At 34.4% G+C, this 72,089-nt stretch overlaps 2 protein-coding genes and 1 pseudogene across 5 annotated transcripts; 2 read left to right on the top strand and 1 right to left on the bottom strand.

The window, feature by feature from the left end:
- The first annotated feature begins 11,815 nt into the window (after positions 1-11,815).
- Positions 11,816-17,076, top strand: LOC108453192 (splicing factor U2af large subunit B-like). Of its 4 annotated transcripts, XM_017751153.2 has the most exons (13): positions 11,816-12,091; positions 13,123-13,379; positions 13,477-13,608; positions 13,700-13,779; positions 14,369-14,442; positions 14,522-14,569; positions 14,665-14,724; positions 14,808-14,868; positions 14,961-15,073; positions 15,148-15,594; positions 15,703-15,838; positions 16,214-16,281; positions 16,620-17,076. In XM_017751153.2, the coding sequence occupies exons 1-13, from the start codon at positions 11,975-11,977 to the stop codon at positions 16,755-16,757; spliced, it is 1,731 nt and encodes a 576-aa protein (XP_017606642.1). In that variant the 5' UTR covers positions 11,816-11,974; the 3' UTR covers positions 16,758-17,076. The 4 variants fall into 4 exon arrangements, with proteins under 4 accessions (XP_017606642.1, XP_052883734.1, XP_017606643.1 ...); XM_053027774.1 differs by lacking the exons at positions 16,214-16,281; positions 16,620-17,076 and adding an exon at positions 15,948-16,162; XM_017751154.2 differs by lacking the exons at positions 11,816-12,091; positions 13,123-13,379; positions 13,477-13,608; positions 13,700-13,779 and adding an exon at positions 13,824-14,141.
- A 37,092-nt stretch (positions 17,077-54,168) lies between these two features.
- Positions 54,169-57,384, top strand: LOC108451289 (uncharacterized; annotated as a pseudogene).
- A 4,445-nt stretch (positions 57,385-61,829) lies between these two features.
- On the bottom strand, positions 61,830-62,344 carry LOC108452188 (protein phosphatase 1 regulatory subunit INH3-like). The gene has a single exon (XM_017749958.2). The coding sequence runs from the start codon at positions 62,249-62,251 to the stop codon at positions 61,916-61,918; it is 336 nt and encodes a 111-aa protein (XP_017605447.1). The 5' UTR covers positions 62,252-62,344; the 3' UTR covers positions 61,830-61,915.
- Positions 62,345-72,089: the final 9,745 nt, after the last annotated feature.

Raw genomic sequence — 72,089 nt, 5'->3', positions numbered from 1 at the left:
TCACATTGAGCTTTTTTAGTTAACAATTCATTACCAACTTTCTGAGCTTCGCAAATCTGCTGTAAAAATAACGGTTTCGCTTTCAACTCAGCTACAATCAAGCCGTCATCAAAAAGAGCCAACTGAGTATTCATTGCACGTAGAGCAAACAAAGATTTTGGACTCAATGCATCAGTAACAATGTTTACTTTTCCCGGATGATAGTCAATCACTAACTCATAGTTTTTCAACAATTCTAACCATCTCCGCTGCCGTAAATTCAAATCTTTTTGAGTCATCAAATATTTTAAGCTTTTGTGATCAAAATAGACGTGACATTTCTTACCGAACAAATAGTGGAGCCAAATTTTCAATGCAAACACAATAACTACTAATTCCAAATCGTGCATCGGGTAATTCTTTTCATGCGACTTCAATTGTCTCAAGGCATAAGCTATGACTTTACCTTCTTGCATCAAAACACAGCCCAAACCATTCAACGATGCATCGCTATAAATTACAAATTCTTTACCTGATTTTGGCTGAACTAACACTGGAGCTTTGGTTAATAAAGCTTTCAGTTGATCGAAACTTTTATGGTACTTTTCTGACCACTCGAACTTAACACCTTTCTGTAGTAGTCTCGTCATCAGGGTTGCAATCATAGAGAAACCTTTTACGAATCGTCTGTAATAACCAGCAAGTCCCAAAAAATTTCAGACTTCAAATACATTTTTCGGAGGCTTCCAATCTAATATTGCTGAAATCTTGCTTCGATCCACTCGAATACTCGATGCTGACACAATATGCCCCAAAAAACTAACTTCACGTAACTAGAATTCACATTTACTAAACTTTGCAAACAACTGCTTATCACGCAAAGTCTGTAGCACTATTCTCATATGTTCAGCATGCTCGAATTCATCACGAGAATAAATTAAGATGTCATCTATAGAGACAACCACAAATCGATCCAAATACGGTCTGAAGATCCGATTCATTAGATCCATAAAAATAGCAGGTGCATTCATTAGTTTAAAAGGCAAAACTAAAAACTCATAATGTTCGTACCTCGTTCGAAAAGAAGTTTTCGACACATTAGAGTCTTTAACTCTCAACTTATAGTAACCTGATTATAATCTATCTTTGAAAACACTGTAGCCCCTTTCAACTGATCAAACAAATTATCAATTCGCAGTAGTGAATATTTGTTCTTGATCGTCACTGTATTGAGCTGTAAATAATCGATGCACATTCTCATAGTTCTATCTTTCTTTTTCACAAATAAAACTGGTGCACCCCAAGGAGAATAACTCGATCATGCGAAGCCTCATTCTGTTAACTCTTGTAATTGAGCTTTCAACTCTTTTGATTCAGTCGGAGCCATCCTATATGGAGCTATCGATATCAGAGTTGTTCCAGGCACTAACTCAATACCAAGTTCAACCTCTCAGATCGGTGGTAAACCTAGTAACTCTTCAGGAAACACATCCGGGTAGTCACACACAACTGGCATTGATTCAATCTTCTTTTCAGTCATTTTCGTATCAAGCACAAAGCTAAGTAAGCTTCACAGCCCTTTCTAACATATTTTCAAGCTAACATCGAAGAAATCACTATCGGTAAACCATTTAGATCATTAGACTCAATCCGAATTATTTCATCATTCTGACATCTCAAATCAATTATCTTTCGTTTACAGTTCACTATCGCATCATGCAGTTTTAACCAATCCATACCCAGAATTATATCAAATTAGTTGAATGGCAAAAACATCAAATCAGCCAGAAAACATGAATCTCGAATCATCAACAGACAGTTCTTGTATACTTTATCAACCAAGACACATCTGCCTAAAGGGTTCGATACTCTAATTACAAATTCAGTAGACTCTACAGACAAAGTCTTAATGGATACTAAATTCACACATATATACGAATGAGTTGATCCTGGATCTATCAATGCAATACCTTTAGTATCATAGAGAGTAAAAGTACCTGTTATAACATCTGGCAATGACGCTTCTTCGCAACCGCGAATAGCATAGGCTCAGGCAGGTACTCTAGCATCAGATCTCGTAGCAGTATCTCGTGTCACACCTCTACCACCATTCACATTTCCTGTATTTCTGGGTGGTCTACCTCTAGTTGCAGTGTTATTCGATCTCGTGTTTTGAACATCCTCTTTTTCCATCAACTCTAGAGAGTCTCGCATAAAATTATCCAACGATCCACATTTGTAACAAGCTTTATTTCTTTTGTTCCAGCATTCTCCAAAATGTCGTCATTCACAGTGCTGAAATTCAGGTTTATTGTCTCTTACACTGCCAACACTAGCTACTGATGTAGCTTGAGCTTTAGAACCAGAATGTTGTTTAGCATGATCCTTGTTCGAATATCCTATTGAAACATTAGGACAATTATACAAATCTTTGGATTTCTTTGATGAAGACTGATACGGCTTATTTATCAATCTTTTTCTGATGTCTTCAGCCTCTGTATCTGCTTTCCTCTTTTCTTTGTTAAGATCTTCAGCTTTACAAGCTCTTTCAACTAAAACAACGAATTCTTTAATTTCTAGAATTCCAACTAATAGCTTTATATTTTCATTCAACCCATCAACGAACCGCTTACACATAATCTCTTTGGTAGAAACATATTCCCGAACATATTTACTCAATCGTACAAATTCTCTTTCTTACTCGGTCACAGCCATTCGATCATGTTTCAACTCTAGAAACTCTTTATGTTTCTGACCGAGAAATCTTTGGCTTATGTACTTTTTCCAGAACTCAATATGAAAGAATTCCCAGGTAAACCGTTCACTAGGAACCATCGATGTCAACGTTTTCCACCAGTGATATGCATTATCTCTAACTAAAAATACCACACATTTGATAAATTCTTCCGGAGTACAAGATAATTCATCGAATACTCTAATAGTGTTCTCAAGCCAAAACTTAGCTCTCTCAAAGATCATCATCAATCAGAGTCAAAATTCCTCAAATTTCATGTTTTCGAATCTTATCAACAGGTGACTTACTCAATCGAATTGGATTTATCACTTGTGGCACAACTGGAACTTGTTAAGGAATAGGCGGGGGTGGAGGTTGTTGAGTAACTAGATTCATTCGTACAAATTTCATGAACCACTCAGTCATCATTTGGAAGAAGGCTTGCTTAGCCTCTCCTCCCTGACTATTAGAAATAAGTCTAGAATCAATCGGCGCTGCCCCTTAAGCGGGAACGAGCGCATTACTTTTCACATTGTCAGCTATGGCTCATTCGGGATTCATTTTCTATATAAAAACACATTTTAATAGTCAGGATTCATCACACTATCGCAATTTATATATATGGCATGTATAGCTAGACTTTCACTCGCTACGTTAATCCTATAATCGACTAAACCATAACTCTGATACCAATAAAATGTAACACCCTTAACCCGTATCCGTCGCCAAAATAGGGTACGAGGCATTATCGGATAATATACACCACATTAACATACATTTATGCATTCATTAACTTAACCCATCCTCAAACATTCACATTATCTCTTATAAAGCTCTACGAGACCTTAGAACATGCTTAAAAGTGGTTCAGGACTAAATCGATCATATATAAAAATTTCCAAACACTTAGAAAAATTTCATGAAACCATAGGTCACACGTCCATGTGAACAGGCCGTGTGAGGTGTCACAAGCCGTGTGAAAAAATGGTGTACATACTAACTTGTACCACACGGCCGAGGACACGCCAGTGTGCCAGGCCATGTGAAATCTAAAGGAGGTTACTGACTTAGGTCACACGGCCAGCCACACGCCCATGTGCTGGCCCGTGTGCCTCACACGACCAATAGGCAAGCCTATATGTCTAGGCCGTGTCAAAATTGTAGGGTATACTGACTTTAATTCAAAAGGTACCCTAGGGAACACACGGCCGTATAACATGATCGTGTGTGGCACACGGCTGAGACACACGCCCATGTCTCTACCCGTGCGGACAAAAATAGGCCATTTACAAAGCCAATTTACCCACCTTTCTCATTCTCACAAATGAAACTAAATGGTACCATTTCAACACCTATATAAGAAACCAAATACCACCTGATTTATACACATAACATGCCATCTATACACAACCATTTCCACTACTCAATTCCATAATCAAAACATACCATTTCAATATGCTAAATTTATCAAATTTGTATAACTTCTAAATGCATTTCATTATCATCTTAACACCTATTTCATGCCATGAAACTTACTCTTTTAACATCCCTTAATCAAGCCATCACATAAACATTATTTACATTTTATAACTTACTTATCAAACATAACATTTAGACCAACTTAAATGAACAAATATATACCAACATTTACAAACCAAAATCACATAGCTAAAATCAAGTTTCCAAAAACATATCACAAAGACAATAGCCTATACATGCCATATACTATATATATACAAGCTTCAAAAGTACCAACAAATTGATCGATAGTGTGAAAACGTTTCCCAACGATCCCCTAGTACGAGCTAGCTTTGATTATCTATAAAACATAGACAAATAACACATAGTAAGCTTTATAGCTTAGTAAGTTCATAAGTAAATAACTCAATTCATCAAATAATACAGTTCAAACATTTGCACATTACTGAATCAACATTACATTAACACAAACCTTATTCATGTCTCAAACATGAGTAAATATCATTTCATTAAACTTTCTCAATATAGTACTTGAATAAGTTCCATACATACCCGTACCACCTCGTACTAACCTCTTTATCAACCACGGTATTCATTTATCCATTGAACCAATGGGATAGAAATTGGATACTCAAGAATTACAATCGATAAGTACCTATACCATAGCCCGAAGCTAAATCAAGGTAACTTATCCCGGAGTACCTATACCATGGCCCATAGCCAAATCAAGGTATTATTCGCACCCGAAGTGCCGATATCATGGCTCGAAGTTAATGCATTACCTTAATGACATTACATTATCATCAAAACTGCACTTAAGGTTTAATTGAGAAGTTTCGCTTGTCAATTTCATCGTCGAACACTTCTATATAGTCGTATTCAAAATTCAATCATTATTCGCAATCTCATAAACACATTTTATGCAATATCAAAGCATAAAACACTCATTTATAATGAAATGAACACCTACGAACTTACCTTGGTCGTAGAAACAACAAAACTAGCCAATTAATCGAGTACTTTGTTCTTGCCTCGATCTAAGTCCTAGTTACTCTTTTCTTGATCTATATACATTCAAAATTAACTCATTTAATCACTTATTCATTCAATTTCATCCAAAAATATACATTTGAGCATTTTTTCATTTTAGCCCCTAAACTTTCAAATCTATTCAATTTAGTCCCTATTTCAAAACAACACAAAATACTCAAAATTTCAACATGTTCATGTAATATCCCAAATTAGGGTCTAATCAGAATAGTGGTTTCGTGACCACAAATCTGAGGTAGAAAAATTTATTTTATTATCATTTTATGGTCCATGGCATGATTGCATGATTGTGTGAAAATTTCGTTTAGAAATTTTATCGATAAAGAGTCCAATTTGATATTTAGGACTAAATTGCAAAAGTTGTAAAATGTGTGTTCTAGTTCACAAAGGTATTAAGTACTTGTGAGTAATGGGTTTTTAAAGTGGAGGTCCTTGGATAGTAATTAGACCATTATACTAGTTTAGACAAAAATACCTAAAGGAAGATAAAACACCATAGTTTTTAATTAAGGGCATTTTGGTCATTTAGTTATTAAAATGAATTAAAAACAAAATTAAAAGCCAATTTTTGTCCATCTTCTTCATTAGGCCGAAATTTCAAGGGTTCTCCCTAGCTAGGGTTTGTTTCAAGCTTCCAAGCTCCATAGTAAGTGATTCCAAGCCCCGTTTTTAATGTTCTTTACGTTTTTGAAATCCCGATAGCTCGATTTAGCTTATGCTAACAATAAGTCAACCTAGGGCTCATATTTGGAAAAATACCTATAGGTGAAATTTGTGTATTTTGGTGTTTTATGATAGAACATGAGGTTTTAAATTATGTTAGACAACTTGTGCTACTCGGTTTTAAGTGAAAAAGAGTAAAAGGGCTTAATTGGTAAAAATACCTAATAGTCATAAGTACATGTTAGAGTGTGAATTTGATGTTTCCATAGGAGGGGAAAATGATCAGCATGTCATAAAACATAAGAGAATAGGATGAGGTTTAATTTACGAGCTTTGAGGCAAAAGTGCAAATATGTGAAAGTTTAGGGGTAAAATGGTAATTTTGCCAAAGTTAGTACTAAGGGCTATTTTGATGAATGTATGTATTAAATAAAATTAATTTGGCATTATATATCAAGAGAAACGAGATTCAAGTTGCGATCGAGGAAAAAATAAAGTTTATGAGGAATAGGCTCGATTGTTAATATTTTGTATCGGGATAAGTTCATGTGTAAATAAGGAAACATAATTTTTATTTTAAATGATTTAATGATAGTTATATGATATGATACTTATTATCATGAAATATTCTATTTTGTGAATTATTATTTGGTAATATGCAAATTATGTGAACAACTTGATAAGTATGAGATGCTAGCAAGTATCGGTTTCTATATTTCGAAGAAGACGATAAAAATGTGTAATTGAGAAGGATCCCATTTGAACCTTGGGAATAGATTAGGGTACAAGTGACATGTCACTAGGATGGTTGAGTTCTGAACTCGTTGAGTTGAGTCCGAGTTCGTGAGATGTAACTAGGCATCCGAGCTCGTTGAGTTGAGTCCGAGTTCACTTATGGATGCGAATGCCCGAGCTCGTTGAGTTGAGTCCGAGTTCGTTTATGGGCGAGTTACATGGTAGCTTGGCTACATAGATTCAAAAGCTATTGAGCTTGTTCAGTTATGAGTATAGCACTTACGTGCACACTATCCGCGTATCTGAAATTATATTCCTACGTGTTCAACGGGAGAATCCTAAGAGAATATTGAGGATGCTTAAAACGAAAGTGATTCAATGATGAATGTGTTGAAGAAGTGAAAATGGACAAGTATGAGTTTAATTCTTGGTTGAGAACTTGGTGAGACAAAATTGTGGTAAGATAGTAAGTATTTTTATGTTATGAGTGTTTTAATGATGTTTATGTTGGATTGCATAATCATATTACTTATTATTTACATGTGAACTTACTAAGCATTTATGCTTACTCCCTCCTTTTCCTTCATTGTAGTTTTGATAAGCCGGCTTGAGAATCGGGATAGGTCAAAGGCTCGCTCACACTATCTAAAGACCTAAATTGGTAAAATGGCTTGTATATTTTGAATGTGGCATGTATAGCACTATACTCACTTTGTGTAAATGATCACATGATATGATTATGGTTTAGTAAGAAAAGGGTTTGTAAACGATTAGCTATTGGAATGGCTAATCAAGTTTATATATGATAACATGTATGCTTTATGTCTTAACTAAACCATGAAAATCCTTAGAAAGGTAAAATTGGCTACAAATCAGAATCAGACAGCAGCAGTGATGTGAATTTGAAAAATCACTAAAAAATAGTAAGAAATGGAATTAAATGATGAATAAGTTATGGAATCAAAGCTTGATGAGTCTATTTTCATATGGAAGAAACTAAACAGGTAAATGAGTTATATTTTATGAGATATTTAAATTTTTGTGAAACAGGGTCAGAGTGATTTCTGAATCCCCTGTTCTAACTTTGTAAATTCACTAAAAATTGTACAAAAACAATTAGAGGTCATGCTTTATATTTACAGATTCCTTATTGAGCCTAGTTTTATTAGAAACAAACGGTATAGTCATTGAAACTTTGTAAAGGGAGATATCTTATTTGTAATACACAGGGGTCAGAGTAGTCGAACCCTGAAACAGGGGAGACTTTAACTAATAAAATGTACTAATTAGCTTGACCAAAAATTATAGAAAAAAACTAGTAGATAGATATATGAGTCTTGTTTCAGAGAAAATTTATGGATCTTAATTTCGAGTTTCGGAACTCGATATATGAATTTTTAAGCGACTGTGATGCAGTTGGCCAGCTTGTCTGGAAATATTAAAAATAAATTGTTTGAGCTGTTTAATTAATGAATTAAGTTTAGTAACACCTTAAGCTCGACTCTGGCGACGGTCTCGGGCATGAGGGCATTACAGTTCATGCTTGACCAAATTTTCTCTAGGTCCTTAGCAGCCCATTAATTTTATTTATTTCACATTTTGACCCCTCAATTTGCAAATTTCAGAATTTAATCTTTAATAAATATTTTTGTCAAAAATCACTTAATCAAACATGTATATCAAACACCAAGCCTTCAAAATTCATCATCAAACAACATAAAACTTAAAGATTCATCAATGGCATTTTTCAAAATCACTAACAAACTCAATAATTAAAGTACGGGCTAGCTAGTATTCAAAACAACAATCACAAAAACGTAAAAATCATAAAAAACCGAACAAATTTCACACCTTGATCAAGCTATGCAAGTGCCGAAAATGATTTTAGATTTTGTTTTATATTATAATAACATTAATAATTAGTTTACCAATTTACCCTTTTTTAATAAACTACTTATTCATCAACTATAAGGTCATTAATGTCCATTAACCTTATCAATGACATAATAACATTATAAGGACTTTTTTTTTAAAGAATCATAGCAATTAAACACTTTTAACATATAGAATGCAACTTTTGCATTTTACGCGATTAAGTTCTTTAGTCATATTAACCACTTAAACGATAAAATTATCCCACAAAACTTTCAAACATATATAATCAAATACTGTAAACACCAAAAATAATATTAAAATAAATTTACAACCTCAGATTTATGGTTTCGAAACCACTGTTCTGATTTGGCTAAAATCGAGCTGTTACATCTCTAATAATCCTCTTTATTTTAAAATTTAACCAAACAGTATCCATTTTCAATTTCCATCAGGTGAAAAGGCATCGAAGGTCTCCACAAGTTGGATATCCTATTTTGGAGTGTCGTAAATCTAAAATTTCGGCCAATAAGCTTAATCATGACTGTCAAAGCCATGTTCTTAACTAGTAGCTGATTAACCTTCTCAGAAAAATTGATTGCTGGAATTTCATTAATAGTTGATCTCTTAATATCTCCCTCTTCAAATTCCATTTCCAAATCTGGTACCTCATTCACCCCTCTCTGGATAGATAACCCCTACGAGTTTATCTTTCTAAGTCATTGTCGGTGTAGGATCCAGATCCACCCCAAATAACAAGTCCAAAATCACCGATTGCTCTTTATGGTAGACCTTTTTTGTGGAAAAGTCATCAGGCATCTTCCTCACCAACAACGTTAGAGGAGTCCACAATATTTAACATTCCCTAACCTTGCAAATGATTTATTTCCATTACTATTTGCAATGGGTTTGGATGAGGGGATTCGATTGTTTAAATTCATTTTACCTTTACAAATGATTGATTTTTATTTTAATGCAAATAATAAATAGATTCAAAATTTAAATCAGAAAATTTGAAGTTAAATTTTACAAAAATGCATATGTTCAACTTGTTGGTCTGTGACACAAGTATAATTGATTTTCTAAATTTTAAGCACGAAAATAAAAAATTTGCCAATTGGGCACTACCATTAATGATAGTTTTCGTTTTAGTCATCCAACTCTAATAAGGTTTCATTTTGGTCACCCTCTTAATTCTATGTTGTTGTACACTCATTTTACTTACCCAATTTTAATAAGTTTTCATTTTAGTCAATCATTTACTTCTTAAAAATAATTTTATTTTTTCCACAAAAACACTTGGGGTTTTATATGAAACTGATTTATTCAACTGTGGAGATAAGACACTTGGTTTTCCTTATATCTCAATTCTCTCAAGTTTTTCTTTGAGAAAACCAATTTTTTTCCATGAAAAAACCTAGATTTTTCCTTTTACTAAAAAAATTAATTCTAAAAAGAAAAATAAAAGAAGTTTAAAATATAAATGGTTTTCCCGTTAAAACCCAAGTGTTTTATTTTGTAAAACGTTAGGTTTTTCGGTTTTAATAGAAAAAACTAAAATTATTTTAAAATGGAAAAAAATAAAGGAAATTAAAAAGGTAAAATTGGTTTTCCTATAATAACCTAGATAATTCCTTATAAAATCTCGTATTTTTTATTGAAAAATAAAATTAATTTTAAAATTAAAAATAAAGGAAATTAAAAATATAAAATGGTTTTCCTATAAAAATCTAAGTTTTTTTCCTTTAAAACCTTAGGTTTTTATTTTAATGGAAAAAACTAAAATTAATATTAAAAAGAAAAAGTAAATTAAATTTTAAAAATATAAAATGAGTGACCAAAATGAAAATTTATTAAAGTTGGGTAGCTAAAATAAAACGGTTGTTGACGACAGTGCTAATATGCTAATTCTTTTTATTTTCGTGGCCAAACTAAAACTTATAAAAATTGAATGACTAAATGAACAATTTATCCTTTAAAATTGAATAAAAATTAAATCGTATTTTATATGTAAGTTCTATCAATAGGTATTAAAATTATATATTTTATTTGAATACTTTGAAAATCGGTTATAATTTGTTTTGAATGTAATTGCTTGTAATTTTATATATAAAATATTTAGATAATCATTATAATTAGTGAACCTTGTTAAATTGAGTGTAACAAATTTTTATTAAAGTAATTAGGTAGATAATTAAAGTTAAATCCAATTACCCTATGAATTTTCAAATATACCCATATGTGATTTAAGTTTAAGAAGTTATTTTTAATAATAATATTTTAATTTTAGATATATATTTTTGTTTTCAAAATATAATTATATATTACTTATCTTATCTTATTTAAATGATCTAAATTTTTATTGGTGATAGATAATTTTCTATACATTTTAGCCTATTAAATATTTAATTAAATTACATAGTATTTATTATAAATTATATGTTTTAATTTTAACCAAATTATATAAAATTTATTATTAATTACTTATCCAAGGATAAAAATGATGACAAATAGCATATGTTAAGTATTAGAAAGAGAATAGTTGAACAAATATGAGATGCTATTGTAATTAGATAAAATTGTACATTATATTTATTTTTCTTATTAATTTTATTGGTAATTATATTGTTGATACTTTATTGGATTAACATGTTACATACAATAATTTGATTTTAAATTTTGTTACTTGTCTAGAAAATTTCTATCAAGTATTATTGATGATTTTTTATATTAATCAATATATTATTTAAAATTTAAAATAATATAATTTTGTAATTACAATACATACTATTAAATATAATATAAAAATTATTAATAATACTTTGTAAATCAAACATGTTGAAGAAATCTTTTTTTTTTTTTGTAATTACAAAAGGATGTGATTAGTATCCTAATAAGTAAATTTTCATTCAACTACTCTTTAGCAACTAAAACGTATTAATATTTAAGTTATATTCACAATTTAAAAGAAAATATGCATTTTATATTATACAAAAATAAAATTGACTCGTTTAGTTAGTATTTTAAAATTTATAAAACCACATCTATTTAGTATTCTTGCATTATTTTCAGTGTCTATTAATTATAATATAAATAATTATTTGATACAAGAACTACCTATTAATATAATTATTTATAATTTGACTTAAAAATAATTAATAATACCTTACTAAGTTAAGAGTTTTAATTTTTCTATAAAGGCCCAAAATGATGATAAGAAAAGCCCAAGCCCTACTCCCATTCTTACATGGGCCAGACTAAGACTAAGGTATTTATTAGACCCAACTTATAATCCCCAATTTTAGAATTTAAATACAAGGGAAAAACGAGAGAAGAAAATCCCTAATTTGTTTACTTGCTAGCTTATTCTTCTTCTTGCAGCCGACAAATCGAGTTTGGGATTTGGGAATTTGCTATTGGGAATTTCAAGTTACCAAATTTCCGGCCAAAGCTTGAGAAAAAATGACTGATTACGAAGAACCACGGTATCAAGGAAACGGAGATAACCTCGAAAACAGTTATGGCGGAGGTTCTTCTCCTAAGTCTCGTTCCGACGATCAAAACGATTCTAAATATCAGGTTAGATCTCGACAAATTCAGCTTTATTTCGTCTGTTAAGATTTTTAATTGTTTCTTCAAGTTCTTGTTTGAAGGAACTTCTAAGGAATTTGTGTGGTTTTGTTGGATTTTTTACCACGTAAAACCTTGAATTTATTGTTTGTTAGCTTTGGGGAAATCACAATGGGAAATCATGAACGGATAAGCTAAAAATATCAAATGTGCAATATGTAACGTGATTTTATTTTTAGATTGAACTATTACTTCATCATTAGTGTTTTAATAATCTATCTTGATTATACTTTGCGTCATTTGTCTTTCCTTTTCAGCAAACCTCTTAAGGAGTAAATAGAATATAGAAAAAATGCTAGCTAGCAATTGGAGCCCTAAATTTTAATGGGAGTTTTTCCAAGGCTCTATTTTTTCTTCGAATTAGGTTTATTTGTTTATCCGGAAATTTGGCTAGTTTGACAGATAGCATTTTGAATTTCTTCTAGTACTTAGTTTTGTTCTAACTTCAAGCATAAGCATTAGAAAATGATGCATATATTGTAAAATCTAGTGTTTTCTTTTCTTTCTTTCCTTTTTTTTTACAAATCAGTTTTTTAAAACAGCATGAGCTTCTCAGAATTCAAATTACATATTATGCTTCAGTTTTATCGTTCCTGTTTTTATCCTGTATGACTGGGGGGATAGGAGGAATTAGAACCGGGTTTTTTGGGTCAGGCAATCCTGTATGTTTATATCTCCATCTACTATGTTTTGCTGACGTTTGTTCTTATTTTAGATATTGAGTATTTACATATACAGATGTTCAGTTCTATTTTTCTCATTGAATTTGGCTAGTTGACAGGTTGTCTTTTCAATAAATTTTACTGCTTAGATTTGTTCTAGGCTAGGGTTTTTCTTGGAAAATAGTTTTCTTGATGTGAATTTTATGCCTGTTCTACATTTTGGATTTTAGTGTTATGGATTACATGCAACTCTCCACATTTGGTCTCTTAGTGATATAAGATAAATGCAACCTTAACTATTTCTTGTATGGGTCTCAGGATTATGAGAGAGAGTCTTCTAAAAGCAGGGAAAAGGAGAGAGAGAAAGGGCGTGACAAGGAAAGGGACAAGGACCGTGATCGCCACAGGGATAGGGATAGAGATAAGGATAGGGATAGGGACCGAGAAAAGGATCGTGATCGTGAACGCCATCACAGAGATCGTCATAGGGATCGTAGTAGGGAACGCAGTGAGAGAAGGGATCGAGGAAGAGATAGGGATGATGATGATTATTACCGCAGTCGAGATAATGACAGGTAATTTCTGCTTTAATATTAATTGTTTTGATCATTGCTTTTTTCTTCTTGTTAATATAGGTTAATGAGTTAATTTTTGCTCAAATGTTATTTACAGAAGAAGGGACTATGATAGAGACAGGGAGGATAGGCATAGGCGCCGGTCAAGGAGTAGATCTGAGCGCAGATCAAAGTCAAGATCTCCTTCTCGGTCTCGGTCTCGCTCACGCTCACGCTCACGCTCAAAGAGGTAGATCATGAAGAACTTGATTATAAGAAAAAATTGTGTGGTTGCAGTTATATATTCTGGTTTCTGGTATGCTAACTTCATTATTTTGCAGCAAAAGGATTAGTGGTTTTGACATGGCCCCTCCAGCTTCAGCAATGTTAGCTGCTGGTGCTGTGGCAGCTGCTGCTGCAGGTACATGTTCCTTTCATAAAATTTAATATTGTTATACATGGTTAACTGTTATTTTTGTTTTTGGATGATCTAGTGTGGAAAGTTCGTATCAAAATACTGGTCTGGTTTTGGTAAGCTGTATTTTTTCTTCTGTTTTGTATATATTGCCTTTTAAGCAGTGACCTTTGGGAAGCTATAATATTGTTTTAAATTTTTTTACTTAGTGAATAATTCTGGAACTGAGAGGGTTTTTGGTTTTGTCTTCTGTTTGGTGTTTGTTTGTTTGTTTCTATGTTTCTGTCTTTGTTTTTAAGAAGGCAATGGCGTGAGCCGACTTCTGTAGCTTTTATGTACAAGGAGGAATCAATGCACCCGTTTTGATGGTATTGTACGTCTTCAACTGGCAACTATTGCCTGTTTTGGTAGTCTTGCTAAATATTTCCTCCAGATTTTGCTTGTGATGAATTCCTTTTTCAATCTCTAAAAATGCGAGAGGTTTGCATATGCTATGGAAATGAAGCATAAAAGTCCTAATGCTAAACCCACTGCTATAGAATTCTGACTTTGATTTATAACTATGTCCTCATATGAAATATGAATTTCATTTCAGGGCAGATTCCGGGGACAACTAACCCAACCATACCTGGAGTGTTTCCTAACATGTTTCCTATTGCAACTGGACAGGTATATATTGCTCTCTACACCTGATATTTATGAGCTTGCTTTCTTGCCTGTAACTTCATTTAATTTTGGTTTTCTGCAGCCATTTGGTGCTCTCCCAGTTATGCCAGTTCAGGCAATGACTCAGCAGGTTGGATGGATTATGCATGCAATGTAGAATGCACCTTTCTTTAGAAAACAATATCTTGCATTACAGAAATTATTGATTTTATCTTGTGATTTCAGGCTACTAGGCATGCTCGTCGGGTGTATGTTGGAGGGCTTTCTCCTACTGCTAATGAACAGGTTCCACCTTACACTGTTGTACCATTTATTGCCATTATGATTGCAAATGGAGCCAATACTGACCCTTAATGTTTATATAATAGTCTGTTGCAACTTTCTTCAGCCATGTTATGGCTGCAATTGGTGGAAATACTGCTGGTCCAGGTATACTTGGGGGTTTTCTATATATTACATCACCAAGCTACCTGCCTTATTTTTCTTCTATATCTGCTCATTGTTTTTTGTTATGTATTCAGGGGATGCTGTTGTTAATGTCTACATAAACCATGAAAAGAAGTTTGCTTTCGTAGAGATGAGATCTGTAGAGGAGGCTAGTAATGCAATGGCCTTAGATGGGATTATCTTTGAGGTAATTTTAGTTTCTTTTTGGGTCTTGATGCCAAATCCTTTATATAGTTGTGCTTACATTTTTTGCACTTTCAGGGAGCACCTGTGAAGGTGAGGAGACCTAGTGACTATAATCCGTCGCTTGCTGCAACACTTGGTCCAAGCCAGCCCAATCCGAATCTAAATCTAGCTGCTGTGGGTCTAACGCCAGGTTCTGCTGGCGGGCTTGAGGGCCCCGACCGCATATTTGTTGGTGGGCTTCCATATTACTTCACAGAAGCACAGATTAGGGAGTTATTGGAGTCTTTTGGGCCTCTTCGAGGTTTTGATCTAGTAAAAGATAGAGAAACCGGGAACTCTAAAGGCTATGCATTTTGTGTTTATCAAGACCTGTCAGTTACAGATATTGCTTGTGCTGCTCTAAATGGAATTAAAATGGGTGATAAAACGCTCACTGTTAGGCGAGCAAACCAGGGTGCTACCCAGCCTAAACCCGAGCAAGAGAGTATACTCCAGCATGCACAGCAGCAGATTGCTTTGCAGGTTAAGTTTAGATATTATTCTTTTACTAAAATCTTATAACATCATTTCCCTTGCAATTTCGGGTGTTATTAGGTACATCTAATTTGCTTATTCTTTTTTCTTTTTCAGAGGCTAATTTTGCAACCACAAGGTGTGCCGACAAAGGTTGTGTGTTTGACTCAAGCGCTTAATGTTGATGATCTCAGAGATGATGATGAGTACGAGGACATTGTGGAAGATATGAGACAAGAGGGTGGAAAATATGGTAAAATCCCTTCTTAAACAATCTGATACCCTCTTTTTAACATGTGTACTCTCTTATCTATTTTTATTAATTTCTTTTATTTTCTTGTGTTTATATTTCTGTTTTACAGCACTTTCTTGTTCTACATTCTGCTATAAAGAATCAAGCCTAACATACTCAGACAGAAGACTTGCTATATCCCTCTAATATATTTGAATCTGCTTTCTCTAACCTATTCTTTTGGGATAAATGTGTTTTTTTCCCTCTTTCTGGAATTGAAATTTTTACAGAAAATATGACTTATATTTGACACTACTTTCTCTAACCTATTCTTTTGGGTAAAAATGTATCTTTTTTCTCTTTTCTGGAATCGAAATTTTTACACGAAAAATGCAGGTGCATTGGTGAATATTGTCATCCCACGCCCAAATCCGAATGGAGAACCTGCCCCAGGTGTCGGGAAGGTCAGTATTGATGCTTTTTACATTTTCTTCTGTGGTTTTCTAACTTTCTGTTTAAGTACTGCTATCTAATACTCGTTGGTCATGGTATGGGGATTAGATCTTCCAAAATCTCCAAATAAATGGAAAAACTTGGACATATCTATGTTGGATACATACCCGTGGCCAACATTTACACCCAAGTCCAAGTAACATAGTATATTTTTTTTCTTTGGTTTGTAGTTATTTGATCATTGTCTTGTCTTCATCTTATCCATGGTATTGGCAAGTGAATGCATTGACTTGGTCATTTCTACTCTATTCAAACTCCTGATGTTACTGTAATTCTCCGGTGCAATTAGGTATTTCTGGAATACTCGGATGTTGAAGGTTCCAAAAAGGCTCAAGCTGCAATGAATGGTCGGAAATTTGGCGGAAATCAAGTTATTGCCGTCTACTATCCAGAAAACAAGTTCGCACAAGGGGAATATGATGGCTAATGCAGAGATATAAAATCATCATAGCATTGTGCTTGTACTGATTCTATGTTTTTGTCTGATCATTATCTGGTTCCTAAGGAATTTTCTAGTGGCAACCTGTGGACGAACTTCGGAATTTGACAGTGGAACATATCATGTCATAATACGTCAAAACTAGTTTAGATGAATGTGTTGTTTAATGATTTTTTGAGCCTTTGCTGCGTGAATTGCATTTTAAAACTGCGGTGGAACCAAATGCAGTGAAAAAAGTACTTAAGATCAAAGTGTGTTGTACTGTTGTCGAAAGAGGTTTTGGAAAATAAAATGTTAATTTGAGGGATGATGCTGTGAAGTGAAAAAATATGCATTGATATTATGATATTTTAGTAAAACTATAAAAATAATTGTAACTTATTATTAATATCTTGATATTTGAATAATTAATATTAATTATTAGTAAATTTTAATTTAAATATATAAATTACATTTTAAATATAAAAATTATGTTTAAAAATGAATTTTAATAGAATAAAGCATAAATTCATTAGATTAATTTTCATAAAATAGAGGTGAAATTTATAATCAAACCTAATTAGTTAAGTAAATATAAAACACGTATATATAATTAAAATCAATAAAGCTTGATTGATTTAAATATCATTGTACCATTAAATATTGGCAAATTACCATCTTGGCGAGAGAAACAGTTCGTGACAACCTTCTCACGGCGGAAGAGGTAGATCATTTGGAACGTAGCACTAAAAAAATTAAGGCAGCAATCAGAGATGCTCTTGGTAGTTAGAGGATCGGTTCTCGATCCTTTAAAGATTCACTGTTGGAGTCAAAAGTTTTCCCTGTTTTTTGTTGTACTTCTTTTGCGGTGGATGAGGATGATCAAGACTCGGATAAGGAGAGTCGAGAAAATCTGAATGGAGTGGAAACTCTTCCTACAATACGTATTGGTAAAAATATTTAGAAGGAACTGCGCAGGCCCTGGCATCAAGCACTTATTACCGAATTACTCGGTAAAACAATTTCCTTCAACTCACTATTGGAATAAGTTTCAGTTCTTTGGCGTTTGGATGGGATTTTGAATTCATCGACTTGGGTTATGGATTTTATGCGGTCAAGTTTGAGAAACAGGAAGACAGATTCAAAGTGATGATTGAGGGCCAATGGAAAATTATGGACCATTATTTGACGGTTAAAAAATGGAAGCCAAACTTTCATCCCGAAACAGCAGTTGTGTCGTCAACAGTGATTTGGATTCATCTTCCTGGTTTACCTTTGGAGTATTTCCATGAATCGATGTAGGAAAGCTTGTGGGGAAACCAATCAAGGTTGATTCGAATACATCTTTGGGGACTCGAGGCAAGTTCGCTGGAATATGTGTGGAGGTTGATTTGTCAAAACCTTTGTTGTCGCAAGTACGTATTGGTAACTTTGCTCAAAACATCGAGTATGAGGGTCTCCATACTGTCTACTTTTCTTGTGGTTGTTTTGGTCACCGTTTGGAATCCTGCTCTCATCAAGCGGCACAAAAGGAGCAGGTGTAGCCGGAGGCTGTGGCCACGACCCACGGTGACGGAAAATTTGGTCGACGCTGATGGTCCAAAACGTTATGGGCCGTGGATGTTGGTTAAAAGAAACCCGAGTGAAGGCAAGAAACACCAGCAACAAGAATTTAGGGATGGGGCGTATTTCAGGGATTCTAATAAATTTGAGATTCTCATGGAGGAGAATAATCAGGAGATTGAAGCTCTTTAAGGATATCCGAATTGGGTCAGAGGATATCATGGCCGCTATTAATGTGGGGACGGGGCAGAAAAATAATGGGTCGAGAGTTGGGCCTTACAGAGTGAGAGAATGAAGGCCTCAGCATGGGCGGATTACTTTACAAGAATGGTTGGACAGAGTTTTGATCAATCCGGAAGCTCTGAATTATTTTCCAGAGATGAGTTTGCTTAATATTATAATGCCACGGATATATTTTGATCGCCACCCAATTCTTCTTAATACTTTGGGTCGTTATGTCCTTTCTAAGAGACTTGCGGCCTTTTAGATAGAAAGCTGCCCGGCTTACTAGTATGGACTTTAAGGAAATCTTCACGAGAGAGTGGATGGAAAACTCGAGCAGTGTTGCACATGCCATTGAAACTGTCACTAGGGCTATTAAGGAGTGGAAGTCCTCTTTTGGTAATATTTTTGGTGAGGAAACAGTCATTGATCAAAAGGTCGCAGGGTATTCAAAATTCACCTCTGTTGTATATTTTCTTATTATTTGCAACAATTAGAAGCAACTCTTAATACTGAATACCAGATCATTTTGACGCAAGAAGAATTATTGTGTCTTCAGAAATCTCTTTTAGACTGGATTTCTAAGGGTGAGTGGGACACTCAATTTTTTCACCTTACAACGTTGATGTGACGAAGTCGAAATAAGGTGTTGGGTTTATTCATTGATGATTCTTGGGTAACTAACCAAAGAACTATCATGGAACATGTGGTAAGTTACTCTGATCAACTCTTTGCTAGGAAGCAGGTATCGTCGTTACCTCGTGATTTTTCTGATTTTCAACCCTCACTTGGTTTCGATAGAAGAGGTTCGTAATAGCCTTTTTTCCATTAAAAAACTGAAAGCTCAGGGTCTGGATGATATTCAACCAATCTTTTATCAAAAGCATTGGGATTCGGTGAAAGATTCAATATTTGAATTTGTCAAGGGGGCATGGAATGCGGGTACTTTGTTTTCATTCCTAAAGTAGCAGCAATAGATAGAATCTCTTTGTTCCGACCTATAAGCCTCTGCAATACTTCCTATAAAGTTTCATCTAAAACGGTTGTCAATCGTCTCCGTCCAGTATTACAACATCTCATTAGGGAGCACAACTGATAATATTTTGGTGACACAGGAAGTGGTTCATTCGATGATGAATATGAGAGGAATTTAGGGGGCGATGTTCTGAAGGTTGATTTGCAAAAAGCTTATGATAACGTCGACTGGAGCTTCCTCAAGTTTGTCTTGATTGAATTTGGTTTACCGCACCATCGTATTGATTTGATCATGTTTTGTGCGCAAGCTAGCAAAATCACCCCGATTTGGAATGGCCAAGTGACTTCAGAATTTTCTCCTCAACAAGGCTTGAGACAGGACGACCCACTGTCACCATATCTCTTCATTATGGTGATGGAAAAGTTGTCACACATGATATTCGATAGAGTCAGAAGAGGTAGTTGGGTGCCTTTTAAAGTCTCTAGACGAGGTCCCCGAACCTCACACATTTTTTTCCGCTGATGATTTATTGCTTTGTGTGAACCAGTTGAGCATCATCCAAGGTTGCCTACATGAATTCAGTGCCGCGTCTGGATTATCTATAAACTTCTCCAAGTCTAAACTGTTTGTTTCCCCTAATTACAGCATGTTGCATCTCCTTCATTGAGGGCTACTTGTGGTATTCCGCTTGCTAATGATTTAAGAAAGTGTCTTGATGTACCGATTATTCAGGCTTGTGTAACGAAAGAGACTAACACGCATATTCACAATACTTCGGCTTTAAACAGGAGTTTCCAAATAGAGCAAATGAGGTAAAATTTTCTCCACTTGAAAATCGTATTGATAGACTAACTTCTCTTGTTCAACAATTGACCATAGGAAATTCTCAATAAGTGCAAACTTGTAGGAATGGGATTCATAATTATTACAGTTATTACACTAATGTGTACCCCACATTCCAAGAAGATCTCTATGAGCATATTAAAGAAATTAGAGGATTTTTCAATTGACCACAATAAAGATATGATCCTTATGTCAATACTTATATGAATGGACGGATTATCTCGATTTTAGTTATGAACCAAGTCCATATACTCCCACGCAATTGTTGTGTTCAAAGCAAGTCTCTTGAGGTTATAGTTGAAACTCTCACTAATATAGTTCAACGTCCGCAAGCAAATATGGAGAACCATCCAAAAAATAGAAAATCAAATCAATTAACTCGTAATTTTATTGAGTGGATTAGAGTCTCAAGATAAGGAAACTGAAAAAAAGGTGGTCACTCTTGAGGAATCAACTATCAACCTAATAGCAAAGAACTAAAATCATTCGTGATAGAATCACCTTCCCTAGAAAGTCGAAGAGAAAATAGAAGATGAAGTCACAAGGGAAGAGATTAAGGATGAAATAACAGTGCAAGATGATAACTATTTTGTTGAGCCTGTGCACTAGGATTTTATCATTGTTCCAAATAGCTTTAAGCCTAATAAAAATCGAGAATACTAAAATTTCTTCCACGAATTTTTTATTTTTTATTGCTCGATTTATTTTTAACCAATTTTCACTTTCTATAGGTTATGTCAAACTGTAACACCCCAAACCTGGCCTATATGTTATGGCCGAATCTGGCAATATCACATTAAAGTTTTTTTTTTGAAAAATACAATTCCGTTGAAAAGCCTGTTTTATGTTAAACCTCTTTGTGATCTTAACGAAAATTTAGGATGCCTCGTTCATTATTAAAACTCAAGTCGTTTAGCAAAGGGTTAATCATATTTGTAGGACCCAAATTTTGCCTGGGCCTAACAAGGAGAGCCCAAAACACCAAATAAGTTAACAGTCTAATTAGCACCCCACTAAACCAACCATTAACTCCATCACCCCACTTGCCTGCAAAAAGAAAGAGGCAATCGGTTAACAAACAAGTTGTAAAATTTGGCTATAAAAGCCATTCAAAACCATTGTAATTGGGGGTTCTGTTTTGTGAAGAAAAAAGGAGAGGGATTCGAATACAAGAAAAAGAGAGACTTTCAATACAAGAAATACACGAGATTAATCAAAAATCAAAATAAATGAGGTGTTTTTTTCGTCTGTTCTCGTTTTAAGTTATTTGTTTATTTTATTTTATCTTTCAATTTTTTTTTTTTTACATACGAAAGTAAAAACAAAGGGGAAGAAGCTTACCCATTTTAAAATTACCAAAAAAAGGGTTTTTTTAGGTCCGATCATTGTGTATGGTGGTGCTAACGGCGGCGCGTGGAGGTCCTGTGACCGGAGCAAGGCCGGACCGATGTTTTAGAAGGGAGAGAGAGTGTGTTATTTTTAATATTATTATTACTTTTACTATTATTCTATATACTATTACTATTTTCTTTTTATTATTATTAATAGTAACGTAATAGTGTTTTTATTATTTTATTATTATTTTTACCTTTTTATTACTATTATTATTAACCTATTATTATTATTTTTATTAATATAGTTTTATTTTATTTTTTTATATTGTTATTATTATTAGCACGTATATTATTATTATTAATGTATCATTGTTATTTCTATTTTATTATTACTTTTATTACTATTGTTTCTATTATTATTATTTTATTACTTCCATTATTACTATTATTTTCTTTTATCATTATTGTTTCCTATTATTATAAATATACTATTATTACTATTTTTATTTTATTATTATCATTATTTACATAACATTTCTATTTTTATCATTAATATATTATCATGCTTATTAATATTCTATTATTATTTTCTACTTTATTACTGTATTATTACTATTATTATTGTCCTATTACCAAACTAATCAATTTATATTATTATTATTATTATTATATTATATTTTTTTCCTTTTGTATTTATTTATTCGTTTTATTTTTATTTTTTACAAATTTTATTTTATTTGTTTATTTGATTTTTACATAATATCTATTTCCAACGCTTATACAAATTATTCATTTTAAATGTATTTATTGTTTGTATTAAACTTTTCTTCATGTGATTTATTTTGCTTTTTATATGTATATACATTACTTAGATTTTGTCATATATTATTTAAAAAAATCATTTTGTATATTATTGATTTTAGATTCTTTTCTCACATTATTATTTTGAACTCATTTATTATTATTTTCAAATTATTTTTACACTCTATTTTGATTTGCTTTGTTTTTAATTTGTTATATATGTCTTTTAATTCATTTGTCTTTGATTATCATGTTAGTTTGTAAATAATGTATATTAGGTGACCATCATAAATCGTTTTATTAGTGCATTCGATCTTGTTTACGTGGCAATTGCATTCGCATATCATGGTTTCAAAGTAAAAAATACACCTCTTGCACTTGATATTATTATTCAAAAGTTTTCGAAAATAAGGCAATATTTCGTGTTTGGAAATTCGAGAAATCATGCCCTAACGTGCTGGGCTTCGATTTATCGTTTGACCAAATAATCGAATATCCTTTTGAAATTTTAATACATGAATTTTGGAAATCATGAGATGATCTTGTTTCGAGGATTTGAATTGTAATATCCTAACGTACTGAATGTGATATTTTATTCCTTCAAAATAAGAGAATCTTAGCATCCAATTCGAGTATATTCAAACACTTTTAAATGGGGTTGTATTTGTAAAATCATTTCAAATTTTTGACATTAAGACATTAATTAATCGATTAAGTACCAATTTTGGGCGTTGCGAGGGTGTTAATCCTTCCTCGTACGTAACCGACTCCTGAACCCGTTTTTTTGACTTTCGTAGGCCAAAACCAATATTTTAATAAATCAAAACGTTTTATTAGGTGATCCGATCACACCTAAACAAAAAGGATTGGTGGCGACTCCAAAATTTTATTTTAAAAAGTCGATTCCTTTTTTTCAAAAAAATGGTTTCGACAGCTTGACGACTCCACTGGGGACCAACAGTCAAGCCGTAAAATTGATCATTTTCTGTCTTTTTATCGAAAAATTGAAAATTTGATTTGAAAAATCATGCTTCTTTTGTCGCATTTATAGGTGTCATGTCATATGTTTATTGTGATTTGAGATACGTAGGATATTCCTGCGTCATATTGCATGACCGTTGTGGTCACACCTTTTAAATGGGAGTGAGAAACTATGCCTTCGTGAGGTTTTCACCTCTGCATGGCTTAGTGAACTGCTTTCGGGATACATCCGTACCTATGTTTTCGTGAGGTTTTCACCTCCACATGGCCATAAGGAAATGTATTCCCCTGAACTAAACTTGATCCACATGAGCCTATAATGGGTGAGGATCGAAGAATCTGCTGGTTCAAGTACCCTGTCTTTAGAACCAAACCACATATAGCGAGCCTTAAGAGCCCACCCTAGGTAGAGCCACTCCAAACCCTAGTGGTTACCCAAGTAAGTGCTCTATTTTCTATTTATGTATTTGTACTGACATGTTTTCTTTTGTTTTGGTTATGATTGCATTGCATTTTCATCATAGAAAAGAGGTGTTGATTCACGTTCAGTTGCTAAATAGAGAGCTTGTCATGGAAAATGAATTTCTTGATAAAGGGGAATACAATACGACCATCCGAATATAGTCTGAGTAAACACGACAAGAGAAGGATGAGAGTTCGTAGAGGAGTACACGACTTGGCTTCAAGATTCAAGCCAACAAAGATTATTTTGGAACCGTCAATGTCTCAACTTACATAAAGAAGCTAACGAGCATCACGAGGATGAGTGAGTAAGGAGTAGCAGCCCAGATCAATCAAAAAGAAGATAATTTGCAAGATTTGATTTTAGCGTCTGAATATGAAAAAAAAAGATCGATGTCTTTGCCTGGAGTATACGGGCAAGGCCGTACATATTTCCGCTTTATGTAAAAAGATTTGTTGTCTAGAAAAGTTGTTCTAACAGAATTGAACCAGAATCAACGTCTCTTTTTGCATTCATTTCATGTATCTGCATTGCATTTCATCATATGCATTGAATGTCACAAAAGGGCCCTAATTAGTTAAAAAATTATTTCAGTTAATCTAGAAACCGATAAAAACCTACCAAGCATGCATCTTTACTGTACACGAAGAAAAACTAGAGTGATAGATGAAAGACTAGAAAGGTTAGAACCGATGCAAAAGGAAATGCAAGAACAGATGCAAGCACAAATGCAAGAACAACTGGCTAAGATCCAACAGGATATGAGGGACCAGATATTAGAATCCCAAAATAACATGATAAACCAATTGACACAGTTGTTGACTCAAGGGTAAGAAAAATGAAAAAGCCCTATGGTCAATACTGGGAATGATAATGAAGATCTTCACTACCCTCGGGTTTTACACCGACAAATGTTCAGACATAACCTGAGGTGTATACACGAAGGCCATCTGTTACAATCAGGCCCCAACAATTTCAGGCCGGTGATTTCGCGCCTATGAATTACCAAGTCGGCTCAGGCTCTAATTCAGGGAATAACTCAATTAATCCCGTTGTCCTCGATCTCGATGAAGAAACAGAAAAGACAAGGGTGGAGCTCTCGAAACAATTGGAATATCGATGCAAGTGGTTAGAGGAAAAGTTCAAAGCAATGGAAAGTGTTGACTATCATTGTGGAATTGATGCTAAGGATTTGAGCTTAGTTCTGAACTTAGTGCTTCCCCCAAATTCAAAACTCTAGAGTTTGAGAAGTACAACAGGACTAGCTGTCTCGAAGCTCACATCACCATGTTCTGAAGACAAATGGCAGGCTATGTCAATAATGACCAATTATTGATTCACTGTTTCCAAGAAAGTCTGGTTGAGGCAGCATCCGAATGGTACAACCAACTGAGCCGTGCCCAGATCAATTTATGGAAAGATCTAGCACAAGCTTTCATGAAGCAGTATAGTTGTAACACCCCCTACCCGTATCCGAGCCTAGAATAGGGTACGAGGCATTACCGAACTTAATATGATCAATCATGTAAAAATCAGCCATAAAATTTCTTCTAAATTAAAAACTTTCATAGATATGTTTAACGTCCCTTATATGGGCCTACGAGGCCCAAAACATACATTCAGGGTGGTTCGGGACCAAACCGTAAACATATGAAACTTTTGCAACACTTAGAAAATTTTCACACTTTGGAGAGTCACACGCCTGTTTTCAACCCGTGTAACTCTCTGCTTATAACTTCATCACCTTGTCAACAGACACTTCATATAAATAACAAGAAACGTGTATGGGCTCAATTCTCATTAAATTTCTCATATATATACACAATTTCACGTTATGTAATCATACAACATATGTTAGCCATATCTCGTAATCTAAATATATTTTTATAACACTTATCTTGATTTCATACTATTTCATATTTAAGCTTAAATAACCAAAGTATTTGAAATATTATCTTTATGCAAATAGTACACATGAGGTATATAATTCCATAATTATGAATAAACACATTTATTAAACATTTTCCATATTCATATATCAATGTCTCATGTCTCCATATATCAATAACCGTCATTTTCATGAATTTCGAGTTCAATTTCATAATTACTTGTCTCGTGTTCAATTTATTCCATGTCGGAACTTTATTCATTAAAACATTTGAATTATCAATACATATGGACAGTACATTCAAGATGAATAATTATATAATCATAAATGAATTCATTTATCAACCAAGTTCTATACTCATATCTTATCAACTCGTACTTCCGTGTATCACATAATTCCATGTAACACTTACCAAACTTTGTCAAATTAGTGAACGTCTTACGGAATTGAGTACTTCGTTTTCTCGATGCCATAGTTCAACTATGGTCTTACACATCTTCACATAATGACGCCATAGCCCAGCTATGGTCTTACACATATTCATATATCGATGCCATAGCCCAGCTATGGTCTTACACGTAATCACATATCACATATCGATGCCATAGCCCAGCTATGGTCTTACACGAATCACATATCTCACTGATGCCATATCCCAGATATAGTCTTATACAGTAGCATATATCACACCGATGCCATATCCCATATATGGTCTTATACGAAAATCACTTGTCACTTGTAGCCGAAGCTACCACTATTCACTGATCAGGTAGCCGGAGCTACCATTTTCATCGATCGTGGCCGAGCTACCACTTTTCATCGATCGTGCGAAGCTACCACTTTTCACTTGTCATTTGTCCTTGATCAGATAAATGTAGCCAAAGTTATCACTTTCACTTGTCCTTGATCAGATAAGTGTAGCCCAAGCTATTACTTATCACTTCCATTTGTCCTTGATCAGATAAGTGTAGCCGAAGCTATCACTTATCACTTGTTGCCATGGTCCAACCATGGTCTTTTCCTTCAATTCATCTCGTCACTGAGCTGAAATGTTCAATTTGATCATTTATTCAATTTTCATGCTTTTACATTATTCACGATTTTATCATCAATATATATGAAATAACACATCATGAAATTCATAAAATTAACAAATAATCACTAAAATTTAGCCATATAAACTCACAAGTTCAATTTTTGTATTATAACGATAATCATAATTTCATAATAAATATTCCAAATAAAACATTATATCATTTCTAATCCAACATTTATCGATTATAATCGGGATGTGATCAATTTATTCATGAGTCATTCATATATTTTTCGTCCTCCTCCTTTCCATTCACATCCTTGGTATAAATAACACACTTGTAAGTAACCTTATCCATAATTTTCACTAATTACTTATGTGAATATTCAAGCTATCCACCTGTGTCATAGCCACTAAATTATTTATATCTGAAGCTACGAAACTCCAAATTAAGATCCACTAATTTTCCTTGAAACTAGACTCACATATCTTATTACTATAAAAATTTCATAATTTTTTATTAAGCCAATTAATACAGTTTATTCATTGAAGTCTCCCTTATTCTATTGTCTGATAGTTCCTACCCTTCTTCACAAAAAATTAATTATCTCCTCGTACAGGATTCAAATGATGTTCCCGTTTGTTTCTCTTGAAAATATACTCATTTAGAATTCTAAAAATATAAATTTAAGCCAATAAATATTTTTATCCAATTTTTGATGATTTTACAAAGTTAGAACAGGGGAACCAGAAATCATTCTGACCTTGTCTAACAAAAATTTATCATATCTCATGATTTACAATTTCATTGCTTACATCATTTCTTCTATAAGAAACTAGACTCAATAAGCTTTAATTTCATATTTTATTCATCCTCTAATTCCATTTCTACAATTTTTGGTGATTTTTCAAAGTTAGACTACTGCTGCTATCCAAAACAGTTTTAGTGCAAAATGTTGATTTTCATTTGGTCCCAAATTTCACAATTCATACAATTCAGTCCTTACTCAATTAACCCCTCAATTAAGATAATTTTCTCAATTAATACTTTTCCTAGACATTATAAGTTATTTCATAACTATTGAAATTCAAAATTTCCACATAAAACTCTAACTTCAAACTCTTTTATAATTAGGTCCCAAACATTCACTTTCTATTCAATTCTTTCAATAAAATCAACATATAAACAATTTAAAGTCTAATTCCATGCCAAATCATCATATACTTCCAGCACATATTCATAGCGACTTTCAATTTCTTTCATAGAATCAAAAACTAATGAATTCAACAAGTGGACCTAGTTGTAAAAGTCACAAAAATACAAAAATTTTAAGAAATAATCAAGAATTGAACTTACTTGAAGTAAAAATATGAAAAAACAGCTTAAGGAAACTCTTTCATGGCGTTTTTGCTGATGAGAATGCAGAAAAATAAAGAGAAATCTAGATAATTCCACTTTAGTCCTAGCTTTATTAAGTAAATTTTGCAATTTTCCAAGTTTTCCCTTAATTCTCCTTATTTTCTTGCTGATTTCATGCCCTTCCAGCCCAAAGAGACCTTGGGTCTATTTACATTTTAAACCCTCTTTCTTTTATCATTTAAGCTATTTAATCATTTTTCACAATTTTGCATTTGATACAATTTAGTCCTTTTTGTTCAATTAACTATCAGAACTTTAAAATTTCATGACGAAACTTTAATACTAACTTATTAACACTCCATAAATATTTATAAAAATATTTATGGCTCGATTTAAAATTCTCGAGGTTTCGATACCTCGTTTTTTTTCTAATTATTTTAAAATTTATTTTTAGTACACTATTCACTATTTCAAAATTTTTCCTAACTTCACATTTAAATTATACTCACTAAATTAATAATATTTCCTACTCATTTGTCGGATTTAGTGATCTCGAATCACTGTTCCGACACCACTGAAAATTAGGGTGTTACAATAGTTATGTGATGGATATCACTCCTGATAGGATCACTTTACAGAGCATGAAAAATAAACCAAATGAGAGTTTCCGGCAATACGCCCAAATGTGGAAGAAAGTTGCCATACAAGTCCAGCCACCTCTCCTAGAAAAAGAGACCACCATGCTATTCATCAATACCTTAAAGGCTCCATTCATCACGCATATGTTGGGGAGTACCACTAAAAGCTTCTCAGATATAGTGATGAATGGCCAAATGATTGAGAACTCAATAAAGAGCGGGAAGATTAATGCGGGAAAAAGCGCCAAGAGGTCAACCCAAAAGATAAATGAAAATGAAGTGAATAATATGAGCAAAGAGTATTCCAAATCGGTCACCGTAGGTCAGCCGAAGATAGTAACCACCAACCATCAGTCCCCTCCGAGACAAGCAGAAAGGTTAGAGTTCACACCTATACCTATGACATATGGAGAGTTGTATCAGAAGCTATTTGATGCACACATGGTGTCCCCTTTCTACTCGAAACCCGTGCAACCTCCGTTCTCAAAATGGTATAATGAGAATGCTCAATGCGAGTACCACGTAGAAATAACAGGGCACTCAATCGAAAACTGCGCTACGTTGAAAAAGTTGGTCGAAAGGTTCATTGAAATGAGAATTGTGAAGTTTGACGATTCCCCAAAACCTAATCGCTTTGACAATGAAGTAAATGCGATATTTGAAAGTGGGGGCAAAAGAGTTGCGATGCCTTGAACAAGTCAAAAGCCTAGAAGGAATATCGGGGAATCTGAATAACATATCCGAAGAGGGAACCGGGGAATAAAAGTTTCCAAACCCTTACATATTTGGGAGTGTTTTGAGCAATGGGACTGTGGAAGAGATTCTTGTATTTTTAGAGCTAATCTAGAGTAATATTCAAAACACGCTTTTTGCTTTAAGCCTAGAAGCAATAAGAATTCTTTTGTGAAATAGGCTTGGGTTCAAAATCTTTATTTCAATAAAATGCATCTTTTTGAGCAAATATTCTTTTATTCTGTATATTCTTTTGTTCTTGGGACTCTCTTTTAAATATGCTTTTATTCTTCATTCATGATCATACCATACAAATAATCATCCTTAGAATCATTTATTCTTTAGAATCTGCCTTCGTACCTACAACAGGTCCCTAGATATCAATAACGTGAGCAATGCTGACACTGACTTAGAGTTTCCTTTTGAGTGAGATATGTGTTTAAGGGGATCTCAGGACTTTGAAGATGACAGAGATTGTGACTTATCTCCTGATTTGTTAAGAATGGTAGAAAAAGATGAAAAACAGATCCTACTCTACAAAGGGTCAGTGGACATTGCGAGACTAAGAAAGAGGTGAAGGTCGAAGCCTAGCTCACCACAAAGACAAAGCGAGACATCATTGGGTTATTCCTAATTCAAAGATGTTTTCGCATGATCACATCAAGATATGCCTAGGCTACTAAGTCGTGAGGATGCTATAAGGTGCTCGAAAAGCACATGATAATAGTTTTTCGATGGCCAGGTTAATCATGAGGTTCAGATACTGCTGGTCCACCATGAAAGGGGATTGCATCGGTTATGCCATAAATGCTAAATTTAGGGAGAGAAGATTCATGTGCTTTATTTTGTCATAAATTTCCTCTATGTATGGGGCATGGATGCTATTAGGTCAATCTCGTTAAAAGCTTCTAGCCAACATTGATTCATCTTTGTCGTCGTCGATTACTTCATTAGGAGGGTGAAGGTCGCTTCATATGCCAATATTACAAAGTCAATAGTCATTAAGCTTCAAAAAAAAAAAAAAGAGAAAATGCCGACCAAAAAATGCCAGAAAGGATTAGGTCTAATAATACACAACTACATAATCTCAAAAGATTGCAGTATGTTAAAAAATTAGGCGCGACATCACAGCGCAACAAAGGCAGCCAAAAAGAAAAAATAAAAGTAAAAAGTAAAAAGTAAAAAAAAAATCATGGAAGGTGACCGAGACTTGTAAATATTGGCATAAAGAAGTTATCATTTACCCTCTATGCTTATTGAACATCGGCCAGGACATTCGCCAGGGCAGCACCTTCCCCATCGATTTATGGAAGCGATTTTGCCCATTGAGATCGAGATTCCTTTTCTCCTTGTATTGTCAAAACTAAATCCAATCCTGATATGGTCAGTTGAATTTAGAGAGAAGGTTGAAAGTTATCTGTTGTGTTCCAATGCACCAGAAAATGGATGATACGAGCTCATGACAAAAAAGGTCCGCCTTAAAGAATTCTACAAGAGAGACCTGTCATTAAAGAAGATCCTTCCTACACAAAAGGAATTTAGAGGAAAGTGGATGCCAAACTGGGAAGGACCTTATGTAGTAAAGAAGGCCTATTTTGGAGGAGCATTGGTATTGACTGAGACGAAGGGCAAGGACCTACCCAATCCAGTGAATTTAGATTCAATCACAGTTTGTAGTTTCAAAAAAAAAAGGGAGAAAACACAAAAAAAGAAAAGAAAAAAGAAAAAGGAGAGGCCAAGGCGAAAACCCGCAAAGGATGCTTTGAGGCTAAAGGGGTTTTGAATTGAAAACCCGTAAAGGGCAATTCAAATAAAAAGTAGGGCATGCGGTAGTCTTGCTATGCCTGAATTAATAAGGAGGAGGTATGCTACATCTTGGGGCATCGACAAAGTACTCTAGATCTCCTAAACACATGTCGAGCTCAAAATGGTCCTCAAAAAGTTCGTACGGAGAAGTTCAGGCAGCGATATTTGGGGCACTCATTTTTTTTCTCTTTACCTTTTTTTTGTACTCCAGCAATATTTGCTTTCTTTGATTAATCCATTCTTTTTGAATTTTGTTCCTAATAAATTTTAGTTTTATTTGTCTTTAGAATCTTTTTCAAGCGCTCATATTGAAATAAGAATTAATGGACTAATAACACTTTCATAAAAGGAGTTTTGCATATTAGTCTAGAAGTTTCTAAACAGTATAGGAACTTGAAACAAGACTATTGTTAGGAACTTAAAACAGGACTATTGTTTAGAACTTACCCAACTTAAGGGTTGGAAATATTTGAGTCCAAATTGAGATTATCTCTTCGGATTTTCAGTCAAACATATCGGTTAAACAAGAAGACAAGATATCGCGTCAATAACGGAAACGAGCGATGTCAACCCAAGCATAAAAGGGGATCATTTTCAAGAAGAGAAATGATATTCCTCTTTCATGCAAATATCAGGTGTACACATCTGGTCATGACACCTAGGGAATGGTGTAATAGACCAAATTGATGGAAAGATTCAAATCCTATAACCTTGAGTTGCAGTGGGATAGATTGAAGAAGATGATTTTCTGTCAAAGATACTAGCTGAGTAAAGAAGGTAGCATAATACGTTAGTAATAAAACTCTGATGAATAACGAGTGATGACACTTTAAGCATTTAAAAAGGAATCATTCTCATGACATTTCTACATTCATATCATTCATAGCGCATTTTGGTTAGGAGCATCTGATTCATTCTGATCATAGTATCCTAATCAATTGGCATAAACATAGGCATATGAAACAGAGTTTACAGGACATGTCCCCCAGAGGACGGTGTAGCAACACTGGAGAAAATTGCAGATCTTATCTCCCTAAGCAGTAGTGGAGTAGATCGAAAAAGGCGAATCTCATCTTCCCGAGGTGGTAAGGAAGCAGATTTAAGCCACTAGCCTTATCTCTCTGAGCAGCAGTGTGCAGGCTGAAAATTGTAGATCTTATCTCCCTAAGCAGTAGTGGAGTAGATCGAAGACGGTGAATTTTATCTTTTCGAGGTAGTAGGGAAGCAGATTTAAGCCACTAGCCTTATCTCCCTAAGCAGCAGTGGAGCAGACTGAAGATTACAGATCTTATCTCCCTAAGCAGTAATGGAACAAATCGAAGACGGTGAATCTTATCTTCCCGAGGTAGCAGAGAAGCAGATTTAAGCCACTAGCCTTATCTCTCTAAGCAGCCGTGAGCAGACTGAAGATTGTAGATCTTATCTCCCTAAGCAGTAGTGGAGCAGATCGAAGACGGCGAATCTCATTTTCCCGAGGTAGTAGGGAAGCAGATTTAAGCCACTAGCCTTATCTCTCTGAGCAGCAGTGAGCAGGCTGATAATTGCCGATCTTATTTCCCTAAGCAGTAGTGGAGCAGATCGAAGATGGCGAATCTTATCTTCTCGAGGTAGTAGGGAAGTAGATTTAAGCCACTAGCCTTATCTCCCTGAGCAGTAGTGGAGCAGGCTGATGATTGCAGATCTTATCTCCCTAAGCAGTAGTAGAGCAGATCAAAGACAGTGAATCTTATCTTCTCGAGGTAGTAAAGAAGCAGATTTAGGCCACTAGCCTCATCTCCCTGAGTTGCAATGGAGCAGACTAAAAATTGCAGATCTTATCTCCCTAAGCAGTAGTGGAGCAGATCGAAGACGGCGAATCTTATCTCTATGTAACTGTAATGGAGCAGATTTAAGCCACCAGCCTTATCTCCCTGAAGTTGCAGTGGAGCAGGTTCAAGATACAAGTCTTATCTCCCTAAAGTTACAGTGGATCAGACTGAAAATTGCATGTCTTATCTCCCTAAGCAGTAGTAGAGCAGATCGAAGACGGCGAATCTTATCTCCATGTAGCGGCAATGGAGCAGATTTAAGTTACCAGCCTTATCTCCCTGAAGTTGCAGTGGAGCATACTGAAAATTGTAGATCTTATCTCCCTAAGTAGTAGTGGATCAGATCGAAGATGGCGAATCTTATCTCCATGTAGTGACAATGGAGCATATTTAAGCCACCAGTCTTATCTCCCTGAAATTGTAATGGAGCAGGTTCAAGCAATAAATCTCTTCTCCCTGAAATAGCATTGGAGCAAATTGAAGCACCAATTCCTATACCCCTGAAGATGCAGTGGTTTGAAACAAGGCTGCTTGAAGAAAAAAAACACGAAAGAAATCAAGACTCGGCAAGACCAGGCAAAATTGACCCGTTTAAAGTCTTTGCTTCGTTCCCGTTACAAGACAACGAGCAAAGAGGGGCAGCTGTAGGACCTAAATTTTGCCCGTGCCCAACAAGTAGAGCCCAAAACACCAAATAAGTTAACAGTTCAATTAGAACCCCACTAAACCAACCACTAAACCAACCACTAACTCCATCAACCCACTTGCCACTAACTCCATCACCCCACTTGCTTGCAAAAAGAAAGAGGCAATATGTTAGCAAACAAGTTGCAAAATTTGGCTATAAAAGCCATTCAAAACTATTGTAATCGGGGTTCTATTTTTTGGAGAAAAAAAGAGAGAGATTCGAATACAAGAAAAAGAGAGACTTTCAGTACAAGAAATACGCGAGATTAATCAAAAATCAAAGCAAATGAGGTGTTTTTTTCGTCTATTCTCATTTTAAGTTCTTTGTTTATTTTATTTTATCTTTCAATTTTATTTTATCTTTTTACATACGAAAGTAAAAATAAAGGGGAAGAAGCTTACCCATTTTGAAATTGTCGAAAAAAGGTTTTTTTTAGATCTGGTCGCCGTGTACGGTGGTGCCAACGGCGGCGCATGAAGGTTTGGTGACCAAAGCAAGGCCGGACCGATGTTTTAGAAGGGAGGGAAAGAGTGTTATTTTTATTATTTTATTACTTTTACTATTATTCTATATACTATTATTGTTTTCTTTTTTTATTATTAGTAGTAACGTAATAGTGTTTTTATTATTTTATTATTGTTTTTACCTTTTTATTACTATATTATTAACCTATTATTTTTTATTAATATAATTTTATTTTCTTTTTTATATTGTTATTATTATTAGCACGTATATTATTATTGTTAATGTATCATTGTTATTTTCTATTTTATTATTACTTTTATTACTATTGTTTCTATTATTATTATTTTCATTACTTCCATTATTGTTATTATTATTTTCTTTTATCATTATTGTTTCCTATCATTATAAATATACTATTATTACTATTTTTTTATTTTATTATTATCATTATTAACATATCATTTCTATTAATATCATTAATAAATTATCATGCTTATTAATATTCCATTATTATTTTCTACTTTATTACTTTATTATTACTATTATTATTGTCCTATTACCAAACTAATCAATTTATATTATTATTATATTATTATTATTATTATTATATTTTACCTTTTGTATTTATTTATTCATTTTATTTCATTTTTTACAATTTCTATTTTATTTGTTTATTTGATTTTTACATAATATCAACTCTTATACAAATTATTCATTTTAAATGTATTTATTGTTTATTTTGAGCTTTTCTTCATGTGATTTATTTTGCTTGTTTATATGTATATACATTACTTATTTTAGATTTTGTCATATATTATTATTATTATTTAAAAGAAATCATTTTGTATATTATTAATTTTAGATTTTTTTCACATTAATATTTTGAACTCATTTATTATCATTTTCAAATTGTTTTTACACTCTATTTCGATTTGTTTTGTTTTTTAATTTGTTATATATGTCTTTTAATTCATTTGTCTTTGATTATCATGTTAGTTTGTAAATAATGTATATTAGGTGACCATCACAAATTGTTTTATTAGTGCATTCGATCTTGTTTACGTGGCAATTGCATTCGCGTATCATGGTTTCAAAGTAAAAAATACACCTCTTGCACTTGATATTATTATCCAAAAGTTTTCGAAAATAAGACAATATTTTGTGTTTTGAAATTCGAGAAATCGTGCCCTAACGTGCTGGGTTTCGATTTACAGTTTGACCAAATAACCGAATATCCTTTTGAAATTTCAATACATGAATTTTGGAAATCATGAGATGATCTTGGTTTCGAGGGTTTGAATTGTCGTATCCTAACGTATTGGATGTGATATTTTATTCTTTCGGAACAAGAGAATCTTAGCATCCAATTCGAGTATATTCAAACACTTTTAAATGGGATTGTATTTGTAAAATCATTTCAAATTTTCGACATTAGGACATTAATTAATCGATTAGGTACCAATTTTGGGCGTTGCGAGGGTGCTAATCCTTCCTCGTACGTAACCGACTCCCAAACCCGTTTTCTTAACTCTCGTAGGCCAAAACCAATATTTTAATAAATCAAAACGTTTTATTAAGTGATCCGATCACACCTAAACAAAAAGGATTGATGGCGACTCCAAAATTTTGTTTTAAAAAGTCGATTCCCGTTTTTCAAAAATTGGTTTCGACAATATTAATTTGTTATTACATTTTAAAATATTGTTTATTGCGGAAGCTTTTAAAGTATGTTGCTTAAACGCGATATTTTGAAAACATTTATCTTTTGAAAACCCGCATCCTACTACTAACAGATATGAATCAGAATATATAAAATCCCAAATGAAAGATTAAAAATTTAAAGAGGCCTTATTACATGACAAATACCAAAATCAAATTACTTGTAAATAAAATGTTGAATGTGTAAGTAATTGCGGTTGTGTGGCCACCTTCGAGTCTCTCGCAGCACTGATCCTCCTAGGGATTACCTGCGAAAAAATGCAGTACGGTGAGTTCATGAAAACTTAGTGTGTAATCCCTAAGTACAAATTCAACTTCACGATTTGGAGGTAACCCTGGTAACTCCTCAGGAAAAACATCCGGATAGTCTTTAACTATTTTGATATCCTTAATAAAAGAACCCTCGGAATCTGAAACACCGATATAGGCTAGATACGCCTCACAACCCTTACGAATCAACTTCTCGACCCTTAATGCATATATCACATTTAACAAGTAATTCTGACGCTCCCCAATTACAACTACCTCGTCATCCTCTGCAGTTCTTAATACCATCTGTTTAGTAGCACAGTCCAACCTCATTTGATGCTTAACCAGCCAATCTATTCCCAAAATTAAGTCGAATTCTCCAAAAAGGAGTTCCATCAAATCCGCCAAAAAGATCATCCCTTGAACCTCCGAAGGTACATCTCTAAACAATTTGCTTACCTTCACTGACTGCCCTAAGGGACCCAACACAGTGACCTCACTCGTAGTGCTTTCAAACATTATACCCAAAGTCTTAGACACAGTACATGTTATATATGAATGCGTAGATCCAACATCAATCAGTGCAGTATAAGGTACATTATAGATAAAGAACGTACTCGTGATAACATCTGGGGCGTCTCCATCCTTTCGGTGACGTGAAACATAAACTAGAGCTGACTGCCTCACCTTAGTATGACCAGCACCTCTACTCGGTGCCCTCTGTCCATGGCCCAAGCCATTACCACATCTAGCTTGACCACGGCCTCTCGGTGGCTGCTGAACACTCATCAGCGGCTGAACAGTACCCATACCAGTAGCTCGCACCTAATCTGGCCTCTGTGGACAATCTCTGATATGGTATTCTAATGATCCGCACCTCAAACATGCCCCAATCCTTTTCCAGCACTCTCCCTGATGGCGTCTCCCACAATCCACATAAGGTTGTGGTCCAATAACAACAACAAGGGCACCAACTCTGACCGGCCTATCAACTCTGGCATTTTTCTTAGGCCTCAGATATGAACTTGAGGGCTCCAAATCCCTATTGTTCCTACCCTTTTCCTTCTCACGGTTCTGGCGCTCAGCGCGCTTCACTTCCTCGACAATTTTCGCATTATCTACTAAAGCAAAAAATCTTGCTCCCTCTGTGGAGCTATCAGAACCCTTAAACCATCCCTAAGGCCATCCTCAAAATGAACATAGCGCTCATATTCAGTTGCCACCATCTCACGCGCATAGCGGCTTAATCGTAAAAATTCTACCTCATATTCAGCCACTGATTTATCCTCTTGAGTTAAATTCAGAAAATCTCTCCTCCGGGCATCTACATCACTAGCGCCCATATACTTTCCCTGAAAAGCAATCTTGAAGAATTCCAAGGTTAAACAATCGGGCTGAGTACCCTCTTAAACTGTAAGCCATCACTGATAGGCTTCATCTCGCAACAACGACACTGTACCTTTTAGTTTCTGCTCGGGGGTGCAATCGAGGTCGTCCATGATCCTCTCTGTGGCCTCAATCCAATATTTAGCCACATTAGGGGGAATTTCAGGAATACTCTTAAAAATCTCAGCTCCATTAGATCGGAGTCATTCCATAACAAACCCACGACCCATAGTACCAGTATTGAGCCCAGCAACCCTTTTCAGAATTCGCAACATAGCTTGGGACAGTACTTCATCCCCAGCTGCATGAACATAAGACCCAGTCTCAGTTACGGGTAGAGTCGGTGCCTCTCTAGCTTCAACGTTAGGCATATGGCCCAATAATGAAGACCCAGCCTGAGCATCTCTATGGCCTCTGCTGTTCTACGAGTACCTCTAGTGCTCATTATCGATTTGCGTATTATCTATTTTAACAATTTTATACATCAGTTTACAGTTCCAGTGTTTATTACAAGATATTTTATGAAAGATATTATCAGTAATTCAGAGTTTTGTTTTCGCAGATCGCAGTCTTACTACAGTTTTAGGTTACCCTAAATAGAGTATTTTAGTATAGTCTATTGCCTACAATAATCTCAATATTTCAATTTAAACAAACAGTAGGTTCAGAGGACTTACAGGATCAGCGCTAGAGACTCGGTGTACCACACATTCAGTAAAATATTTCCAAGTATTTCAAATCATTTGAAACAATTCTTTTTTTAAATTTCAAGTTTTTAAAAGAAACCCAAATCCACAATTGAGTTTTGTAACCTAGCTCTGATACCACTAAATGTAACACCCCAAACCCGGCCAATACGTTATGGCCGAATCTGGCGATGTCATATTGAAGTGTTTTTTTTTTTAAAATACAATTATGTTGAAAAGCCCGTTTTATGTTAAACTTTTTTATGAACTTAACAAAAATTTAGGATGTCTCGTTCATTGTCAAAACTCAAGTCGTTTAGCAAAAGGGTTAATCATATTAATTTGTTATTACATTTTAAAACATTGTTTGTTACGGAAGCTTTTAAAGTATGTTGGTTAAACGCGGTGTTTTAAAAACATTTATCTTTTGAAAACCCGCATCCTACTACTAACAGACATGAATCAGAATATATAAAATCCCAAATTAAACATTAAAAATTTAAAGAGGCCTTATTACATAACAAATACCCAAATCAAATTACTTATGTGGCCACCTTTAAGTCTCTCGCAGCACCGATCCTCCTAGGGATTACCTGCGTAGAAAAGCAGTATGGTAAGTTTATGAAAACTTAATGTGTAATCCTTAAGTACAAATAGTCAGTTATACAGTAGCCAAATACAATTTGGGCTTAAGTCCGCCCATATCAGTAAAAGTTCAGTTTCAGTTAGGGCTTTAGCCTATTATAGTATCAGTATCAGTGTGAGCCTTAGCCCATTTTAGTAACAGTAATAGTACAGATATGCAATTAGAAATCCTACCCAGCCAGCCTCTACACTCTACTCCGTCTAGCCCTACCCTCCATGTAGGGATAAAATCAGCCCACCCATCCTTACACTCCAAAATAGCACTGGATGCGGCACTAATAGTATTTGCAACAGAGCTGCCAGTATAGTACACTTCTTCCAATCATAATAAACCTATCCCCATGCAACATATCATAATATCATGCATGTATGCAACATATGTAAAATGGCATTCTCAATCAATCATACATCTTATAAGGGCATAATAGTTATTTTACCTCATAGGGGCATAACAGTCATTTATCAACTTGGGGTCTAGGTATACTTACCGGCCCAACAGTAGGTTCACAGTTGTCTCGGGCGACCCGTGCAACCTTAACAATCAAACAATGAAAATGGGCCCAAGGCCCATCATTTGGGCCCATGTGGGCTTACACGCCCGTGTGGCCCACAAAGCCCAAAAAATGCCCTTGGCTGTATGAACTATATAGCGTAGCCCAATATTTTCCACACGTCTGTGTGGTTTACTCGAGTGGGGTCCACACGGCCCGTTTCGGCCCAACATGCCCCAAAAATGGCCTAAGCTTATGAAATCGCTCATAGAGGCCTCTACGATCAAACGCCCACATTTATGCGTTCAAATTACCACATGAACGAGAGCACACCAGTGTAGTGTCAATGGTCATATTTTTTGGCTTTTACCGTTTTACGTTTTGGGCAGTGTTTACACACCTGTTTGCGAAATCGTGCGAATAGCCCACGAGCACCAAACCTACATTCAATCCAGGTGTTCTATTAGTCGATTGACAATAGGGTTAATCACCCACTTTTGAACACTTAACCTAAAATAGTATTTGATACTTGCCTTGATTGAACGAGTGTAGTTTAACCCGCTTAAACAGCTGACGAAGGTTGATTACACTCTCCTTGTCGAAAAGCTGCATTATTAGTGAAATCCATTAATGATGATTGCATAAACACATGGCTTGAATCAACATATATTGGCTTATTGAAAACACAAAACCAGAGATAGGGAAAATAAGGCAATCGGCCAACACCTAAGACACAAGCCATGCACCAAAGTTCGACACATGATATATAAGGGTCACGATACCTATAATCAAGTACTGAGAGAGAGACTTGATCGCTTCAATACTAGAGAATAGTCATTCACTTCTCGAAGAGGTTCTAGAAATCGAAAGTGATTCAACAAGCAAGAAGGAAATAAAGGGATTTAGCAATAAGAGAAAGAAGAGGTATTTGACTTAAGCAGATAAAAAGGGAAGCCTGATGAAAACCAGAAAAGTAGAGAGGGAGAAAGAGAGAGGAACTATTTGGCAATAGTACCAATGTGCAAACGTTGAAACCCGAATGAGTTGAGAAAGGGGAAGAAGAAGGTAAATGTTAATGATCGATTAGGAGAGGGAAAGAAGAAAAGTATTCAGCCACAAAAGGTATTAAGGGGAAAATGGTTGTCAAAGAGTAGAGGGAGAAAAACCAAAAACTGAAATAATGCAAAATAAACGTACCCGAAAAATTCCCTAATAGTATTTGGCTATCGAAAAGTGTAGGAAAAAAACCCGAAAGCACTTAAAAAAAACCAAAAGTGAGGAGGAAAAAGCAAACAAAAGTGTAAAGCAATCAAAACTAAAGTTCACCCCCAAAGTCGAATTCTACCCCAAACTGAACTCATTGAGAGCCTACACTCCCATTTCGACACCAACACTCCCTCCACTTCAAATCCCCTAGATTTTCTCCTAAAACCTCTCCACAATATCCTCCTTGAATTCAGCTACACACTCTCCACTCCCCTCAAACACTCCAACCGCCCATTAGCACCAGAGTTCCACTGATATTCAACCTCTTACACGGCACTGCAGCAAAATAAAACACACCTTACACGTAACAGGACTCGAACTCAAGACCTTTAGTAACAGTGACACGCCATCTATCCCTTAGACCAGTAGGCTCTTTCTGTCATACTCTATTCACATTAATTTAAAAAGCCTACTGACTTAAAATAGGGTTTATTCATACTAAAACAGAGTTTTGCACAAGCCAAGGCTTAAACCCAAGACTTCTCAGACACTACTAGAAACATAACCACTGAGGCAAATACATATTTGTGTAACATAACATACAAAAATAAAACTTAAATTTTAGGAAGATATACAAACAACCACTATCCCTTCAATCTATTCATGTACTTTTACTATATTAGAAGTATAACTAGGTTTGGGAATGGTTGATTAAAGAACCAAAGGGGAATCAACACTCCAAAGTTTCCTCAACCTTTAATTTGTACCAAATCGAATCTTCCGATAATGAAATAACATTTAAAAACGTTTAGCCAAAGACATTAAATAAAGGCGTTTGTAGAGAAGTAATTTCGTGGTTAAATATTTTTATTGTTACTTTACCTTTTTTGTTTTCATTGCATAGCATGTAGTTTGCATATTTAGGTTGCTTAACACATTTAATTTTAACTCACTTGCAATTTTTAATATTTTATTTTGAGTCTTTGTGTTTTTAAATTTCTATTTTAGTATTTTTTATGTGTAGGACCAAATTAGAGGAGTGAAAGAAACTTCAAATGAAGTCTCGAGGCCAAACCAAGTGCCTTAGCTTTGAAGTTAATGCCTAGTGCGCAACTGCAAGATGGTACATCGACGCCCTGGCGCCACAAACTTCAAAACTCGATCTCTATCTAGTGCCCTAGTGCTGATGAAAACCTTCGTAACTCTAATTTTTCGTGTTTTCAGTGGAGTGAATGGCCCTAACTCTCATTTTAAAGGTATTTTGGTATTTTAAAATTTTATATTTGATATTATACCATATATTTGACCTCTTAAAATCAAGCGCAATAAAAGAACAATTTTGAAAGTAGATCAAGGGAGCGACTTCAGATATTTAGTGAAACCATTTTAATCTATTATGTGATTAGATAAATATGACTGTTAAATTCTTGGTCTACACTTAATTATATTTTTTATTGTGTTTAGTTGCTTTTATTTTTTAAAATTCTTTTAATTTGATTTTTTGTTGTAGGTACCACCACACCTTAACAGAAAGAGTCGTTGATTTTTTTTTATTGTTTTTAGTTGCTTTTATTATTTTTAATTTTTTAAATTTGATTTTGTGTCATAGTTACCACCACACCTTAACAGAACGAGTCATTGATGCTTCAAAAAGAGCAAAGGATGGGTCAATTTTCATATATTTTCTCAGCACCTTAACAAGGAAGTTTCTTAATTCTCCGCTTATTTTTGGAACATTGAGGACAATGTTCGATTTAAGTTGGTGGAGTCAAGTCAATTTAGTTTGCATGAATTTTTTCTAGTTATTTTTTTTTAAATTTTCATATTTTATTTTATTTTCAATTTTTGCATGATACATGTAGTTTGCATGAAATCTTAACCCAATGAGATGTTGAATTAATTTTATATGCCTTTGAGATTTGTAAATTTGTCGTAATGAATATTTTCAAAACCTAAATGTTGACTTTATATAGAATTTGTAACATTCATTTATGTCATTAGGATGTTTTTACAGTTTTTTCTATTGATATGTTTTTTATAATCGATTTTAGAATTTTTAGATGATAATTTTGCTTGAAGCATACCTATAAAGAATGATGTAGGTGAAATTTTGAATTATATTGAGATAATAATTTATAACCGACTTGATCCACCCATATTTGATTTTTTTCAGATTATTTTTTAAAAACTATAATACACTAAATATATTAAAAGCACTAAAATAAAAGTTTTTAACCCATTAAAAATTTATATAAAAATACACTACCACAAATATAATAAATTTTCTATTGTATTAAATATAATTTTTAAAATTTTTCTACATAGCATGTCAACTCTTGCTAATGGGTTGAAATATTGGGTAGGGAAGATTAAGTATAAAAGAGGGTGTGAAGCGAAACGACTAACAAAGAGATTAGAGGAGTTAAATTTCGAGGAGAGATTGGAGGAGAATTTGGCTGAGCTTGTTGAGGTCAAATTACACTTGAATATGGAGATGGATAAGGAGGAGAGATATTGAGAGCAACAAGCAAGAGCAAATTGGCTGAAAATGGGGGATAAGAATACTTTGTTCTTCCATAATTATGCTTCTCAAAGATGGCGTATTAACCGGGTTCGAGGTTTACAAAGAAGCAATGGCTCCCTTACTATGGATGGTAGGGAGGTGGAGAATATCGCTTGTGAATATTTTTCGGACCTATTTGCCTCTAGAGGAATTGGAAATTTGGAGCACATACTCTCAGGGGTTCATTCGTGTATTTCGGACAGTATGAATCGAAGTTTGATGGCCACTTACACAGAAGGAGAAATTGTTGAGGCGTTGAAAAGGATGGGGCCTACAAAACCTTTAGGTTCTGATAGCTTTCTGGCAGTATTTTACCAAAAGTACTGGCACATTATTGGTAAGGATATTAGTGGTTTTTGTTTGGATATTCTGAATCATGCTGAATCTCTGGAAGAAATTAACAGAACTCAATTGGTGTTGATTCCAAAAACCGCTAATCCTATTAATCTGAAAAATTTTTGCCCTATTAGCTTATGTACAGTTATCTATAAGATTATTGCCAAGACTGTTGTCAATTGTTTACAAAAGGTTCTAGATGATTGTATAGATGACTCTTAGAGTGCATTCATACCTGGAAGACTCATTACTGACAATGTGTTCTGGCGTATGAGATACTTCATTCATTTAAGAATAAAAGATCTAGGCGATATGAGCAAGGCCTATGATAGAGTGGAGTGACCTTTCATCAAATGTATGATGCCAAAAATGGGTTTTGTAGATTGGTTTATTGATTTCTCCGATGTATTAATTCTATTCAATAATCTATTTTACTTAATGGAGAGGAATGATCAAGTTTCAAGTCATCGAGGGGTTTGCGACAAGGGGATCCATTAAGCCCTTATTTATTTATTTTTTATGAAAAAAGGCTATTTACATTAATGAGATTGGTAAGTCAGGAAAGGAAAATTTGTGGTGCTAAGGTATGTAGATCTTCCCCACCAATCACCCACCTCATGTTCACAAACGATTGTATACTGTTTGTGAGGTTTCGAATAAGGGAATTAATATGTTAAAGGAAATCCTAAGTGAATATGAGTCTTGCTCGGGGCAATGTGTTAATTTTGAAAAATTCACTACTTTTTTTAGTTCGAATGTGAATGATCAAGATAAGAACTTGGATTTTCAGGTTCTTGATGTTCGTTGTTCGACTGATCTAGAGAAATATTTAGGACTTCTAAATATGGTGGGTCGAAAAAAGAAAATGGCTTTCCAAAGTCTGAAAGATACATTAAAGCAGAAGATTAACAGCTGGAGTATAAGGCATATTTCACAAGGAGGCAGAGAGGTTTTTATCAAGCCTATTTTGCAAGCAATTCCCACCTATACGATGGCGTGTTTTCTCTTTCCAAAATCTTTATGTATGGAGTTGGAAAACATAATGGGTTCCTTTTGATGGAAAAAAGTCATGGAAAGCAAGGTATGCACTGGTGTGATTGGAAGTCTTTATATACGCTAAAAGAAAAGGGTGGTATGGGTTTTCATAATTTGAATCTTCTTAATATCATGTTATTGGCCAAATAGGGTTGACGTTTGTTACGGAATCTTAATTCTTTACTAGTGTCATGGGTTGCAAATGGGAACCTGCAACCATGACGAACTTGTGCGATCCATCGTGTTCAAGGGAGGTTATTCAGTCCAATCGGACAGGTCTATTACATGGAGAGATTGAAAGCCCATCTCTAGATCTTGGTAAATATGAGAAGTGATTTTCGAAGATATACACAGCAAATATGGCAGGGGATCTCCAAAGATATGTGATCCTAGACATTAAATGTAATCTTTAGAAGATACGATTCTATAATCTTAGAGATTTGATATCTAGATAGCTTTTAATCTTAGCCATTGATGTATTTCGATCTCTATCGTTGATATTGGGAAGGCTCAGCTATAAATAGAGGCCTCTCCCCCTCATTGTAATTCATTCAGTTATTAATAGAATTTTGAGAGCATTCACTCAAACTTTTCTCTCAAGTGTTCTTATTTTTCTGTGGCTTTTGTTTATCGTTCAAGTTTGTTCTTACTTCATTCTTCTGCTGTTCTTCGTGGGTGCCTTAGAGGAGTTCTGTTTGAATCTTCAATTGTTGCTACTTAGGCTAACTTAGGTGTTTAAGCGAGGAAACTACCTAAAGCCACACGGATTGCTTGCAAAAATTCTAAGTTCGTGACAGTTAGTATTCGAGCTAGCGTTCGAAGGCACTGTTAAAAGATGTCACTGAGAATGTTGACGGAATAGAGACCCGTGGGAGGGCTAAGAAAGCTAGCTGTTTGAGGGACATACTGTCGGCTTTGGAAGATTGAGTCGTCACTCTCGAGGAATCCATGGGGGATGTCAATGAGAGAATTGATGATATCGATGATAGGGTCAACGATGGGTTGCTTCCATGAAGGAGCAACTTAAAGATTATGTGTTGGACTCTGTTGAAAAGCTGGCTGCTAGGGATGATACCATTGAGAAAAAGCTGACTGGTAGGATGATGCCATTGAGGCTATGATAACGGCCTTGAAAGAGAAGATTACGGAGCTTAAAAGTGAACTCACAATTTACAAGGCTACCTTGGGCAATGGAGGATTAGCTACTGTCACACCCAAGCCCAGTGTTGATGTTCCTAAGCCTAAGAAGTATAAGGGAACAAGGTCCGCAAGAGATGTGGATAACTTTTTGTGAGGAGTCGAGCAAAACTTTCATGCCAAAGGCATCACAAACGATGCCACTAAGGTAATTCTGCTGCTATGTATCTTACTGATATTGCCTTGTTGAGATGGAGTCGTAGGTCCACCAATGTGAGACGTGATGGGAAAGAAATTGGAACTTGAAAGGGGTTCTAATGCGAGTTTAAGGCACAATTTTATCCAGAGTATGTCGAAGATAAAGTTTAGGCAAAATTGCGCTAGCTTTCACAACGAGGCACTGTGAGGGAATATGTGCAGGAGTTTAGCGAACTCATGCTTCAAATCTCAGATATGGGTGAGAAAAAGGCATTCTTTTCCTTCATGGATGGGTTGAAACCATGAGCGAAGCAAGAGTTACAACATCGAGGAGTCCAAGAGCTTACCAAGGCCATGTCTGTAGCAGAATCGTTGGCCAAATTTGGTGGGAAGAAAGACAGGCCTGAGTCTTTTAAGCCCAAATTTAATCCGAAGGGAAATAGTGGGGGAGACAAAGAAATGCCTACTAGGAATTGCAACGGTAAGAAGCTGTAGGACAAAAAGAAAGGACGGCCTATAAGTTACTTCTATTGTGATGGCCTGTATATGATTAAGGACTGTCCAAAGAAGGCCGTGCTTTCCGGTATGGAAGCAAAAGTGGAGTCCGATGTGGAGAATAAAAATCTTAGTTCAATACTAGAGGGTGTTGAAGACAAGATGGGTTATAGGCTAATGTTTGCGGACATCATAGTGGCTGGCAGAAAGTTGAATACACTTGTTGACACAGGGGCGTCTGATTTGTTCATGCCCGAAGGGGCTGCTCATAAACTTGGCCTCAAAATTGAAAATGAGCCAGGTAGAATCAAGACGGTGAATTCGAAAAGTGTTCCAATCAAGGGGGTTACAAAGGGAGTAAATCATCAACTTGGTGATTGGACCGGTAAGGCATCTATCAAGGTAATACCACTTGATGACTATGACTTTGTAGTTGGATTAAGTTTTCTTGATCAGGTTAATGCGTCCATTTGTCTTTCCGATAATTACATGGTGATTTCGAATTCGAACTATCAATGCATGGTAAGATTGACAAGAAAAGAGAGCCTGGAAGGAAAAATATTATCTGCAATCCAATTTGCTGCCACTTTGAAGATAAAGGAAACCATTAAGACCATTGGTGAGATCCTTAAGGAAGTGGGCCAAATACTACAATCTTTTCGGGATGTGATGCCTGCAAAGTTGCCAAAGAGTTTGCCACCTAAGAGGGAGGTGGATCATAGGATCGAATTGGTGTCCAACATGGTGCCGCCAGCTAGGGCCCCATATCGTATGTCCCCGCCAAAATTGGAAGAACTACGAAAACAGTTGAAGGAGCTTTTAGATGTGGGATTCATTAGTCCATCTAAATCTTCGTATGGTGCACCGTTGTTATTTTAAAAGAAACATGATGGGTCATTACGAATGTGCATCAATTATTGGGTACTAAACAAGATTACCATGAAAATTAGGTACTGTATTCCCCTTATTGCAAACATGTTTGACCAGCTTGGTAGTGCGAGATAGTTTACCAAGTTGGACTTAAGATTGGGGTACCATCAAGTTCGGATAAATGATGGGGAGGAGCCAAAGACAGCTTGTGTGATGCGGTACGGTTCGTATGAGTTTTTGGTGATGCCCTTCAGACTCACGAATGCCCTAGCTACATTCTGCACCCTGATGAATAAGGTACTTCAATTTTTTCTTGATCGTTTTATAGTTGTTTACCTTGACGATATTGTGGTGTATAGTAAGTCGCTCAACAAGTATGTGGAACATCTGAGGGAAGTGTTCCAAACTTTGAGGGAAAATGAGTTGTTTGTCAAAAAGGAGAAAAGCTTTTTTACCCAATGAGAGGTGCCATTTTTAGGCCACATTATGGGAGGTGGCAAGATCTGATTAGATGAAAGCAAGGTTCAGGCCATTGCTGAGTGGGAGGCTCCAAACAAGGTGACAGAGTTGAGATTTTTCCTTGGGTTGGCAAACTACTATCAACGCTTTATTGAGGGCTACTCTAGAATTACCGCACCCTTGACGGACATGTTGAAAAAGGGTAAGGTAAGGTATGACAATGGAGCCTGTACTTACATTGTTAGATTACTCAAAGCTTTAGGAGGTACGCTCAAATGCATCAGATTATGTCATTTGGGGAGCACTGATGCAAGATGGACATCCAATTGTTTTCGAGAGTCAAAAGCTTAATGAGATGGAACAGAGATATACGGTGTAAGAAAAGAAAATGACTGCTGTGGTGTATTGCTTGCGCACATGAAGGCATTATTTACTGGGTTTGTAGTCCTTACTGATAACATTGCCAACAATTATTTTCTAACCCAGAAAAAGTTGTCTCCCAAACAGGCTCATTGGCAGGTTTTTCTAGCGGAATTCGATTTCAAAATGGAATATAAGCCAGGGAGTGCCAACATTGTGGCTGATACACTTAGCCGAAAGATGGAATTTGCAATAATCAGCTAACCCAATAGGTCCTTATTAGAGCGCATTCGAGAAGGATTGTCCCATGACCCCACGGCTAAAAGCTTGATTGAGCTTGCCAATGAGAGGAAAACGAGGAGATTTTGGCTTGATGGAGAATTGTTATATACCTATGGACACCGTCTCTATGTGCCTGACTATGGGAAATTGTGCAAGGAAGCCATGAAAGAATGTCATGACTCAAAATGGACGAGCCATTCAGGAATGCACTGTACTGTGGCCCTTCTGGAGGATCGTTACTATTAGCCTCACATAGGTGAAGATGTGGAGACCTATATGAAGACTTGTTTAGTATGCCAATAAGACAAGGTTGAGTTAAAAAGTCCAGCCGATTTGCTACAACCCTTACCCAATGGGAGAGTGTATCCATGGATTTTATTGTTGGTTTGCCTAAGTCTGACGGGTTTACAAGTATTCTTGTTGTGGTGGATAGGTTTTCAAAGTATGCGACGTTTATTCCAACTATCAAGGAGTACCCTGATGAGGAGGCAGCCTGTTTATTTCTTAGACATGTGGTGAAATATTGAGGAGTGCCACTGTCTATTATCAGTGATCGAGATGGGCAATTTACGAGCCAATTTTGGAGAACTTAAACTTTTCCACAAACATGTATCCATAAACAGATGGGCAAACCGAATGAGTGAATGCATTATTGGAGACATATCTTCGACACTATGTGAGTGCCACACAAAGGGATTGGCCAAAGTTGTTGGATGTGGCTCAATTTTCGTATAACTTGCAGCGAAGTGGGGCCACGAATCAAAACCCATTCGATATAGTGATGGGCCAACAGCCACTCACACCCAACGCTGTTGCGACCCATTATATAGGACTAAATCCTGCAGCTTATCATTTTGCGAAAGATTGGCAAGAGAAGAATGACTTGGCTAGAGCTTGTTTACACAAGGCAAGCAAGCGCAACAGGAAGTGAGCCGATCAGAATCAAAGAGATGTGCAATTTCAAATGGGTGACTCAGTCCTTGCCAAACTATACTTGATGTTACGATATATGGGTTTGCACAAAGGGCTTCTACGAAGGTACAAAGGGCCATTCAAAGTTGTGAAGAAATTAGGCAAGGTAGCCTACAAGCTTGAGTTGCCAGCAAAGCTCAAAGTCCACCCAGTGTTTCATGTAAGCATGCTTAAGTCATTTCATGGGGATCAAGAGGATCCCAATCGAGGCAAGTCTGAACGAGCACCAATGGAGGTAAAGGTCTCATACGACCGTAAAGTTGAAAACATTGAGGCAGATCGTGTGGTTAGACAAAGGTACTATTGATCACAGTATGAATATTTGGTTCGATGGAAGGGACTTCCTGATAGCGAAACAAGTTGGGAACCTGCCGAGGCATTATGGCAGTTTTAATAGAAGATAGACTAGTTCCATGAGAGAGACGCGACGAGGGCGTCGCTAGAACAAGTAGGGGAGAATGTCATGGGTTGTGAATGGGAACCTGTAACCATGACGAACTTGTACGATCCATCGCATTCGAAGGAGGTCATTTGGCCTAATCGGACAGGTCCATTGCATGGAGAGATTGAAAGCCCATATCCAGATCTTGGTAAATATGAGAAGTGAGCTTTAAAGATATGCGCAGCAAATATGGCAGGGGATCTCCGAAGATATGTGATCCTAGACATTAAATGTAATCTTTAGAAGATAAGATTCTGTAATCTTAAAGATTTGATATCTAGATAGCTTTTAATCTTAGCAATTGATGTATTTCGAACTGTACCATCGATATTGGGAAGGCTCAGCTATAAATAGAGGCCTCTCCCCCTTATTGTAATTCATTCAGTTATTAATAGAATTTTGAAAGCATTCACTCAAACTTTTCTCTCAAGTGTTTATATTTTTCTATGGCTTTTGTTCATCGTTCAAGTTCGTTCTTACTTCATTCTTCTGCTGTTCTTCATGGGTGCCTTAGAGGAGTTCTGTTTGGATCCTTAATTATTGTAAGTTAGGCTGACTTAGACGTTTGAGAGAGGAAACTGCCTAAGGCCGCACGGATTGCTTGTGAAAATTCTAAGTCCGTGAAACTAGCACGTACTTTGAAAGCCAAATATTATAAAGATTCTGATTTCTTAAATTCCAGGTTGGGAAATTTACCTTCCCTTACCTGAAAGAGTTTATGGGTTACGAAGGGACTCTTTTTGAAAGGCTTGGGCTAGAGGATTAGTGATGGACGAAAAGTTTCTATATGGGGAGATGCTTGGCTTCCTGGAAATGATGAGTTCAGAATTCAGAATACGAATGCTAACTCAAGACTTCTAAAAGTTGCAGATTTAATTTATGCAAATTCAAGGAAATAGAAAGCTGAGTTGGTTTATAATATCTTTTCGGAGAAGGATGCAGAGAGGATTTTATGTATTCCTTTGCCTTTGTTTTCACACGAGGGCTATATCATCTAACGTGGTGAGTCGACCGGGGAATATTCAGTCCGTAGTAGACACAAATTTCTTTATCATGACAGTCCGAATCAAGTACAGCCTAATTGCAAATAATTTTACAAGAAATTGTGGAATTTAGATCTACCCCCTAAAATCAAAATTACAATTTGGAGATTTTCGTGCAACTATTTTCCTACATTTGGTAATCTTCACTATCGAAGAATGATGGGTTCTACTACTTGCTGAAAATGTCAAACTGGAGCAGAAACGAGGGAGCACTTGTTTCGAGTATGCCCTACAGCAAAGGAAACATGGGAGAAGTTAAATATTTTTTGGTCTATTTCAAATGCAAATACTGATTTCAAAGATTAGCTAAAAAATATTTTTGAGTCACATTCTATGGCTAAGTGCAGGGTGATAGCGTGTGCACTATGGGCGATTTGGACTTCCAGAAACATATTTATACATGAGGGGCAAATGAAATCGAGTGCCCAAGTTGCAGATTTTGTGATAAACTATCTAAAGGAACTGGATGGGTTAAATATGTACGTACCTGAAAGAAGGGTTCATATGGCTAGATGGGTTGCTCCGTTAGGGTTGAGGTTTAAAATAAACCTCGATGCAACTTTCAACAAACATAGGAACGAGTAGTGTTCTGGGTTAGTGGTTTGAAATGAAAAAGCAGATGTTATCTGCTCAAAGACAGTCATGAATACGAATATGCTATTTGTTTTTGCAGCTGAAGTGATGGCGTGTTTTTAGGCACTCAATCTCGGGATACACCTTGGATTGAGGGAAGTGGAAGTTGAGGGAGATTCTCGATCGGTGATCTGTAAACTGCAAGAGGAGAAGGATGACAAATTTGAAATTGCAGCGTTTATAAATGATCTTAAGAAACTGAGTTTAGGCTTCAGGTATTGTGCTTTTCATTTTACCAATAGGGAATCTAATAAGGTTGCTCAGCTTATAACTTCTGAGGGAATCAGAAAGAGGGAGACAACTTCTTTAATGCATATGGTTCCTTCTAATGCTGAGGAAGCGGCGACCGATGATCGAAGTTAGATGGAAGCCATGAGAAAGACAAAGGGTCGGAGAGTTGAAGAAGAGAATGGAAGGGATTTTGAATTAATTTGATGGTTGGAGTATTCAAGAAGGTTGGTGTATTCAAAAGAGTTTTAATGGAAATAAATTGTAATTTGATAGATTTGATGGCAGATAATTATGAAGTAGTTTGTTGTTTCCCATTCGGTTTGCTATTTTCAAGAAGGGGTTATCAAATGGAGTACAGCTGCGACTCAGAAGTCTCTAGAGCTTCCCGGTCGTTTCTTATGCTGGATCTTTCTTTGGGCTGATTTCTTTGTTTTTTCATTTTGTTTTGTTTGTTTTGGGCTTGGTTTTGGACCCTTTATGTTTTGCTATTTGTTTGTTTATTTTGGTTTTGTTGGGTTTGTTTTGGGCCTATTTTGAATAAAGATCCAGTGATTCTTTTCAAAAAGAAAATATGATTTTTAAAATTTTATACTTTAAGTTGGATTATTTAGTTGAATAAATTTTTTTTTCGGTTTTGGGTAAAGTGTTTAATTGTTGTTGAGTTAGTGATTCAATATAAATATGAATATAAATATATAATTTTTAAAATATATAATTAATATATTTGGGCTTAGCTTGGCCCAAAAATTCTTACCCAAGACTCAATTCATATAGAAAATGGGCCTTAAATTTTATCAAAGTCTATTTTTTGAGCTTTGTATTTTTTTGTTCAAATCTTCCATTTTTCGGATGAGGCTTCGAATCTGGATGAATGATCCGAGACATGAGTAGTTGTATTCTCACTTACCTTAAGTTGAGGTAACTTAATAGGAAACTTATGACTTCAAGTATGTATAATTACAATTGGTACTTGCGGATTTAAGCATTTAAACATGAATTAATATTTTAGAATGGGCCAAATTTTTTGTTAGTCGTGACAAAATAATTAAATATAAGTAAAATGTGATACAAAAATATAATAAAAATAAAAATGCATACATACATTAAAAATGATATCATAGATGGTTTTTTTAAATAATGTGAAAAACGGAAATTGAATAATGTGTGTTGAGTATTAATTTGATTACAGAAATAAGAAAGAAAAAAGTAAGAAGGTGGGAAAGCATAATAACAGATACATAACCCCCTCCAGCCTCCAACAATACATAACTAAACTCAGCCAGTGTCAACAACAGATCAAAGAAGCGAATGCAATGGGATAAACCAACTTCATTACAAATCAACAACCATCCACTCCAGGGATTATATCCAATTTTAAAACATTACAAATATTTATTATAAATTAATTATACCTATTGTAAAAAAAAAATCTTAAGTGTTAAAAATTATTAAAATATTTTAAAAATTGTAAAAGTTCATAAAAATATATTTAAAAAAAAAAACATGTCTGAAATTCCACCTCAGGTGGACATCAAGGGTTGGTTGACTTGGTCATGACCACCATTACGACCCTATTTCTTTTTCAAACAATTTCATTTTCAAAATGTTTTAAAGTGATTAATAGAAGATTGGTAATGAAGGATTAATTAACACCTTCTTCTTGAAACCATTTCTTCACTTCTCTTCTGGATATGAACTCCTCTATGGCTACACAAAATCTTGCTGATTGATCGCTGCTAAGCTTCGAAGAGTGATCATATCTTAAGCAATTGTTCTTGACGCCATTTGACTTCCTGTAGGATCAAATTTTTAGATGTAAGGAACTAAAATGATGGGTAAAATTAAGGCAAAAATGGAAACTATAATTGAAGATTTAGGAAGTAGAAACTTTGGTTTGGTTTAGATGATGATGACAATCGCGATAATGGAAATATTTTTTTTTTTTAGATTTTCTTCTTTACAATTTTAAATATCTTTTAGATTTTAATAACTTATTAGAATTATTTTAATGTTTGTTTTAATTACAATAGGTATAATAAACGCCATGTATTATTCAAATTGAATTAGTAATTTAACCTTTTCACTTATATAAAATTATTTTCATTGTTTTATCCGCTTTCTATTTTACAAAATTATTTTCCTCTCATTTTATTTCTTTTATTTTACTTTTTTAAATATATATATAAATCAAGACCGACTTACCCAAATTAGAACGTCTCAGTAAGTAGTGATTAACATTCTTGCTCATTACTCTCTTTTATTTACTGCTTCTTCTTCTTTCATTCACATAAAATTTTAGTGTTTTTTCGTCGGAGAACCCATTCCAAGCACACACCTCATTAAGCTTTCAGCTTTTCTGAAATCAAGAAATAAGGTTTGAAATGATTCCAGTAAAACATTCTCTCAAGTTCCGATTTTCAAAAGAGAATTCAGCACCAATTGCTTCCAAGCGCCGATTAGAAGCAGAGGTTTTAGACGGTGGCCCGCCGGAGAAGAGGCCGAAGACGGTAGTGGACAGTCCGCAGTGTTCGGCCGTAGTGAAAACCCTCATGCAACATCCAACCCTAGGTACGTCGAGGAGTTTTTGATAACCTCTTGGATTTTGAAATTTCAAAGATTATATGATCTAACCCTTATCGATAATATTGCAGAGACGGCAGTCGTCACCCGTATTTCGTCGGAGAAGAGACAGCAAACGGCAAAAGGCCTGAGGTTTTCAACAGATATTGCACCCAAAGCAGAGGGCGTAGGTCTAGGGTTTACAACATCAAACCCCAAGGCCCTACGGGCGGCAATGCTGAAGTGTCGTTTTGCAGACACCATCTTCAAAGCTCAGCAGAAGATGAAAGGTGAGGGCGAGAATGCTGATCCAAGAAAGTTGAAACAAGAAAAGGAAAGATTCGAACGAAGACTAGTTGACGAAAAGTCGGTGCTGGAAGCTGAGTTGTTGAAGTTCAAAAAGCAACGGGAAAGAGACAGAAAAGCCGCTCGAATTGCATTACAGAACATGAAAAACACGGCTCGGATTGAGATCAATTGGGAAGCTGAGAGGGAATTTGAGATTCTGATTGGATCTTCTTCATCACCTGGGACTGGGGTTGTTCATCAAACACGTGATGAAGAGATTGAAGAAGGTGAAATTATATGTTAATCTAAACCTTTCGTTGTATCGGAATAGTAGCATAAATACTTTATTCAAAGTGCTGGTTGGTTATTTTGTGAGGAATACCAACATGTAAGTTTTAATGCAAAATTAAACTTCTTCCTATTTCGTTGTTGTTGATATAATAAGGATTAAGGAAATCTAGAACCACATTTATGTTACAAATCTATTATATAATGTAAGATTGCACTTCATACTCCCTAATTAACACTTTCTCATTTATGTTGTAATCATGATGATGAGAAATGAAAAAGTAGAACATGAAAATGGAAGTTGATTAAGCGAAGATGCAAATAAATTCAAAACAATATTATGAAACTATGTCAACAATGGAAATTCAATTTTCTCTGCTAAAACTACTTCAAAGCGCTGAGTATTATAACTCAAATAATAAGAGGAATAGATATGAAGTATGAGGTAGACTTAATTAATGGGAAAAAATAAGTTTGTAATCAATCATATGTATTTCAGTATTCATATAATAATGTGGTAAATTTTTTTGGAAAGTTTCATAGAATTCAATTACAATGGGTGTAAAATGTAAATACATGTTGAACTAATTATAAGGGATAATAATTATCAATGTAGTACATGTACTTTCAATTTGTTCAATATGGTATCTATATTTTTGTTACATCTATCAATATGGTATCTCTCATTAACAATGTTAAATTCTAACCTCACTTAACGCGTAGCCCAATCACGAGTCATGTGGCATTGTGTTAGGAAAAGAACTCATTCAATCAAAGTAGGGGGACTTTGAAACAATTATTCCTTTTCATATTTTAAAGGCCAGAATAATAATAATAATAAATGAAACTGCTTTGTAATATTACAGTTTTCTTCCTTCACAAGAAAATAACGAAATTCCTAACCTCAATTTCTCTAAAACTAATTTCATAAATACTTGTTACTTGCGGTGAACACTCAATCCTTACACACTCTTCTATCCATTTCTTCTCCTTTTGTCTTCTTCATGAATGGAACTCCACTTTCTGGTTAGATATTTGGTCATCGACTTAGCTTGAATAAATACCCAGTTTCCCCCTTCATAGTTCCCATCAAAATCTCCTTTTTTTCAAGTATTATCGTGGTAGCATGTTGCTTTGATGTCCCTTGAGTTCCAACAGCATGTTGCAGGTGAGGAGATTGCTGCAAAGTTATAACCATAATGGTATAAAATGAAGAGAATGGATGCAAATATCCTTCACAAGCTTTCTGAGTTCAAGAAATTGCAGATAGATTTTGGCTTTTCAAGAAGCCACTGATTCATGTGCTGGAAGGAAGTCGCGTATTATTAGACTTCCTTGGAAATAGATTTTTGAATTTTGGATCTGAATAATACGCGACTTAAAGTTTAAGGACCATAGGGTAAATATACATTAATATTTTTAACAAGTTTAGTAGTATATACTAACAGCTTTCCCGTTTAGAATTTCCAAATTAAAGAAAATGAAAAGAAGACCACCAAAAACGCCATAGTGACGAAGACGAAACCTTTTATTTCCGCTACTCCTCCGCCGTCGCCCCACCGTCATCCTCCTCCTATAATCCCATTCAAGCCACCTCCAAATCCACTGGCGGTGGCGGCGGATCCGGTGGTCTGGCCCCATCGAAATCAACACTTCACGTCTCCAACCTTGACTACTCCCTCACAAACTAAGACCTCCACACTTTCTTCTCTACCTTCGGCAAAATCGCCTGCGTAACAGTCCTCAAAAACTGCACCACAAGGAATTCAAAGGGGGTTGCCTTCGTCAGTTCGTTCTCCGCGAGGACGCGCTATCCGCGGAGAGTGTCATGCACGGGAAAATACTCAACGGCAAAATCCTCAGCGCTTCCGTCGCTGTAGATAATGGACGAGCCCCGGAGTTTTTTAAGAAAAGGGTTTATAAGGATAAGTCTAGATGTTAGGAATGTCGGGTTGGTTGGCATTTATCTTATGAGTGTCCAAAGAATCGGTTGGGGCCAAGGGAGAGGCCGGTGCCAAAGAAAGGGCGGAGAGGTGGCGGCGGTGGAGAGAAGAGGGAGGACGGTGGGGATCCGGGAGAGGAAAAATCAGAGGGTGGAGAGGGATTTGAAGAGGAGAATTGGGCGTCAGTGGTGGATGGGACGGCGGAGGAGATGGCGGAGGAAAAGGAGAAGAAGAAAGATGACAAGAAAAGGCAATTATTTTAGTGATGAGGATGAGCGATTCATTGGTGGAAATGGAGAAACTGGGTTGCCTTTTTACACTCAAACGAAACCTGGAATCATTTGAAAATTGAGGTACATTATACTTTTGGTATGACTTAAAGGTTCAATAGGTTGTAACAGTTCCTGCACTTGTGTATATTTTGTATCTTTAGTGGGGTATTTGTAAATTTAAATTTGATAGGGTAGGTTTTTATGTATTTTATAAATTTAAATTTTAGTTTTATTATTTTTATTTTTATTTTAAAATTTTAATTTTTTTATTTTTAAAATTTAAAATTTGTCATGATAATTTATCATTAAATTAATATTCTTAAGTAAAAATGTATTTACATTGTAGTTAAAATAATTAACCATATTAATCATATATTAATTATTTAGACTAACGACTAATAATATAAAACTAGAAGAATTAATTTATGTTAAAAATTAAAATATATGAATTTAATCTATAAATTTAGCATAATATAAGGATCAAAATTGTTAAAATAAGAAAATTCAAAAATGACTCATAGAGCATTCAATTGATATATAATCAATAATCACGTATCATTACAATAGAAAATTAACAATATTAATTATTTAGTATAACTAATAACATTATAAAAATGTAGTACCAAATTATGTTAGGAATTAAATTAATGAGAATCGTGCTGTTCATAATAAATGAATGCAGGGTTTTTCAAACTGTTTTTCTTCATTAGTAATCATCCAAGGAGGAATAGAGATAGTGCCATCAATATACTTCTGCTGTCCATGTGTTTTGGTCACAAGAAGCACATGCTGTTTCCATGCTAAGAAGCTACTCTCATCAACCAAAGTAGATATTTTCTTTGATGCAAAAATACTGGTGGTGGGAGTAGCTTTCGATGAAGGCTGGCCATTAACCTCTGTGGGAGATTGTTCCTCTCCTTCAGATTCAGAGGATTCCATGATTGACAAGGACGGAATTGATCACCGGTCGCCGGATCCTGGCTCTAATACCAAAACGGAAAGATTCAAAAGGGAGAAAAATAGAATAGTATTGAAGAAGAGAGTAATTATTCCATATATTCAAAAGACAGCAAGCAGGGTTTATATAAGACCACAACAACACATACAAACAAATAATAACAAAATGAAATCACAAGCATGATAGCAGAATGGGAAAATGAATAACCAATCACAACAGAATAACACATTGACGGCTCATGACAATTCTGAAACCATTATATAGTCACTTGGACTGATTCAGCTTCAGTGTAGCTAGGCTGGTTGGCTTTAGCATTCTTTGAATCATCTAATACTCTGAAACTAATGAATTCGGGAACCAAGTCAAAGGTCGAGCTGAAAAGGCTACGGAGACGACAGAGAAGAGCGTTGGGATTGAAATCAATTTGAATGTTCAAAGGGATTTTGAGATTCTAATTGGATGTTCTTCATCATGGGAATACATTCAATGTGAGACTGGGCTTCTATGTTATATTCCTTTTCTAATCATTGAATTGTTTGAATGGGTCAATCAATTTCTTTATACAAATTCAAAGATTTGTTTTTGTATTGCATGGGAATAAGAGTTTAACAACTTGAAACACATTCTAACCTTACAAAAATCAACCAAAATCTGTATGCTTCAATTATGTCAACTTGCCGATATTTTCTTTAATTAAGATTTTAAGGTAGACTAAGGGTTAGTTTATCATTGAGGTTGAAAAATATTGTGAAAAATTATTTTTGAAAAATACTTTTTAAAAGTTTAGTAATGTTTATCATTGTTGTTAAAAAGTATTTTTTAAAAGATAAAATATCTATTTTAAACATATTGTAAAGTAGAAAATATGTATTTAAATGATATTTAATTTCTTTAATATTATAATATATATGAAATATATAAACTTAAATTATAATTAAATTATTAAATAATCAATATTATGATATAGGTAATACATGAAATATATAAACTTAAATTTATTAATATTATGGTATATAAAATATATAAACTTAAGATATAATTAATTACAATAAAAATTATAATTGAGTCAAATGTAAAGTATTATCATTTTCACATGTTATTATTAGCACGATGCTAAGTTATTATTATTTTAGTATTAATAAATATTCAACTTAAGTTATAATACAAATATAAAAAATAATTTTGATAACTCATTGTTAATATCATGGTATATATAATATAAATTTTAAATATTTTTAAAAATTAATATAAATTATTTGTAAAGCTTAATTTATCTTTTATAGTTAATCTATATCATATTTATCTTTTTAGTTAATATAAATCAATCGCAAATTTATAATTTGTCACCCAAACTGGCTTTTGAAAAGTCAAAAGTTAAATTTTTAATTTTTTTAGTTGACTTGAAAATCTAGCTTGAAATTTTTTTACCATAAATAATTAGAACACCATACAAAATACGACCAATAAAAATAACACAAATATGATACAAGTATATAAAATTATAAAAATAAAAATTTAATATAATATACAAATATGAATGTGAAATATATATATACATATATATGTCCACCTCCCCATACATTATTTCTTCCACCACAAATTGTAGTCGCCATTGAAGTAGCTGCCACCTAATCAGAATCTGAAATATATGGTACATTCAAGATGCATTCTTCATCATACATTGTGCTGACAGCCTCACCATAAGCTAAAGCAATGGCACAGACCTGTTTGAGGCAGTCATGGAGTCTTCAAAAGCCATTGAAGTAATTGTTACCGATTCATATTCAAGATGGCTTTCCACCACGCATCTTGCTGGCAGCTTCATCCTAAGATAAAGCAATTTCAGAGTTGTTTGTTGGAGTCATCCGAACCAGGAAAACCGATGGTAGCCATTCAAGTAGTTTCCACTGACTTATTAGAATCCAAACATTGAGGCATATTCAAGATAACTGAGGAAGAGAAATCAGAAGATTGAGAGACAGAAGTGATAAATTATGTTGCTTTCCCTCTTCATTTTTATTCAAGAGCTCATGCCCGACACATATCCGGTCAATTTAAGAGCTGCGCACCTCTCAACTCTCCTTTTTGGTTTTGAACGAGAGCTGCGCACCTCTCAACTCTCCTTTTTGGTTTTGAACGATCTCTCTCTCTTTCTAACTTCTCCCTCGTAGCTGACCCCATTCCTGACACCACATTCTCATTCCCTTCTCTGATTTCCAAATCTCCTCCCACGTCTCCATTTTTCTCGCCCACCCCCAAACCCTTTAGACTAAACCACACACACAAGAAATAAGTAAACCATACTGCAGCAATAGCAAGAACAGAAATCAGATGATAAAGCAAAGGGAAAAAATAAGAGGCAAACAAGGACTAGATGAACAGAAACTGACACCAAGGAAAACCGTAATCACAAGCAAGGCAACATCCAAATTTGAGGCCATTATGAATCCAACTGTAGAAAATCGGACGTGGCTTAATGGAATCAACATTTAACGATTGTTAGTGGTTAATCACATGTTCATAATTTGATTCCCCCACTATCGTAATTGCAGCTAACTAGGATAATTGCCATCTGTCTCAGTATTTCCATTAAGCTCAAAAACAATATCAGGCAACTTTCCATTTTTTCACTTAGCATGCTGCTTAGTTAAGCTTTTCCAAGAATTCCTGCATCAAGAGAGTAAAGGGTATGCTTCCTATAACTCAGTTTAATCTGTTTTGTGGAAATGCTTCATATTTCCAGCATCAATAGCTAACAAAGGTTTTACTTGGTGTCCCCTGTTCCCTCCCCGATCTCCAAATCTCCTCCCTCCCGGCCCTTCACAGACTTCTCACCAACCCTCAAACTCGTTAGAACCCCCTCCCGCCCATCCAACAATACATAAGTAAACTGTGCCAATACAGCAATAGCAACAACAGACAAAAGAAGCTAATGCAAAGGGAAACACCAAGATCATTAGAAAAGAAATAGATGAACAGACACTCACACCAAGGAAAACTGCATTCCCAAGTTAGCAAACATCCAAAAATGACATATGCCCAACATCAAAAGTCTTTGATTCGTGGCTTGATGCATTTGTAAACAAAAACGGAATCAATATTTCATGATGGTTAATTGCTGTTCCTAATTCGATTCTCCATCTCCCTATCAACAGTTAACTAAGGATAGTAGTTCTCTCTATCTCAATATTTCCATTCCGAGTCAAAACAATGAAGGCAAATTAGAGTTACATTTGTTATAATAGGTATCAATGAAGCAAATATCAAACCTGCTTACAAAACAAAGTAAATGGAGGTATGAAGCATACCTTACTCTCTTGATTCTGGAATTCTTGGATCATCTCATCAACTGGTAGAAAAAAGAAAATATTTTACTCCGACTCGTTAATTTTCTTTAAGTATCCACTTACAACACCCATTTCCGATACATTTGGACATAGCTAAAGACCTGACTCTCCAAATACACAGAAAAGGCTAAACATGTAGGACACATAGTTATATCTAACACTTACACCTAGTTGAAATCCGCAAAACATAATTTAGAAGCACACAATCTCTCAAAGTTATCCCCCAAATACTAGGCAAAACATTAATTCTTGATGGCAATAACTTAGGTTAAGTTCAACTTTAGCTGTCACATGCTAATTAATCATAACAGTTGCATATATTTTTCCGAAACAAAATAAATCATTTCCCAAAGCAACACACACATATATAAAAAGAAATATAGGAAATATATAGAACCGATATAGAATTTCATCAAATTTGTTCATTACATCAATAATAAAGGGTAGTAAACCCATATTTCAAAACAAAAAAATTAGGTGCTATTGCTAGGGTTGAGCCTGCGGCCATCGTTGGAGAAATCGTTGCCGTGGGATGGATGGTGATGATGATCATTGCAATCATCATCACTGTCGTCTTCATCGAAGGGCTTTTCTTTGTGGTAAATGCAGCAGATCTTGGAGCTCTTCTTGTTCATGAATTCGTTGTCAACGGTTCCTTCTTTCCAGGTAACTCTCTTTTTCCTAGGGCGAAGTTCGAGGACGAGGGCTTCTTGAGGTTGCGACGAGGAGGATGAGGCAGCCGATTTGTTGTCGATGGTAAGGGTGGTGGTGGCGGAGGAGGTCGACGGTGATGCCCTGATTGTTGCCATTGCAAGAGAAATTATCGACGTTCAATTTCTGTTCTGTTCTTTCCTTTTTATGAAATCGCATTTTGACCATTTATTATTAGTATTTTAATTTTTTAAAATTTTAAACACACCTGCGTGCAACACAAGCGTTTTGTATGAGAGTCTTGCCTATTTTGAGTTTCGATCGTGTAACTTTAAAAATTCAAAATATGAAGGGTTTTTTTGGAATAATACATGTGGAAACCATTTTGAAGGAAAAAAGACTCACTTATTATTTTGAAAATGAAAATAAAAAATAGGAGTCTCCATCAATCTTTTTTTATTTAGGTGTGATTGGATCAACTCGTAATTTAATTATTTTAATAAAAAATTAAATTTATTAAAACGATGATTTTTGGTCTACAAAGTCCAGAAAACGGGTTTGGGAGTCGGTTAAGCACGAGGAGAGATTAGCACCCTCGATACGCCCAAAATTGGCACCTAATTGATTAATTAATGTTTTAGTGTCGAGAATTAAGAATTTGAAAAGATTTTTAAAAAAATACGATCCTTTGTTAAAATATAATTTAATTAAAAATTTTTCGAGAAAATGGCATATTTTACTTTAATCGAGAAAAAAATTACATCCCGTAAGTTAGGACACAATGTCTTAAATCCTCGAAATGAGAATAAACCCCAAAAATTTTATTTATTTTAAAGAAATTTGACTATCTCGGTTTTAGAAAGAAATCATATTTCGTAAGTTAGAACACGATCTTTTCCTAATTCACGAGAATATTAAAAATTTTAAAACATTCATTTGGTCTGATTTATCTAGAAAATCGAAACCCCGTAAGTTAGGGAACGACTTTTCAAATTTCGAAATACGAAAAATTACTTATTTAAAAAAAACAAAATTTTACGATTTTTGATAAAAGGTGAAGATGAATTGCGATGCCAATATGTGTAATAAAATAATAATAACGAAGATAATAATATAAATACAATAATAATAACGAATAACATAAACTTGCGTATATATAAAGACATAAATGAATAAACAAATATATAATAATAATAATAATAATAATAATAATAATAATAATAATGAGAACAAAAACAAAATAAAAATGAAATAAATAAATAAAATAATAAAGGAATAATAAATGAAATAACAAAGAAAATTCTAGTGAAAATTTAATTTAAATTGAGAATAAGCAAATAAACATATGAATAAAAAACATTGGATGAAATGGTTTTAAAAATAATAATGATAATAAAAATAATAGTAATAATAATAATATTATAATGATAATAATAACAATAATAATAATAATAATAGAAATCGTAATAATAATAATAATAATAATAATAATAATAATAATAATAATAGTAATAATAATAATAATGGTAATAGTAATAAAAATAAAAATAAAAATAATAGTAATAGTAATAATAATAATAATAATAAAAAGAATATAAATGATAGTAAAATAATAATAATAGTAATAATAATAATGATGATAAATAATAATAGTAAAAAATAATAATAAAATTAATTAATTTAATAAAATAACCGAAAAAACAAAAAAAAAACTTAATTGAACTTAAAACAAAAGTTTGGGGCAAATCTGGAAATAAATAAAAGAGAAAAGGATCTAATCGAGTGCGCAAATAACAAGGAGGGACTAAAGGAGAAAATATCCTCACCCTTTAAAACGCAGCACTTTACACAGGGCTAAAATGAAATCAAAGCAAACTTCCAGGGAAAAAATTAGAAATAAAAGAAACTTAATTGCAAAACCATAAAAAAACGAAAGGGTTAAAAGTGCAATTAGCCCTTCTACTTAAAAACACGAGGATCCTGAGGCGGGTCAGGTCGGATCGGGTCGGACAAGGGCAAAACAACGTCGTTTTAAGGCTTATGAGCTTAGACCAAAATGACGCCGTTTTAATTTACTATTTAAGTCACATTTTTTTGCAAAAAAAATTCATTCTATCTTTGTTTTTTTAAAAAACTTCAAAAAAAAAAAAACTTTGAACTCTCTTCTTCCCTCTCCAAGTCTGGCCTAACTCCGGCCAAGTGCCGCTGCGGGCTCCGCCACCCTCGACCGCCATGCATAGCGGTCGGAACTCCAAAATTCACCGATTTTTTGGCGATTAACAAGGGTAAGCCTCTTCTTCTTCTTTTATTATTATATATCTTTATAAAAGAAAGGGAAAAAATCGAAAAATGAGAAAGAAAATAAAAAAATGAAATCACCTCTTTGCTTCGGATTTTTCTTTTGTATTGGTTGCGTGTATTTGAATCCAAAGATCCGAGTATTTTTAATATTGATTGTGTGTTTTTTGTATTGAGTTCGTAAAAAAATACAGTGAATATTTGTGGCTTTTTATAGCCATATTTACAACTATTTATTGCTTCTATTCGTTGCAGGTATGGTGAACGTGGGTAGCGTGATGCGTGAGTGCATGGTGATGGAGAACGTGAGTAGTGGAGGCAAACGTGGGTAGCGGTGGCTGAAGGGAGGCGGCAGATCCCTCTTTGCTGAAAAGTTTTGTGGGCTAGGGTTTTTTAAATTTTTGGGCTTTGTTTTATTGTGATAGGTTATGTTTCGGTTTTAATAGGCCCGGGTAGAATTGGGCTTATACAATACAAAAATAATAATTATAGATGAAAATTGAATTCAAATCGACATGACCACTGTTGATTTGTGGTTAAAATCGATGCACATGATTTATTGAGACTTCAGATAATACATGTTTTCTCATGTCTTAGTATAAGGGACAGAGATTCCTTGCTACCTAGGGAGTCCAAATTGGTAGTAGGAAATCTTTGCTCCCCTGCACTAACATGACTAAAGGTTCAGATTCCTAAATCTATCAGACACAGAGATCCTTAAAATCTCTAATTTTTTTGGGACCATTTTGTATCAGTTTGAAAAAAATAATTGATGGTTGTTTTTGAAAAAAAAAAGTTAAAGTGAAAGGAAAAAACATGTGGTTATTAAAGTTTTTAAATTTATTAGAAGATAATTTTCCTTAGAGAAGGAAGGTTAATATTTTCAGTGTCGAAAACTAGTCACTAGTTTAAATTGTAAATGTTTTTAACTTCTTTTCAAGAAAAGAAAATAATTTATGTAGAAAATATATGAAATTGTAAATGCTACAATGATATATCAATTTTAAATATTTTATTTTTTAGAAGAAATCAAATTATTAAAGTAAAAATATGGAAAATTACAAATGTTATTTAGGCTTTATTTTCCAAATTATATAGAAAAAATTTAATATACCTAGGTAATATAAGAAAATCTAAATACTATAGATTAGTTGGTTATCATTGTATTAATTGGTGAAGTACTATCTTTTCTCATGATCAAAGTTAAAAGGAGAAAGTTCCAAGATAAAAGGTAAGAAAACTTTGTAATATAATTATATTATGGTTATATAGTTTACTTAATAGAATAAAATGACATTATGTGAATTCGTTTGTGACATAAGATAGTAGGGTTTAGAATTTATGAAATATGATTAATTTGAAATGATCAAATGGTTTAGGGTTAGGGTATATATTTTAATAAATACAATGTTTTATAAATCTTTTGTGCAAAGAAAAACAATTAGGATTATCTGAATTGCAAAAAAGATAAGAATTGAATAGCAACAAGAGGTTGTTGACAATTTAGTAGAAAAATTAAGAAATTTTAGGATGGACCCAAACAATGATTGCGTTGTTGCCCACATAATTGCTATCAACCTCATTATGTATGAGTTAATTTGGTTATGTTATAATGGTCTTAGGTGGGAAGTTCAAAAATATTGTTTCCTAAGAGAAACATTTATATACGTCAAACATATAGTCTGTGGTTGATGATATCTTCCAATAGGAAAAATAGAACAAAATGGTATGAGATCTAAATCAAATAATTTGTGAAGGCCATCGCCAAAGATAGTGCAAAGAGAACTTTCAACCTGATTATGGGTAACCATATCCTTAGGTGAAATCCAAATCCTCATTATTTTCCATGGATGAGCAATTTAGATATCAGAGGGTCTCTGAACAATTTTGTCGACTCCATTCCTAAGCTTTGTAGGGAGATTAAACCAAATAATGATGGATGTGCATATGGTGAGGGGTTTATGTAATTAAGGTCTAGGAAACTAGGGTCAATGTTTAATATGTATTATCTTATATCGAAAAATTTGGCCCTGTTATTGTATGAAGTTGGTCTTTTTATTATATGATATGGAACCTGTGTTGAAGTTTTAATGTCATGTTTGCATCCATATTTTAATTATTTTGTATTATAACTGAACTCATTTGTTAATTCAATGAAACTTAAAATATAGAGGGTATTAGTCTTATTAGGGTTTGTTAACAACTACATTAATTTAAATTGCAATTATATTAAAGATGAACAACCAGATCAGAACATTCATCTATTATGATGGTGATGCAATCGTTGAGAGCACCAAAAATATCCTATCCCTATAAAATATTAAAAATAATTAAAAATAATAAAAATAATAGTATAAGGGAAGTAGGGTCAAATCTTCAGGGATTGGATTTGCACAATTGCTTGTTCCTCGAAATCCTGGTCAGAATCATGCCCAAGAAAACTTGCATACCTGAAAAATTTGAAAAAAAAAAACAAAATTAAAAGCTTTGATATGGAAAAATAAAACATAATTAAAAGGTTTGACTAGAATTTCAAAAATTAAAATAAAAATAATAGAAATAAATAGAGTTGAGGAAAATTGTTCTTATGGAGAGATTCTAGCCTTCGGTTGTCTCGATCTGCCTTGGGTTCAATCCTCGGCTTTTAAGTGCTCCTTCTCAAACAGAATAAGCCAGTTATAGTGGAAGAGGACGCCTACGACCACCAGCTCTAAGAATTTAGACTTACAATTTAGCGGAACCTGACTCTAGCCAACAACCGCTTCTGTGGGATCATCTTATGCTAGATCATCACTTCTCAATGGCGAATCCCACGCCATTTTGTCTTTCAGGCTTGTCAACCACTGACGCAGTAAGTTAACGAATGGACTGTGCAACCTTTCCAAAACACACAAAGCAGTCGCCTTTGTATACGTTGAAAAGATCACTTTCTAAGGGACATGGACAGAAGAGTAAGCCCTATAATGCGAAGAAACGATGAATATTCGTCGAGAAGGCTAAGTACGGATTCTAAGCCTCAAGAACCCTTTTGGGGATTTTTTTTGACAACCTTTGGCTAGATAGATTCAGTGGCTCATGATTTTTGGGGAAAAATAAATAAATATAATGGGAATGGAATTTTTATTGAAAGAAAATATGGAAAGAACAAAAAGGCTAAACTTTATGGGGAGAGAGTGTTTACAGAAAAGATGAGTGCAATTTGTGTCACTCCATCCCCTATTTATAGTACTAAGAAACCTAGTCTATTCCTAATTAAATTCTAAAAAATAAATACAAATAAATAAAGATAATTAAAGATAAATGAAAATAAATCTTAAAATTAAATCTAAATAATAATCCTTAATAATTATCCTGATATAATTAAACATTAAATAGAGTCTTGTGCTATAAAATCTCTTCTTTTGCACTTTAGCCCTTATGTCTTCCATGCTTGCATTTTTGGTACCACCTTTATCCCTATGTTGCATGTTGGCCCATTGTATCTTTAAATTTGCGCTTTTTGCCCTTAAATTTCCTTTTGCCTTCAATTTAGTCCCTGGAAGATAAAAGACCATAAATAGCTCAAATTAGTAGGGTCAAACTCAAAATAAACATGCAATTAGCACATAAAAATATGTCGTTCTAGAGTATTATCAGATGGACAAAGTATGGATCCTGATGTTGGTGTTATTTTTGAATCAGACATTATGTAGGCATAAGCTTTACAAATTTTGCGAAACTCGATGAAATAAAGACAGAATTGACAAAAAATTATCTTGTCATTGTGGAAGAGCGATTTCAAAATTGAATTATAGATTTCCTACAGCATCCAATCCTCAGACATACAAAATATTGGAACTTTTTAACAATAACGATGGGGAGGCAATGATATATACATATACCAACTTTGGAGACCTGCATGCTGCTGAGTTGTATACGTAGTTACACGACAATAATTCTGCTCCCAAGGCATACACTCAACCGTTGTCATCAACAGCTCCGGTAACTAACGCTACTCTTTTAAATCAATGGGCTTCAAATTTCAACCCAAATATTGATGAAGCTACATCCTTCATGGGTAAACAATCATATTTTGGCATGAGTTCGGCTTGAATGCGAGATTAGCAGATTGCAGTTATTATGGAGTCGCATTGTCATTTTCTAGCAACAAATTCAATTACCTAACATAAGCTATGGTTACTAATATACAACTATTAGTTGTTGGTTTTCAACACGACTTTGGGTTGCTAGATGTACAAGGGGAAGGGCCCGAGGAAGAGTAAGTCCAATGCTCACGTGGATGAATTCAATGACATTAATTCCAATAAAGTTGTTGATGACTACGTAGATGAAAATCTAGTTTGTGAATGACTTCCTGCAACTTTACGAGCGTGGCGGTCGCATGGTGACCAGATTCGATCCTAATCACCATTTAATGAATGTCCGTAACAGCCAAATTTTTTAGTGGTGTCGGAAACAGTGATTCGAGATCACTAAATCCAACAAGTAAGTTTAGAAATTTTAACAAATAATAATTATAGGCCAAGCGCGAACTTAAAAGAATTATTTTTAATTAGTGAATTTTGCAATTTTAAAAGAATTAATCAGGTAAATTAGGTTGAAAACGAGGTATCGAGACCTCGAATTCATAAACCGAGCCATAAATATTTTTATAAATATTTATGGAGTGTTGTTAAGTTAGTATTAAAGTTTCGTTAGAAAATTTTAACGTTTGGGTAGTCAATTAATTAAAAAGGACTAAATTGAAAATAGTGCAAAATTTATTAAATTATGATTAAATAGTTTAAGTGATTAAAAAGGAGGGATTTAAAAGGAAATTGGACCCAAATTGTATGGGCTGGACGGTTGGGCAAGAAAATCAGCAAAAAAGACAAGGAGAAACAAGGGCAAAATGGGAAATTTTGCAAATTAAACATATAAAACAAGACAAATTTGAAAAATCTAGAGATATCATCATTTTTCTTCAGCAAAAATGCCATGGGAAGTCTGAAAGCTGCTGGTTTTTCATACTTTGACATCTGTGAGTTCAATTCTTGCCCTTCTCTTTGAGATTTTTATGTTTTTGTGACTTTTACAATTAGGTCCAAGTGTTTTATTCATTAGTTTTTGATTTTATGAAGAAAATTAAAAGCTATCAATGATAAGTGTTGGCTTTTTATGATGAAATAAAATGAATTTGAAGCTTTGATTTTGTTGTTTGATGATTTTATCAAGTAATTTCAATAGAAATTGATTTTAGGACCTAATTGTGAAAAAAGTTATGAATTATGGTTCAGTGTTAAAATTATGATTTTCAAAGGTTGTGTAATAGTTTAGAATTATGGAATAAAATGTTAATTGAGAAAAATTAGCTTAATAGATGGGCTAATTGAGCAAGGACTGAATTGTATGACCTGTGAAATTTAGAGGAAAAATGGTAATAAACATCTTGAACTAAAACAGTTTTAGATAGAAGCAGTAAGTTGACTTTGAAAAATCACCATAAATTGTAAAAATCGAATTAGAGAATTAATTGTATATGACGTTAAAGATTATTGAGTCTAGTTTCTCATAGAAGAAGCGGTGTAAGAAATTGAGTTGTAAGTTATGAGATATAATGAATTTTGTGAGACAAGGTTAGAATGAATTCGGGTTCCCCTGTTTTGACTTTGGAAAATCACCAAAAATTGGAGAAAATTAATTAGAGGCTCAAATTTATATGCTTAGAATCCTTAATGAGTTTATTTTCAATAGAAATCAACAAAAACATTATCCAAGTTCTGTACTGTGATATAATTAATTTTTAATGAAGAGAGGTCAGAACTATCAGATAGTGAAACAGGGGAAACTTAAATGAATAAACTGTACCAATTGGCTAAACCAAAAATTATGAAAATTTTATGGAAGAATGATATGTGAGTCTAGTTTCATGAAAAATTTACCGATCTTAATTTGGAGCTCTGTAGCTCGAATTTTAAATAATTGAGTGATTATGACTCGTGTGAATAGCTTGATGTGAACATTAATAAGTAAATTGTGAAATTGTACTTACAGGAATGTTATATACAATAAGGATGTGGAATGGAGAGGAGGAGGAGGAAAAAAATGATATATGTTTATAAGAAAACAGTATGAGAATGATACATATCATGACATGTATATATATGACTAGTTTCAATATGATGCTTGTTGGGTATGAAGTTGGATTGAAATGTCTAAGGCAAGTATTTTATTCCGTGCATCTGAAATATGGTATTTTATAAAGATATGATTTAGCTTTAAATATGAATGCTTGATGATTAAGCTGAAAATATTTGGTAAGATGATAATCATGGTATAAAAGTATAAGTGGTACCATAATAGACAAGTTAAAATGAGTATGAGAGACACATGTATGATGACATACAAATGCTATGTTTTTAGTTTAATTGAGAATGTTTAATCATTAAATGAATACCATGTTATATGCTTTTGATTTTGTATAAGTGTGTAAGAGATTAAGGTTGACCAAGGCTTGGAACATAGCTTAGATATTGACCACACAGGCAGAGACACGGCCGTGTGTCTCAGCCTATATGGAACACGACTTTAGGACACGGGCGTGCGATGTGGCCGTGTGCCCCTAAATTGATGATGATGTCATAAACAAAAAGCTCCATGGACAAGGGACACGGGCATGTCCCAAGCCACACGGGCGTGTGGAATCCACACGGCCTAATCACACGGGCGTGTGGGTACTGTTCACAAGTAAAAAAAATTTAAAAAAAAAATTAAGTGAAAAATTTTATGAGAAATCAGTTGAGCTCCAACTTGATTTTAACCTTCATGTTGGGCTTCGAGGGCCCAAATAAAGGTCGTTATATATATATGATCTCAAAAAGTGAATAGTAATGTTTTGATTAATCTGTAAATGTTCTGTATGTACTGGTAACACTCTGTAACCCTGTTTCGGAGACGGATACGGGTTAGGGGTGTTACAATGTCGACCCTGACGTTGCCCGTGCACTTAAGTTCCCAAAGTACCTAGAAATTTTGCCAATCCATTAGGTCTTAAATGATGAGGAATTGAAAGAGCTTAGGGTTGGGCTAGAATATGATGATAAGGAAAATTGTGTTGCTGCAATAAAACAATACAACTTAAAGGTTCCTTTCAACTATAGAGTCGTGATATCAAACCTAATATTATATGTGAGAAAGTTTCGAAATGCATCTGAAGGTTGTAGATAGATGATCAAGGCATCTTTCATGAAGAAATCACAACTACCGGAAATTTGAAAGTATGAAAAGCCCTCATACTTGCACTACGACATGGTTGATTGAATATCATTGAAAGTTAGATGCGAAGCTGATCAATTAATATATCAAACCTTTGGTTGAGGCAAAATCCACTATTTTGATTGTTGTGTTAGAGGCAGACGTGCAAAACCCATTACCGATACAAGGTCTCATATAGAAAAGCATGGTGTGCTAAAAAACTTGCCATGAAGGAGTTGTACGGTGATTGGGATGAATCATACAATGAGCTCGAATATTGGACGACAGCAATGCAGTAGTATGTCCTCAAAACCGTGGTCAAAATGTAGATTGTCAACCCATGCAATCAGGATGGTAAAGTCGTATCAGGGTATCAAATCTTCCGTCAACTGTTATGGACATTCCAACCTTGTCTTAGGGTTTTCCCTCAATGCAAGCACCTAGTTCAGGTCGATAGTACATCGC

Source organism: Gossypium arboreum, chromosome 5, assembly GCF_025698485.1.
Source record: "Gossypium arboreum isolate Shixiya-1 chromosome 5, ASM2569848v2, whole genome shotgun sequence".
In the NCBI taxonomy this organism is placed as follows: Eukaryota; Viridiplantae; Streptophyta; class Magnoliopsida; order Malvales; family Malvaceae; genus Gossypium; species Gossypium arboreum.
Note: the sequence above shows the minus strand (reverse complement) of the source record. Positions and strands in the feature narration are given on the sequence as shown.

Excerpts from the sequence above, each read along its gene's own strand:
- LOC108453192 (XM_017751153.2), top strand. The coding sequence starts at position 11,975 with ATGACTGATTACGAAGAACCACGGTATCAAGGAAACGGAGATAACCTC. Across the intron at positions 14,725-14,807 it reads CTCCTACTGCTAATGAACAG|TCTGTTGCAACTTTCTTCAG; the intron begins GTTCCACCTTAC and ends TTTATATAATAG. Across the intron at positions 15,595-15,702 it reads AGCAGCAGATTGCTTTGCAG|AGGCTAATTTTGCAACCACA; the intron begins GTTAAGTTTAGA and ends TTTCTTTTTCAG.
- LOC108452188 (XM_017749958.2), bottom strand. The coding sequence starts at position 62,251 with ATGGCAACAATCAGGGCATCACCGTCGACCTCCTCCGCCACCACCACC.